Here is a 70,734-nt window from a genome sequence, read left to right as displayed (position 1 = left end):
CTGCCTGTAATCCCAGCACTCAGGAGGCAGAGGCAGAGGCAGAGGCAGAGGCAGGCGGATCGCTGTGAGTTCGAGGCCAGCCTGGTCTACAAAGCGAGTCCAGGACAGCCAGGGCTACACAGAGAAACGCTGTCTCAGACAAAACAAAAGATGGTGGACTGAGTGAGCCATGGAAGGCAAACCAGTAAGCAGTGTTCCCCCACGGCCTCTGCTTCAAACTCCTGCCTGGAGTCCCTGATTTCCCCTCTGAGTGTAAGCTGTAAAGTAAACCCTTTCCTCCTGGTGTGGCTTTTGGTCATCATAGCAAAAGCAAACAAATCCCCTGTAGATCCAGGTCCGGCTCCTCTCATTAAGCCCAGCAGAGGACTTTGCCCTCATTTCCTTATCTAACCCTGATCAGTTTCCCAAGGCCCCACGCCCCACCTCTACATGCCATCAGCAAATACTTTGGGGATTAAGTTCCCAGCAATGAGGTTTTGTGGGGATGCATCCAAGTCATAGCAAAAGGGGACCCTGGGGTTTAGCTGATGTAAGGCTCCACCCTACCCTTGAAGGCTGACTGGTGTCATTGCTCAATGCTGTCTCAGAGTGGTGCTCTGAACTTGGCTTTCACAGAGGGGGGGGGCGGAGTGTTGTTTTTTCAAACTTGAAGGCTAAGCATTTGTACATTAGTTTGAATACAAGTTCAGTTACCGGCACGTCCTGGGCTATGTGGTAATGGAGGACGGGGCAGGGGTGTCATTGATACCCGATTCCTGCTCCCTGCCACCCCTGCCACACTGTGCCGATCTCGCCTCCTCAATGACTCTCCTTTCCATTCATGGTTTTTCCACGCCTCCTGGCATTGCTCTGGAGCAGAGGCTGGCGATTTTTTTTTTTCCTGTAAAGGATAGATAACAAATATTTAGGCTTTTATCGGCCATATGGAATGCGTTGTAGTTACTCCCCTGTAGAGAGAAGACAGCCACGGGAGACGCAGATTTGCATGCACAGGGCCGTGTTCCAGTTCCAGCTTGCTTCATAGGCGATGCAAGATGGTTTGCACATCCTCTTCATGGGTCATGAAATGATTTTCTTCTCCCAGGAACTTATAAGTATTAACATAGTTCTTAGCCCATATGCTATATAAAACAGACAATGGGCCAGACATGCTCCACGGGCGCTCGTGACGGATGGGCCTGTGTGCTTCCAAAGTGCGCATGTTGGGATCCCAACCCTCAGTACCTCAAAATACTACCTTAGTTACAAATAGGATCTGTGTAGATGCAGCCAAACTGAAGTGATGCCATGCGGGCAGGCCCTCATCAGGCATAAAAGCATGACTGCTGTCCTAACACCAAGCAAAATACACAGAGTGGGACAGTCCTGTGGAGGAACACAGGAGGTGGCCACAAACACGGAAAGAGTGCCCAAGTGTGGGGGTTTGAACAGGAACGGCCCCCATAGACTCATGTGTTTGAATACTGGGCCATAGGGAGGGGCACTAGTAGAGGTGTGGCCTTGTGGGGGAAGGGTGTCACCGCGGAGGCTGGCTTTGAGGTCTCCTATGCTTAAGCTATGCGTGGTGTGACACAGTCTCTTTCTGCTGCCTGCGGATCAAGATGTAGAACTCAGCTGGGCGTGGTGGCGCACGCCTTTAATCCCAGCACTCGGGAGGCAGAGGCAGGCGGATCACTGTGAGTTCGAGGCCAGCCTGGTCTACAAAGTGAGTCCAGGACAGCCAAGGCTACACAGAGAGACCCTGTCTCGAAAAACCAAAAAAAAAAAAAAAAAAAAAAAAGATGTAGAACTCTCAGCTCCTTCTCCAGCACTGTGTCTGCCTGTGTGCTGCCATGCTTCCCGCCATGGTGATAATGGACTAACCCTCTGAACTGTAGGCCGGTCCCAGTTAAATGTTTTCTTTTATGAGTTGCCTTGGTCATGGTGTCTCTTCACAGCAATGGAAACCCAAACTAAGATGCCGAGGCTGCCAGGATCTGGAGAAGAGCCTGGAATAGATTCTCTTCTTCTTGTTGGCACAGGTCTTCTCCACACCTTGCTTTTGGGTTGTCAGCCTGTGTGCATTTGATGGGAGTTGGTTTCTGTTGCTTAAGTGACTCAGTTTGTGGCACAGGTGATCATTAATCCATGATGGGGTGATGGCCCAATAAAATGCCATGAGCTGAAAATACCACCAAGTGGAAAGTGCACTTAACATCCCAAGCCACCAACCATGGCAGCTCAGTCACATGGCATGCCAAGGCATTAGTTGCTCCTCTTCGTGAGTTCAGGGCTGACTTGGAGCCCCAGACTGGAGCCCCTGACTCTGTTTATATTAGAACTATATTTTCATTTAGCTCAAATTACCTAGCTTGTGAGTTTCAGGCTCAGTGCTGAGGTCGAGCATCGCAAAAGGTGAGCAGCACACACCACCTGTCCTCACAGAACATTCGGAACTAGGCCTAAATCGAATAATCCTGAAGAGGAAAGTGTGATGAGAAACAGGACCTCATGCTCTAACAGATAGACCAGCAAAGTGGCTGAGAGGCTAAAGGCGCTTGGTGCCAACCCTGACAGCCTGAGTATCCGCATGATGAGAGGAGGGAACCAACTAGCATGAGTTGTCCTCTGACCTCCACTGTGGCGGCACACACACACACACACACACACACACACACACACACACACACACACACGACAACTCTGTGTGTCTCAGAGAGAGAGGATCTCTGAGTGTCTTGCTTCCATTGTCAAAGGGAAAGTCATACCCAGTGCTTGAAGGTTTTTTTGTTTCCAGTTACTTCGACAGTGTAGCGTTGGCCTGTGGCCTTTTAAGAACACATAATATGCGGGCCATCTGGGTATCATCTCTGTGAGTGCTTCTGAACCGAGGGGAAGGTGCTTTTGTTTTTGTTTTTTTTTTCCAAGACATGATTGCTCTGTGTAGCCTTGGCTGTCCTGGGCTCACTTTGTAGACCAGGCTGGCCTGGAACTCACAGTGATACGCCTGCCTCTGCCTCCTGAGTGCTGAGATTAAAGGTGTGAGCTACCACCACCCGGCGGGAAGGTTATTTTTTTAATTCGGAAAGTATTTTTAAAATAGTTTCCTCTTTCTATTTTTGTTTGTTTGTTTGTTTTGGTTTTTTTTGTTTTTGTTTTTCGAGACAGGGTCTTTCTGTGTAGCCTTGGCTGTCCTGGACCTGCTTTGTAGACCAGGCTGGCCTCGAACTCACAGCGATCCACCTGCCTCTGCCTCCCGAGTGCTGGGATTATAGGCATGAGCCGCCATGCCCGAGTTTCCTCTTTCTAAGTAAGTCTAAACACAATATCTATCACCCCGTACTCTTCCCTTCTCCCAGTTCTAGCTGGGAAGTGCACTGTCACAATCCTTGAGGTAGGCTGCTGGTAATGCCAGCAGATCAGGATGCTAAGGGTAGATGCTACAAGTTCAAGGCCAGCTAGGTGATGCAGGGAGGACCCTGCCTCCAAATATGCTAAAAGGGATGAGGGTTGGGGGAGGGTATAGAGAGCACATGTTCTAAATGTATGAGGCTTTAGGCTCAGTTTCCGTTACCATGAACAAAGGAACACACAGACTTAGGCATCAGAAGTAGGCCAAGCCCTGAATTTAACTTAATATCAGCAGCACTTATAAAAATAACGCCTTAGTGGCTAGTGGCCATTAACAGAGGAAAGTGCCTGTTACTAGCTCCCTGAGTTCTAAGGTCCTCTTCTTTGGAAAGGCGTGAAATGTAACTGATTAAATGCTAAGAATTATCTATTTCCTGCTAGCAGTTAACATCCAAATACTTGATGGATGTGTACGCCTACAAGCCCTGAGGAGACTGAGACAAGAGAATCACGCTTGCCAGTCTGAGCCATATAGTAAGACTGCACCCTCAAAAAGGAGAAACAAAAGGAAAAATAACTAGGGACAAGCATAAGGAAAAAGGTAGGTAGGTGTTCTAAGTTCAGTAGGCCGGGAAGAGTGCAAGCACTTGGGATCATCTTTAGCAGCACTTCTATTTATTCCTTTACTATATAACAACAGCTATATTGAAACCAGGCGGTAGTGGTGGTGGCGCACACCTTTAATCCCAACACTTGGGAGGCAGAGGCAGGCGGATCTCTGTGAGTTCGAGGCCAGCCTGGTCTACAGAGTGAGTCCAGACAGCCAAGACTACACAGAGAAATGCTGTCTGGAAAAACCAAAACCAAAACAAAACCAAAACCAAAAAACAAACAAAAAAACAAAACAAAACAATCAAAACCGTCTATTGGTTAAGAGGCTGCTAAATGCTAGACAAGAGCTGAGATTCTGATTGCTTCCATATTCACCCAGATCCTAACGCAGCCCTATGTGCACACATCAGCTTTCTATCACTATGATGAAATATCTGAGGAAATTAAGTTACCACAGAAAGTCTGAGAGGGTCCAGTCACTCGGTCCTCTAGGTTTCGACTTACAGCATCCAGTCCATCGAGGCAGATGTGTGGGGAGCGCAGTTCACTTCTGGACAGCTGGGAATAGACGTAGGAGGCACTGGAGTGCCGCTGTTCCCTCCTCTGTGCTTGCTTCAGGTGATGGGTTTTAAACTTTGTTTTGTGCTTTGTTCTGCGATTTTTAGACAGGCTCTCTTATAGCCCAGGCTAGCCTCAACCTTTTGAACTCGTAGTTAAGGCTGGTCTTGAACTCCCGATTCTCCTGCCTCTGCTTTCTAAGTGCTGGAATTACAGGTGTGCCCACTGTGCCCAGCTTTGCCGTTGATGGTGGTGGCTGTGGGGTTTGTTTATTCAGGGCCTACATTACTAGACTGACCTTGGATTGCTGAACTCAAGAGATCCTCCTACTTGACTTAGCCCTTTGAGAAGCTAGGGTCCACAGGCATACGCTACTACCAGGTCTCGGCTTTTAATTTGCCTGTACTTAACCACAGCTATGTCATCTCTTCTGCCCACTTTGTTTACTTCATGTCCCTGCTGCTCTGACAGCCTCCCTACTCTCTCACAAGTCCATTCTCCGCATACCTCAAATACCAGCTTTCCTCCTGACTTCGTTTCAACCCCTTTCCTGCTCTAAGTAGCTTTATTTCCACTACTGACCCTTGCTCTCACCTTCATCCTTCTGAAAGGGATTAGTTCCGGGGCATTCGCCCAGTTCCAGCTCTTCTAGGCCCTTCCATTACCCAGAATCAAATACAGCCTGCAGCAACTGGCTGCCTTTGCTCTGGAATCCGGCAGCCAGGGCCCCGCAGGCCCGCACTCCCGGAATGGACTGATCACCATCTCTTCACGGCTTCCTCCTGGCTGTGCTTATCAAGCACCTAATGACAACACATTTTCATTTTTCTTTTGCTGATCTGGTATCAGGTAGATAAAGCAAAATAGCTGGTGGTTAAAACAACAGCAACCCAAACAGCTCTCACAGGTCCTTCTACATTCGGAGTTAAAAACAGACCATGAAAATGCCTCCTTTACAATCAATTAGACAAATAAATATTTATGTTAGATTTAGGCTAGCTTGACGCTCCCAAGTGACTCAGAAATGTCCATTTTGTTATAGAAATTGACTGTGACGACACAAAGGCCTTGGACTTACTCTTCATAAAGTTTACCAAGATTTGTTAGAAAACAGAATATTAAAACTTTTAGCGTGGTGGTGCACGCCTTTAATCCCAGCACTCCGGAGGCAGAGGCAAGCGGATTGCTGTGAGTTCGAGGCTAGCCTGGTCTACAAAGTGAGCCCAGAATTGCTTAAAAGCAGACTGTGACTCCGTCTTCAAGAAGTGGTCGCCGTGAGCTTTCCTGGGAGGAACTCTTACCTCAGTAAGCAATGCTGACTTATGCAACCCACACTTCATTACTCATCTGAGAAGCAGAGTGGCTATTTGGAGATTGAAGATACCTTGGCAGCGTCACTGGAGGCATCTGGAAGAGCAGGTCTGCAGGGCCCTGGTTCCTGAACTGCTTCAGCTGCACATGGGAAGCACACATACGATTTCCAGGACGGTCTCTCTTCTACAATAGCTAGAAGTAAAGCAATTAGAAACAATTTAAATTCAGGGAAGAGTTCACTTGTAGGACGTTGACACTGCAAGAAAAGAGCAAGAGCTGCTATTCTAGGCATTTAGCCCTGACATCCAAACTCTTTCATCTCTGAGAAAAAGACTGAATGTGGCCAAGGGCTGAGGAATGTGCCTCTGTGGGAAAGCGCCTGAAAGGCCCTAGGTTAAGATGGTAACGTTTGTTGCTGCTGCTGTTTGGCTTTTATAATAATAATAATAATAATTATTATTATTATTATTATTATTTTCACATTTATTTATTTATTTATTTGTCTGTCTGTGTCTGTCTGTCTGTCTGTGTATGCACCCAGCATTACAGTCAGTTCTCTTCCCACCATGCGGGGCCTGGGGATTGAATTCAGTCCCCCGCCCCCCTCCCCGATCTGGTCCCCTTACTGGCTGAGCCTTACACCAGCCCTTTTTGGCTTTTTTTTTTTTTTAGATACTGTGTCACTCGCTATGAGGCAGAGGATGACCTCGGATCCTGAGCGTCTTGCTCTCACTTCCGTGTGCTGGGGTTACGGGAGCTTGAGCCGCCACATCCGCAGCCAGAGTCCTGACCACTCTAGAGATACAGTAGCTGACCACGTAACTGAGGAAAACTGAGGCAAACAAAAAGTCAACAGAGGGGCAAAAATGTTTTCCACTTTCCATTCACACTCCACCTTCTGTTTGCCAAAACATGGGGAGTGCTCTCTATACACCAAGCAATCTTTGTAGATAAGAGTGTGCTAGCAGGGCAGTGGTGGCACACCCCTGTAATCCCAGCACTCGGGAGACAGAGACAGGCGGATCGCTGTGAGTTCAAAGCCAGCCTGGTCTATAGAGTGAGCCCAGGACAGCCAGGCTACACAGAGAAACCCTGTCTTGAAAAGCAAACCAGACCAAACCAAAAAGAGTGTCCTGTAAATGTTTCTCATTGTCTTTAGGGTTAAAAGTCAGATTCACTGCTTGAAGGCTGTCCTATTTTAGGTGCCCGTTGGTTTACAACCACCTATACCTCCAGCTCCAGGGGTCTGTTGTCCCTCTTCTGGCCTCATTGGGCACTGTATGAAAATGGTACACAGACATATAGGCAGGTAAAACACCCATACATATAGGATAAAAAATAAATAAGCTGGGTGTGGTGCCACATGCCTTTAATCCAAGCGCTTGGGAGGCAGAATCAGGCGGATCTCTGAGTCTGGGGCCAGCCTGGTCTACAGAGCGAGTTCCAGGACAGCCAGACACAGAGAAACCTTGTCTCAAAACAAACAAACAAAACAAAAACCAAAACAAACAAACAAAAAACAGAATGAAATAATTTTAAAAGTTTAAAAAAGAAGTTCAAACATGGAAACATATCGTGTAACTAGCAAAGGCAATATATGGTTTATTCTCTTCCCAGAGTTTTATGTTTTTAGAGCCAACACAGCCAAAGAACAACGGAGAAGGAGCTCTTCCGTGCTGACTCAGAAACAGATAATACTTCACTCCTACATTCACACAGGTCTCTCAATGTAGTCTAACCTGGAACTCTCAGCTTCCCTACCTCCTGAGTGCTGGGCTTGCGGGTTTGCACCACCACACTTGAGCAGAAATGGTTTGTGCTTTAAACTTTGATATTTGACATAGTAAAGATAGCTTTAAAGTATATTTGATAGTGTTGGGCGTGGTGGCTCATGCCTTTAATCCCAGCACTTGGGAGGCAGAGGCAGGTGGATGGCTGTGAGTTTGAGGCCAGCCTGGTCTACAAAGCAAGTCCAGGACAGCCAAGGCTACACAGAGAAACCCTGTCTCGAATAACCAAAAAATATATATATATATATATATTGTCAGTTAAGAGGTTCTCTATAGTCTCCTGTAGCCTGGCTAATGAGACGTCTAGGGACAAAGCAACTCCACAGTGAAACTCATCCATGTGGCATACTTTCTTCCTGCTCGTCCAGGTCTTTTGGGAATCTGACCCTGTTCTACAGTTTTATGACTGACCGGAGAGAACCATTTCGCAGTGAGTCTCCATCACACTGGTGACATAAGAGACAAGGATGCGTCTGAAGACCAGAGCCTGCGCTCCAAACACCTACAGCATGAGGGAGACTTAGTACATACATCAGGTTTTTTGCACTCGGAGACAACATGAACAGGGCTAGTCTTGGGGCGCATTCTCCTTGGGTGGAGCCTTCAACTATGCTATCCTCGCCCCGTTCTCTTTGGGTGGACCCCTCAACTGTGCTATCCTTCCTTCGAGTGCCAGGCAGGTCGATGACCCCTGTCTCTGCTTTGTGTGATGCTAGAGACCTGCACTTCTGTGCTTCTCCTCCTCTCGCCAGGAACAGCTCTTCTTTCAGACCCACTCCTCCTCTCTTTAGACACTGCTGAGGGGTACCCCTGAGGGGCTCAGGGCCTGCCCAGCACCTGTGAGGCCCTGGCTTCCACTTCTAGCAGTACAGCAAGCCAAGAACACTAAAAGCATGAAGGGGTTAATCTGGCTTGTTCCCGTATTTGTGACTGCACTGTAATCACGGCTTCTGGGGGATTCCCTGAGAGAGCCTAGTAATTCAGCTCCTGAGCTCCCGCAGTTAGATCTAGGGAGATCCAAATCCCAGCTCTTTGATCCTGGGCAAATTACCTGGCTCTCTGCACTTCAAGGACTTCTATCAGAAAGGGTTAATAACAAGGTTGCTTTAAAGAGCCGACAAGATAAGTCGAGATAACACCTAACCTGAGAGCATCACTTGGCAGGAGAAGGCACAACTTGGTCCACACTGATGGAAAGCTGGGCATGATGGCGCACACCTTTAATCCCACAACTGGGGAGGCAGAGGCAGGTGGATCTGTGAGTTCGAGGCCAGCCTGGTCTACAAAGCCAGTCCAGGACAGCCAAGGCTACACAGAGAAACCCTGTCTGAAGAAACAAATAAACAAAAAACCATGGTGACTTTGTCACTAAAGATGCTGGCCTTGTGCTACTGCTTTCTCTCCTCAGTTACATACGTCATATGAGTGTACTTACTTTACTAATTAAAAAAACCCACCTCGAAAAAGAAATTTTGTTGTTGTTGTTGGGTACCCTACTATAGATGTATTGAAAGTCATGAAATAAAAACAATCAGCTAACGTCACTACATTCAGAGACTGTACTGTTCTATTATTATTTAAAGATTTAATAATAATGTCATTTAAAGATAGGGTCTCACTGCCCTAAAAGCTGGACTAGAATTCACTATGCAGCAGAGGATGATGGTCGCGTTCTGATCCTCTTGCCTTCATCTCCTGCGTGCCGGGACTGTGGGCATGCACCACAGTGCCTGATCTGACTGACTGACAATCAGTTTCTTTACCAAAGCCTTATCTTGAACACTTCTTTCCAATTTGTCTCTGGTCTCAAATACGTACATTTAAAAACTTTTTTTTTTTTTTTTTCGAGGCAGGGTTTCTCTGTGTCGCCTTGGCTGTCCTGGACTCGCTTTGTAGACCAGGCTGGCCTTGAACTCACAGCCATCCTCCTGCCTCTGCCTCCCGAGTGCTGGGATTAAAGGCGTGAGCCACCACGCCTGGCATTTTAAAAAATTAAAAAGGCATAAACAGTGTATTATCACCTCTGTGGCTCACACCCATCCCTAACTCTTGTCATTGCTCCAGTGCCCTTTTCTGGGCACACCTGTGGTGCACATACTTACATTCAAGCAAAATGCTCATACACATAAATAAATCTAAATTTTTAAATTAAAAAAATATTGACAGTTTACCTGCAACTTTTTTAATAAAAGCAGCAAGCATTGTAGATTAAGTTGAAGCTCTCATTTCCCTGCCTCACGTTGGTTTCCATTCCCTGTAAACAGGCCACGGCTGTCAGGAACTTGTGTCTAAGAGTTGACACTCACCCGAAGTGCCGAAGCCGCCGCTTATTTATGAATATGGTCTCATCGTGTATGCGGCTCTACAAACCGCATTCCACATTGGTTCCGAATTCTGTCTGCGATCATTTGTCCTCTGGAGAAAATAAAGCCAGCCTCTTTACTTAGCTACCGTATGCATAGCATCACGTGAATTTTCCTTATCTGCTGTTGCACAGGCAAGCTGTTCTTGACTTTTCACTTTATAAATAATACCATAATAGTCACTGCAATGGCAAAAAAAAGAAACAAAGTTTTTGTTTTTATTTGTTTGTTTGTTTATTTGTTTGTTGAGACAGGGTTTCCTCTGCGTAGCCCTGGCTGTTCTGGAACTCACTCTGTAGACCACCAGGCTGGCCTCAAACTCAGAGAGCTGTTTGCCTCTGCCTCCCAAATGCTGGGATTAAAAGCCTGTGCCACCACCGCTGGACAAAAAGTTTTTTTAAAGATTCATTTTTATTTATGTGTGTGTTAAGTGTATGCATATGTATTGTGTATATACCCACAGAAGCCAGAACAAGACATCGTATCCCTTGGCGCTGGAGTTAGAGGTGTCCGATGTAGATGCTGGACCATATAGCAGGAGCTTTGAACTGCTAAGCTATTTCTCCAGCCCAAAGTGCAAAAAACTGATGAGGTATTTTCCATATAAATGGAAGTAAAGCGGTGCCCTGCCGAGCTTCAGAGGTCTGTGACTGTGTTCAGCTGGCTTTGCTCTCTCAGTGAGATAAAGCTGCTCACCTTGGAATCAAAAGGGTTAGGAACACCCCCTTCAAAGGCACACACTACAATTTAACTGAACTTACACTAGGTTCCACTGTCCAAAGGTCCCATGCACCTACACCCAATAGGCTTCAGGCTGGAAGTCAAATCCTCAATACATGTACTTTTGAGTAACACTATTTACTTTATAGCGTTTTCCATTTGATAAGAGTTTCTCTTTCTTTCTTTTTCTTTTGTTTGTTTTGTTGTTTTTCGAGACAGGGTTTCTCTGTGTAGCCATGGTTGTCCTGGAATTCTCTCTTTAGAGCAGGCTGACCTTGAGTTCAAAGATCTGCCTGCCTCTGCCTCCAGAGCGCTGTGAATTTGGGTGTGTGCCACCAACAGCTTGCTTGCGATAGGAACTTTTAAACACATCTGTGAAGGCTGCCTGTGTGCTTGCCGCTGGGGGAGAAAGTTCCCGAGTGAGTGCAGGTAGGGCTCCTCTATTACAGAGCCATCAGTTGGGTTGAAGATGCGTTTGGTTCCCACCACTGGGCAAAATGTCTGTGTAGCACACAGGGTCAGACTGACAAAAGAAAATGGGTGCTAATAATTATCAGGAGGCTTAATTATTAAAGTTCAAAGGACAGAGAAATGAGAACTCGGAGATTCTCTGGAAGAAGCCTTAAGGGGATTAGAGAGAAGTGGGGGGAGGCCGGGAGGGGGGGGTGCCGCGAAGGGCAGTCCAGGACTAAAAAGGCTGGTTGGTGGGAATTTAAAGCAGTCCTGACAAGGGTTCCTCTGATAACACAGCCTGCAGTTGGCACACGAGAGAGGGCTTGGGTTCCTTCCCCAGTACAAAAATAAAATACAAGCTGGAACAAATGATCTTCATGATTGTTTCTTCCGGAACCGAAACTTCAAATGTCACGTTTGTTAATTAAAGAGGAGACCGGGCTGACTTTAAAAAAAAAAACTATTAGCCCTCGCCATCCCTTACCACAGACCGTAGGTGGTGGGAAGTGTGACCTGAAGAGAGCCAATAGTAGACGAAGGACTTGGCTTCCACGCTGTTATTTCTTCTCAGCGTCTGTGACTGGACCGCATGCACAAATGGAGGATAAAGGAGTGGCCGAAGTGTAAACGCCTGTCTCCCTGGTTGGTTCGTGCATCACTGTTCAGTTTTATAAAACCAGGGAGGCACTTTGCATGAAGCGTGCTCCGGGAGGGAGCTGGTTAACCTGCGTGCCACTAAGCTCGGGCTGTCAGGCGTCCCGGTTTACTCTTTGATGCCCCGATCTCAAGGACCGGCTGGGCTCTTCGTGGCTGGCACCGGGGCCTGTGAACTTACTTTTCGCACCGACTGGTCCGAGGGGCTAGGGGAAAACCGGCGCTCGCGGGCTGCATACTTCCGACGCGAGCCGAGAGCAGGGCAGGTGGCGGCCCCGGGCCGGGAGGCGGCCCCGGGCCGGGAGGCGCAGGAAGCGGCGGCCGGCGGGGCGGAGCGGCCGGCCGGGAGCAAGGCCGCGGGCGCCCCGCCCGGGCTGGTATGCGGCCGGGAGTGACGCGGGAGGAGGGGTCACGTGATGCCCGTGGAATGCCAACAATGTAGCGAATGTCCCGCTCGGGTCTGCGCGTCCGAACCGCGGCGTGAGCGCCCCGGGAAGATGGAGCCGCCGCCGCCACCAGCGCCGCCGCCGCTTCCACGAGCTCCCCCGACCCTCCGGGGTCTGCAGCCACTGCCGCCACCGGCGCCCGGTGTCCCGGCGCGCGAGGTCCCGGAGCCGCGGGCCAGGACGCCGCCGAGGGTGTAAGAGAGCTCCCGGAGGTGAGGGGCCGCGGCCGGGAAGTTTGTCGGGACAGGGGGCTCCGCCCGTCCGCCGGGTCCCGCGGTCGAGCCGCCCTGCGGATCGCGGAGAAGCCCACGGGGCGGGTGCCGGGCGGCGGCGGGGCGGCTTTGTTGTGCTCGCGTGGCGGCGTCCGGAGGCCCAGACCCCCGCGCGCGCGTCCCGCGGCGCCGACCCCGCCCAGCCTGGGCCTCCGGGCGCCGCGCCGTCCACCACGCGCGCTCGCGGCCTTGCGCGCTGCACCTCGGGGCCTGCGCGCCGCGGTCCCCGCCCGGTGTCCTGTTCCCGGCCGCGCCGTCCGGCAGTCGGTGCGGGGACGTTGCGTAACGCCTCTTCTTGAGCCGACTTCTTCCCACCCGGGCCGGCCTCTGCCGCTCCTCCCCGCCCGGACTCTGCGGCCTGAGTTCGTGGTAGCGCCCGTCCGCAGCCCCGGGTCACGCACGCGCGAGCTTCCTGCGTGGCCCGGGTCTCGCCGGGGCGACCTCGGCCACGAGCCTCGTGCTCGAGGCCGCCGGGTGAAAACATAAGCCCGTGAGTGTGAGACGGGACAGAACTAACTTGGACGTGCAGATTTTGTTGGCCAAAAGTTTTGAGCGTGGACTTTTACGTCCTTAAATTTTTCCTGCGTTCCCGTAATGTGATTGTTTATTAGAGAATTTGTACTAAGTCTTGCTCCGTGTTTTTAGTTTAACCGCAGGCTAGGTCACTAAATGATGCTCACCATTTTTGAATGCTAATTCTGGAGTCGAGACTACTTTTTATGAAAAAAAAAAAAAAAACTTTTAAAGCAACTGTTGAAATAAGGCGCTAACAAAAATCTTCCAGCACAGGAATGCAGACACGACTTAGAAAGCCTGTTTTAACTTAACTATAATTAACAAGACATTACAGTACTCAGCCTCTCGTAAAATTTTGTCTGGTTGTCCAGGTATAGAAAACACTGTTGTTGAACGAACCCACCGTGGTTCTTTTGAAATTGCCTGACTTTTACTACGTCTCAAAACGTCAGCTTCATATGGTACCAACATTGGCTGCCATGCAGAATTATTAGAAAGGAGTTACAGAATCACAGAAGTTTTGAACTGAGAGTTAGTCTTCAGCCTCTTCTCTAGTTGGAATAATATAAGTGTAAATTGGAGCTGTCAGTATTTCTTTTCTTAGCGAATCACAGCTTTGGTGGGAGGGACTTTCAGAAGTGGGCGGGGAACACGTTTACAATAAAATGCCTTGTTATTTTAAATGCTGTGTTGTAAATAGCCTGTCCTAGGCTCTTAAAACCCACTGGAGAGTGGAATGGAAGGGCTGGACCCGGTAAATCCACACTAAATGCGTACGAAGCTTTGCGGGGGGAGGGGAACGTGGGGGAGGGGATGAGGGTGCTGTATTGGGAAATTTAGACCAACACAACGTTTTGTGTTTATTTTGTGCTTGCGATAACGCGACACTTCTAAGCAATATTCCATACTATTTAAAATTAGTGTGCTCGAAGGTGATACGTTTTAATGCATTTATATTGTCTTGGCTATAAATCTGTTCTACAAACGGGTGAGCCTTTCCAGTTCGCGGAAGGAGCCAGTCTACTTCGTAGAAGCTGTAGAAATTCCCAGAAATCTCTGACCTTCTTTAAAAAAAAAAAAAAAAAAAAAAAAAAAAAAAAAAAAAAAAAAAAAACCCGTCTTTTGGTGTTTTCTCTGGAGCAGCTGGCGTTCAGAGAAGGGTAGAGGCACTTTTCTTTCCCTTTCTGCCACCTTCTGAGGGGCACCCCAAATTTTTAAAGCATCCCTGAATATTATTCAACTGCTCCCTTAGTGCTTTTAAGCCGGATGTTATTTGATTTATTGTTTTATCTTGAAGGTATAATAAAACAGTAATGTTGGAAATAAAGATAATTGGTGGTGATGCTAAAATTAGGAGGGAATTTGGCATTGCTTAATGCTTGCCATTCTCTTGGCAAATAATTTATGTTGGTTAATGTCTAGACTGTGTCGACTTAATTGTAAGAGTGGTTGGTTTTTTTTTTTTTTTTTTTTTTTTTTGTAAAGTTAATTAACAAGTACTTTTTGTTTGTGTGCCAGTATTTTTGACATACGTAGGATTTTTCTGGAAGAAGAATGAAAACCGTCATATTTCAAAGCTGGAGTCTGCATTTCTCGTTAACTCTGATTGCTAAGGTGCCATTGCCGACCCTACAGATCTCTAGTCCATCATGGAAGCACAGGCCCCCCCCCCCCATGATGGTAGTTAATTTTGAATGAAGTAGGCCTGGGGTTAGACTATGGAGCTCTCTGCGGCCAGGCAGTTACTGGAGCAGTATAGCCAAGGGCCAGCATTTCCCATTACTAATTAACCCCATCCTGCCTCCTGAGCCTTTCTCCTGTTTTATTCTTTTGGGGGTGGGGGGGTTGAGACAGGGTTTCTCAGTGTAGCCTTGGCTGTCCTGGCCTCGCTTTGTAGACCAGGCTGGCCACATCGATCCGCCTGCCTCTGCCTCCTGAGTGCTGAGATTAAATGCGTACACCCCCACGCCTGGCTTATTTTATTTTTTTAAAACATTGGAAGTCCCCCAGACAGCCCCTGCCCCCTCCCCAGCATTGTCTTACTGCCTGGATACATTCTTTTCACACAGGAGTTGGCATCCCCCAGCAGTAGCTCCCCACTCTCCCAGCAGCTGCAGCCCTGGAGCTCCTCAGTTGGTGGAGACCATGGTCTGATACCTGAAAGAATTGTGGTCTCGCATCAAAACAGATTCTCAATCTAGGTTGATCAGCTCCATGGTTTCCAGTGGAGTGTGTACATTTGGCCTCCCTAGCGGGGAGTGTGGGACCTTGGAGAGGGGTCCTTTCAGAGGAGGCAGAGCTTGCTCAGAGGTTTCGGAGCCCCTGCTGGAGGTTATCTGTCCTGCTCTCTTTAGCTGCTTGCTCTTAGGAATTCTGCAGGGAGCGTTTGTCTGTCTGCTCCAGCCACTGCACAGACAGGCTCACTAAGGCCTTATGGTGACCTGATGACTGAACAGTAGGGAAACTGTTTTCCTAAATCTCTAAGAAGACAGTCAGTGTTTTCCTTAGAGATCCTCCTTAAGAAAGCACAGTCTAGCCGGGTGTGGTGGGTGGCGCACGCCTTTAATCCCAGCACTCGAGAGGCAGAGGCAGGAGGATGGCTGTGAGTTCGAGGCCAGCCTGGTCTACAAAGTGAGTCCAGGACAGCCAAGGCTACACAGAGAAACCCTGTCTCGAAAAAAACCAAAAAAAAAAAAAAAAAAAAGAAAAAAAGAAACAACAACAAAAAACAAACAAAACAAAACCAAACAAACAAAAAAAGAAAGCTCAGTGTGCGCATGCAGCTTTCTGGCCTGGCCAGTACTGGGGAGGTACATACATCAGTGTGGTGGTATATGAATCTGACACTTAGTGTCTGCCTCAAGGACTGGCCTCTCTGTTTGATGTAGAGTTATCTTTGCTAGGTACTTATAGTGGAAATGTGATTTAAATCGTAATCAGAGGTTTTGGTTTAACAAATACTGTCTTAAAATATGCCCTCTGCCCTCCCCCCCCAAAACAACCCACCAAAACCCCTCTAAACCATATAAACAAATGAAGAGAACTGGGGGTGGGGTGACAAACATTTGCAGTTTGAGTGCAGGGGAGCTAAGGCCGGTGGACTGTGAATTTGAGGCCAGCCTGTGCCATGTGGACCATGCCACAGACAAGGCTGGCAGGATAGCCCGGAATGGCCTGAGTTTGAGTCCTCAGAACCTACATGGTAGAAGTAAAGAACTGACTCCTACAAGCTGTCCTCTGACCCACACAGGTATTCTGTAACATTCATACATACACTTACACACACACACACACACACACACACACACACACACACACACACACACAGAAAAAACAAATTCTTTATTTTTTTTTGGTTTTTCAAGACAGGGTCTCTCTATGTAACCTTGGCTGTCCTGGACTTGCGTTGTAGACCAGACTGGCCTCGAACTCAGCGATCCCCCTGCCTCTGTGTCCTGAGTGCTGGGATTAAAGGCGTGCGCCACCACCTCCCGGCCCCAAATTTTTAATTAAGAAAAAAACCCACTAAACTAAAATAGAGCCAATGTGTGTGGTTACTGCTATCCTAGCAGTTGGGGTTTTGGTTGGTTCACTGGTCGGTGTTTGATGTGTTTGGCAGCCTGTGAGGTGGGTCTGGGAGGCATGAGGAGAAGCGAGAGTGAGAATTCTCGAACATGTGCTAGCATTCTCTGGGCTCGGGTTGAGGGCTGGAACTGGGTTTGGTAGGAAGCAAGGAAGGAATGTTTAAAATGCTGCTCAGTTGTCGGGAACCGCCCCTCACCACCGAGGATTTGGTCGAGGACTCCAGTTTTGCAGTGAAGTGGTTTTGTTTTGGGATTTGATACGGACTTTTTGTTTGTTTCGGGCCTTTGTTTCGCTTTGCTCTGAGAGAGGGATTCATTCATCGGGAAGCCCTGGCTGGCCTGGAACTCCCTGTGTAGACCAGGCTGGCCTGGAACCGTTGGCAGCCTTCTTGTCCCTGCCTCCTGAGTGTTGCTGGTTTTATAGGTGTGAGTTACTTAGTTGTTTCAGGGTTTCCGGTCCAGCGCCTTGTAGTTTCCTTTTAAAAATATATTTAAATCAGTTGTTAATGCCAAACAGATTTCAAAAGCTAGATTTACTTTACTTGATATTCCCAAGGGTCATATTTGTAAGCGTATTGATAAAGGAAGAATCCCCATCTGTCAGGTCTTGTCAAAATGGTGGAGGAGTAGCTCAGTGAAGCTCATCTCCAGCTGTCATCTTCAGTTGAGTGATGAGCATTTCCATGAAAAATTCACTTAAAAGTTCAAGATTTGGCTATGAAACCCATCTTCATACTGAACCTTAGAATACAAGGTCTCCGAGCCGAGGCAAGCACTTGTCTGCTTCTTGACACCGAAGGCTACTTTCTGGACCTGGGGCACCGGTAGGTGCTGTTTGTCACCCTCTGAAAAGGATGGAGCACCTGGTGTGTTCTGAGACCAGCTCGCCCTGGAGAGAAAAGTCAGAACACCGAAGAAAGCCAGGTGGTGGCTTTATGAGGTGTCACTGAAGAATCCTCTTTGCCGGCTGTGCTTCCAGATTGTTCCTGAGTCTGGAAAAGGGGAGGCAGAACCAAAACACTTGACCCTCGCTGCTGTTCCAGGCCCCACCACCTGGTATTTCTTAGCTCCGCTGCACTCTGACAGAGGAAGGTCTTGGCATTTCTTGCTCTGGTGAACTGTTTTTATTTTGAGACAAGGTCTCATATAGTGCAGGCTGGCCACAAACTCACTATGTAGCCAGGGTCTCTGAACTCCTGCCCTTCCTGTGCACCCTCCTTTGTGGGCCTCCTGCTTACTAGGCGAGTGCTCTCCAGTGAGCCGCACCTCTAGTCCCTTGGCTGGCTTGATTGGAGAGTTTGGAACCCAGGGCTACTGTGTGGAAATCCCCCCGTAGCCTGTTCCAATATCCGTGTTAGAGTGACAGAGGGGCTAGGATGGTGTGTGAACCACCCCTGCCCGTTAGACTCCGGCTGAGTGGGATTTTGCCTTACTGTTAGGACCCAGTGTCTAGGGCCAGGTATTTCGTCTAGGAACCATGGTTTAGAAAGAAAATCGTGTGTGTGTGTGTGTGTGTGTGTGTGTGTGTGTGTATGTGTGTGTAACTGTATGTAGTTTAATCTTATGACATTAAATGTATTCTTGTCCTTATGGCAAGCAAAACTTGTCTATTACCTAAAACTTTCTTGTGGGTCCTGACTCTGGGTATGCAAGGTAAGCGGAGCAGTGCCGTGTATTTTGTGAGCAGCTAACTTCACTCAACACCATGTCTCAAAGGTCATCTACCATATGGCCTGTGATGGGACTTCCTTCTTAAGGCTGAGTATTAGGGCATGGACATGTGACGCTTTGTGATGGTCTTGTGAGAACTTTTTCAGCTTGCTGTATGACTCTGGCTGGCCCAGAGCTTGATGTGTAGACTAGTCTGGCCTCAGACTCACAGAGATCCACTTGCCTCTTGCTATCTCAGGGATTAAAGTGATGTGCCACCATACCTGGCCCTACTCAGTCACATTTTGTTTGGCCATTGAGGTTAAGCTTAGAGAAAGGGCTTTGCTGTGGATGGAGCGCTCCCTCTGCTCAGCCTAGATCTCTGCTCACAGTACCTGCTAAGGCCCTAGGGGACTGCTTCTGGATAGGTGTATCCTGGGTGTGTGTGGCCATGTGTCAGGTAGCATGGGGTTGGGGGAAACAGAATGCTCCTGCCTGTCTCACACATTGCTGAAAAACACACTGGTCACTGTGTTGCATTGGGGAAGGTGTGAAAGTGACAATTGGTCTCTGAGGTTGCTGGTCATGGTGGCAGTCCAGGGAGAATTAGCCAGCTAGGTATTGAGAGTCTTTTCTCGGTGGAGTATAGATAGACCTGTGCCATTTAGAAGTAAGGAAAGGCCTGGTGATTTTATTTTTCCTTTGGTTTTTTGAGACAGGGTTTCTCTGTGTAGCCTTGGCTGTTCTAGACTCTTTGTAGATCTGCCTCCCGAGTGCGGGGATTAAAGGTGTGCGCCACCATGCCCAGCGGAGACCTGGTGCTTTTAATTAGCATGGGACCTTTCAGGGCCATGGTCACTTCTGAGGTCGAGCCACTGCTCAGATGTGTACAGCCCAGTACTTGGCTGCAAGTCTGTGTTTCAGTTGGCCTGGGATATGACTATACTGGGCTTTTTTTCTCTTGTACTTTTATCTTTCACATACAAAGAAGTCCACTTTCACCTTCTCAGCCTATCCTCCCGCCCTGACCAATAAAGGGGGCACATGGCCATCCCCACTTTTGGTTCAGCTTGACATTTCTTCTGCTAACCTTGCTGAATTTTTGCATGGTCCTTGTCTCCTGACCTGACGAAAGCTTTGTGCCTATTCATTCTGAACGCTTAGATGTGTGTCACTATAGTGTTCTACTTCTGCCCTGCCCTGTGAGCATCACCAGGTCCAGTGGGCCCTACCTCTTGGTGCTAGTGGGCTAGACCACTTCTCTTTGCCTTCCAGATGCTATCCTGTATTACAGCCCCAAAATTCTTTTTTCTTTTCTTTCTTTCTTTCTCCCTTCCTTCCTTCCTTCCTTCCCTCCCCCCCCCCCTCTGTCTCCAAAACAGGGTCGCTCTATGTAGTCTTGGAACTCACTCTGTAGGACTAGGCTGGCCTTGAACTCAGAGCTCTGTGTGTCCCTGCCTCTCGAATGCTGGGGTTAAAGCATACACCACCACACCTGGCTTTTTGCCAAATTTTTATGAACACATTTCATACAGTTCTTAAACAATTTATTATTTTGTCTGTCTCCTGTCTTGGAGTTTAAACTGCGCAGTCAAAGGCTGGTCGTTTTTTAATTAGCCGAGTGAGAGGGGCACCTTGTACGGATGTTCAGTTTGTACACTGGTTAAAAGTCCTATGTGTATGAGGGTAGGCCTCACATCACAAATATAACCAATCATTTGAGAGTACGTTCAGCATGGTTGAAGACTCTGGGCCACTCTCAGGGGACCTGGGTACAACAAGTCACCTGCAGAGTAAACATGAGTGCCCTCTTCTGGAACCTGTGCTGAGATCACTCCCGGTTTCCCAGTGCCTGGAAGTTGGTCCAGTTTGTACCATCCCTTTGATTTAGACTCTTCCTGACTGATTGCCAGGCTGTGACAGGTGGTATCACAGTTGGCTGTGTGCCTTCAGGGCTGGGCCTACCAGCACCTGGAAGATGCTCTAGGGCACAAGCTGACGAAACATGTCATTGTCCTTTTATCAACTGCCATGGGCCCACCAGGAACTGTAAGAAAGTATTGGTGTGGAAAGCAAAGTCTTGAAGCAGACCACCCACTCCTCCTCCTTGCTGTAGACCCGGGGCTTGTGCCAGAGCAGCCTGAAAGGGAGCGGCACAGTGTATTAGTTCTGGGAGATTTGCACAGGAGAACAGTACCTAGCAATGAGTGATGGCTGCTGCCAGACATAACATGGATGAATGAGCAAGAATCGTGCCCAGAGTGGCTAAACAGAAGCCAGAGGCTGCATAACTTCACAGTAAAAAGTGCAAAAGCTGGCCAGGCTGATCCTAGGTATTACAAGTCAAGACTATATCCCTTGGGTCAGGGCATGGGGTGGTAGCGGCATGCCACCTGAGGTACCTGCTACTTCTGAGCCTGTGAGCAGCTTGTAAATGCTGTCTGTCTAATGATGTATGCACTAGGAAGAGACTGCCTGTGGTCCCAGTCCTAATGTTCCTCCCGGCTTCAGTAGCCTCTCTTTCAGAACAAATTCCAGGGGAAGCTTGGAAGGCCGGAGCTTTCTTTCTTGCCCTGTGACCCGACCTTGCCTATGGGATGGGCAGGAAATGTGGCTTACTCTGGCTTAAAAGAACTTTGTATGGCTGTTTCCTTCACATCCCTTGGCCTGGCCTAGCTATGTGAAAGGGCTAGCCTTCTCAGTAGTCTGCTAGGGTCCTTTGGTGGTGAAGTCTAGTGGTCAGAGACCACACTTTCCCAAAGGAATGTTCCAGGAGGGACTCCTGTCCTCTGTCCTGATGACCCCATAGCATGTAGGAATGGGTAGCTACAGGCTAATTAATGCCTGAGACTCTTATGGTAGGTACCTGTGCCTTTAAGCCCAGACCTGTGGCCTTCTGTGACCTGAGCCCTTCTCTGTTCCACAGCCCAGCATCTGTGGACTGGAGTGCAGTACTGCCTCAGTCAGCCTGGAGATTCCTGGCCAGGGCCCTGCGCCTAACCCAACCCCGCACATTTGCTAGAGGCTCTTCTAAAGGGAGTCCTGCTGCCTCTGTGGTTTGTCTCCAGTCCCCACAAAAGTCCTAGCCTCACTGTCCTGGGCCCTGTGGAGGAGCCTGCCTTCTTCCCTCCAGCTGGAATCCCACCTCCCCATCCCACCCCTCCCCAGGTGGTCTCCTGGGGAGTTCCCCTGACTCCCCTCTACCCTCCCACCGGTGCTGGCTTCCCCTCCTTTGGGGCCTCTTCCTCTGCAGCTCATTTGCTTCCCTTACCCTCTGCCTCACTTCACTGTAAACGCTGAAGGTGAGGCAGTTAGTCACTCTGTGAGTGCCTGAGGCTTAATAGCCGTTTGACCCATGACTGCAAGCTATGGGGAGGCTGAGGCAGGAGGATTGTTGTTCCAGGCCTACCTTGGCTTTATAGCAGGGCCACATCTCAAAAACGATGCCCCCTGGGCCTGGAGAGGTGGCTCAGGGGTTAAGAGAATTTGTTGCTCTTTTAGAGGACCAGGGTTCTGTTCCTAGCACCTGCATGGGTCTCGCAATCATTCATAACTCCAGTTTCAGGGAGTGTAATGTCAGCTTCTGACTTCCATCAGGTGCAGACACACATAGAGGCAAAACGGGCATACGCAGAAAATAAAGATACCTCTTTCCTCATTGGCAGAGTGGTGGATAGGTACAGAGTAGTGGAGGGGGCGAGGGGGGGGTGAGGAATACGCTGTCAGGTCCCTTTCCTACACAGTCATTTGTTTTAAAGACCATAGTGTTAGTTTTAATTGTCAACTTGACACAACCTAGAAAGGGTCTTGGTGTGGGATTTCTTGATCAGCTTGGCCTGTGGCCCTAACTGCTGGGAGACGGTTTTGATTGTATTCACTGAAGCAGAAGACTCACCCAGGTGGGCCAGGCCTTTTCAGGGGCTCCCAGGCTGTGTCCCTGTGGAGAGTGAGCGGGTCTTCTCTTGACACTTGACAGGTTCCCTCCATGTGATGCCCACAGTGATGGGCGGTAACCTGGAATAGAGAGCCCAGCACCCCCTTGCTCCCTGATTGCTTTCTGTCAGGTGTTTATCACAGGTATGCGCTCTATTTTACTTTTAGAAAGAAAGGGGAAGAAAATGAAAGCTTAGAAAGTGGGATCTGCGTGACTTCTAAGTGGGGAAACAGCAATCCTTTGTAAGTTCCCAGCCGCCCCAGTCACTCCCAGGATCCTCCACACGCGTTCTGCGGGCACTCCTACCCTTTTTGCTGGAATGTGAGTTTTAGAAATCTAGGTCTTCCAGAACAGATGCTCAGACCAGGAAGTCCCGGGGAATGAGTGTAGTTGCAATGTGCCCTACTTTCCATCAGTTAAGCAGAGCTCTGGACTTCTGGGCCATAGCCAACCTGGGGCCCAGAGACACAGCTGTCCAGATCTCACAGCCCACAATCTATACTGCCTTACACAACCGTTTCAGTGACTCAGAGTACTAGAAACCATGTATTAAAACAGCTGTCATGTTAAGAACTTTAGTCTGGTTCCTTTTAATGAATTCTCAGTTGTGCTGAGAAAGTGAGTAGTTACAGCAGTGAAGACCACTGTCCCCATACAAAGCACATTTTTTTTCTTTTGAAATTTATTTTTGGTGTTTTGACTGCATGTACATCTGTGTAAGTGTGTCAGGTTTTGAGCTGCCATGTGGGTGCTGGGAATTGAACCCACATCCCTTGGAAGAGCAGTCAATGCTCTTAACCGCTGAGCCATCTCTCCAGCCCCCAAAGCACATTTTAACGCCATATCTAGTATTTCCTGCTGAATGTGGTTGTGTAAGTTAATGCATATAAAACTTCCTACAGTGTCTAGTAAGTACTGGATAATGTTACTTATCTGTATCTTTGCTCCATATGAAGATGTCTGTGAAGTAGAGTCTTGTTTTGTGGTTGTGAGGTTCTTCACGGGAGCTGGAGGTCCCAGGTCTCTGCCTATCTTTAGAGGGTGCTCTTTTGGGAGTCAGTTTGCTTTGTTTATTGAAATTCCAAAGTGTATCCTTTGAAGTCGGCTTTTGAGTTCTTTAGAGTGAGGGGAGGGGGTCGATGGGAGGAGGGCAAGAGACAGGACAGGTAGGGGGGCTTTGGGCCGATCTGGAGTGTGCCAGCCTGTCTATACTACAAAGGGCACCTCTGCAGGTGAAGACATTTTGGGAGTGAGTGAGGGCACAGTGAAGAGTGCCAAGATCCCACCGTTGGGCTTATTGCTGCTTCTTGGCTTGTGACTGGGTTACCTCTTGATCGATGCATCATAACGTGGAGGTATTATAAGTGCAGTATACATTCAATTCATACAGCACTGCAGAGTGCCGTGCTTTTTTCCTTGTCCTCTCAGGGCAGCTGGTAGCGGTGGCCACTGACTGTCGTGGAGAGGGCCATCAGACCTCACACTGTTAGCATAGAGAGAAGTCCAACGGTACCCGTTTCCTCTGCATTATCAGACTTAAAGACTCCTAAGCACCCCTCTAGCACTCTGTCACTCTTCTTAAAGATGTGTTTATTTCATGTGCATGAGTGTTTTGCTTGCAAGTATGTGTGGGCACCATGTTATGACTGGTGTCTGAATTCAAGTTACAATGGTTGTGGCCTACCCTGTAGGTGCTCGGAATTGAACCCTGGTCCTCTGGAGGGGTGGCAGGTACTCTTAACTGCTGAGTCAACTCTCCAGCCCCCTTACTTTCCTTCTCAAGGCACGGTGTAGAACACTTGCCACTGCAGTAGAGCATACCTTCAATATGATGAATTTTGATCTTTTCAGACAATTGGGGAGGGCTTCATTAGGATTTTTTTTTTTAATGTTGAGGACCACAGCCTTGGGTGGTGAAGATGTTGGATGAAGCCACAGGCTGAGGGACAATGGTGTGGATCAAGAATTAGTTGGTGATAGGGACAAGCCAGAAATCTACTTAGTATGTTTAATCCCAAATCTTCAAGCTGTGGTTTTCAGAGTTACATGATAGTGAGTTTGGCAGCTGTTGAGATGACTGTCACCCTGTGTGTGTGGTGGTTGTGGAGACACTGAGGTATGGGCTTCCTGCTACAGGAACCTTCCTGGGACAGGTCCAGAACCAAACAGACATGATACTCCTGAGAGGGATGTGCTTTTTCTTTACTTTCTAGGTGGAATATTTCCAAAATCACCATGCATTTCTGGAAAGTAGCTTTAACATTATGTGAAACCCACAAATGAATATTTTTGTCCCATTTTCTTTTTCAGAGAGTGATGCTCTTCAAAATGAAAACTCTGGAAAATTTTAGGTTCTCTTTAGGAACTACAGAAATTGAAGGACAGAACATTTTTGAAAGGAAGTTGTTTTGGAAGCATGTTTACAATTAACTGACGCTATTGACTATTCTTTTTAAAATAATAAGACACTTTGAGAAGATTGTATTTATGGTAAAAGGAAACTGGACTAACGATGAGGCCAAAGACTTTTCCTGCCACAACTTACTCTGGAAATAGCCGGCAGCGATTGCAAGAGATCCGAGAGGGGCTGAAGCAGCCATCCAAGTCTTCCCCTCAGGGGCTGCCTCCGGGACCAAACAGTGACACTTCCCTGGATGCCAAAGTCCTGGGGAGCAAAGATGCCTCCAGGCAGCAGCAGATGAGAGCCACCCCGAAGTTTGGACCTTATCAGAAAGCGCTCAGGGAAATCCGATATTCCCTACTGCCTTTTGCCAATGAATCTGGCACTCCGGCTGCCGCAGAAGTAAACCGGCAGATGCTTCAGGAGTTGGTGAACGCAGGATGCGACCAGGTGGGTCCAGGCGCCAGCATCCCTCAACAGCTCTGTGGAAACTTTAAACAGTTTAAGATATGGACCTTTTTCCTTATCCCTGAGGCCGGTGGCCATCTTCTCTCCAAGGGTCTTAGCCGCTTTTCCTCTTGAAATTGTTCCTTGCTGTGACTCTTTCATTCTGCCGTGCGTTTGTGTGTGCGTGTATCGGGCCTGGACCCTGTGCATGCTAAGCATATGCTCCCCTACTGAGCCGTGCGTCTCCAGTTGTAGTCCTAGCCCCTTCCTTGGGACCTGCCTCTGTGGGGAGGAGCAGGCTTCTCTTGGCTTTGTTTTTAGCTTGTACATTTATCCTTCCTGTAGGAGTGCTTCTGATATTTAACATGTATTAACAGGTCTCTGTTTTCTACTATTTTTGCTTTTTTAAAAATCATATTTGTTGATGATTTTATACCTGTACTTACTCTGACTTATTATATTTACTTATTTATTGTTTTAAGACAGAGTCTCATATAGCTCATGCTGGCTTTGAACTGCTGATCCTCCTGCCTGCACCTCCCCAGTACTGAGATTTAGGAGTGTGCCATCCTAGCCAGGTGTTTTCTCCTATTTTAAAAAGTAGTGTGTATGCTGTTACGGGAGATACAGCCATGTTCAGAAAGTCATTAGCACTGTTAGGCAAGGCACGAGACTCCTCACACTCTACAGACTGCCGCATCCTCTGCCTTCTCAGCTGCTCAGAACCAGTCTCCGTCGGTGGAGCATTTGTTACCTGGCAGCATACAACTGCACGGTTAGGATCCCTTCACGGTGTAGGTATCTGACTGTATCACAGTGGTAGCACAGGCTCACCACGTAACCCTTTACTTCAAAGGGAGCGCCAATCCTCTTGTAGCTTACTGCTTCAGAACTTAAAGGATTGACGACCACTGAGATGATGTGTTTGTGAAACATGGCACGTTTTGTAGCGGCCTCTCTGACACCTGGGGCTATGTTGGAGTTACCGTGGCACTTGCAGGCAGTGGTCAGTGTTCAGCAGTCACTTTCCTCTGGCACAGCATCTTTAGTGATGTGTGGCTTGCTGTAGCAGTACAGGCTGACAGCAGCTGCACGGCCTGTCTTACTGTGAGGGTGTGGACTTAAATAAGCTGCTAAGTGCTGCTCCCTAACAGGACGTGGTGGTTCAGAAGTAAGGAAGAAACAGCGGGGTGAGGGTGAGGAGGGGGCTTTCCGGCCAACAGCAAATCTTAGGGCCCTCTCCTGTTATAAATCAGTTGCAAACAACAGAAGCAGCCAGAGCCTGGTGGGTTTTTTTGGACTTACAGTTAAATGTAAGAGAAACAAGTCAAACCAAAGATCTGGAGTATACAGGTGGGATCTTATTAAAGTAAAATCCATTAGTGATAATTGCAGAGCAAGAAATAAACTGAGTGCCTCTCTAACACAGTGAAGTGCAAATACAGGGGGGCTAAGGCTTGCGATGCCTGCAAAGGGCCCATCCACATCTAATTTATGTTAATTGCTAGCAGAAAGGCCTCCCATCTGCCATATTTAATGCTCCCGAAATAATTCAGTCAGTTTGCGGTCTAATGTTACTTTAAAACATAAAACAGCTGCGCCTCTCCCCCTTACCCTCCACTTCAGACAGGAGTGCATTTGCTTTTAGAAGGTTCTGGTAGGAAAGTAATTATGTGAGCACAATCAACAGGAGGGGAAGATTGACAGTGCCCTGGAGCTGTGTATGGGTGGCTTGAAGCCCATTGTGAGAATCGGGTGTGCTAGGTGAGACGCATTCTCAGCCTTGCACCGTCTTCCTTTAGCCCTATTGCATTAGACCGTGGTTTAGCTGCAGCCTGGTTCCTCCTTAGTTTGACTTAAAGTGCCATCTTTAGATTTGCTGTAATCCAGCAGAGTGGCCTTAGGACTGCTTCCCTGTGGGGCATAGTGGTGGGGCCCACTCCTTTTTCATACACACACTATTTCTTTTTGAGCCAGAGCCTTGTTGTATGAACTCCTGAGCTCAAGTGAACCAGCTGTCTTGCTCTACTGCACTTAACTCCACAGATAATATCTTATCACCTGTGTGCACACATGTGTGTGTTTCTATATTGTTTGTACTGTGACTAGTTGAAAATATTTACTTGACTGCTTGAAATTTGATTTTGGGGTTTTTGTTGTTGTTTGTTTGTTTGTTTTGAGGCAGGGTTTCTCTGTGTAGCCTTGGCCGTCCTAGACTCGCTTTGTAGACCAGGCTGGCCTTGAACTCACAGCAATCCGCCTGCCTATGCCTCCCGAGTGCGGGGATTAAAGGCATGTGCCACCATGCCTGGCCCGACTGCTTGAAATTTGAAATGGGCATTTTCTTTCTTTGTTTCTATTTTTTTCTCCCTCTCTCTTGTTTTTGTTTTGTTTTGTATTTTTGAGCCTCTCTGAGTGCTGGGATTAAAGACATGCACCACCATGCCCGGAAAAATGGGCATAAAAAAAAATATTAAAGTAAAATTTATATCTTAAATGCGCACAATTTGTAAACTTACAGCCCCATGGATTTTCATACATTAATTACGCCTATATCTAGTGTGTATGGGTACTTTGTAATTAAACCTTTTAAAATGGAAGTATTTGGAAAAAGTGAAAGACCTTAGGGTGTTTTCAGTGTGATAATGTAATATGTTTACCAAATGATACATTGTGTACATACTATGTATAACTTTTGCAAATAAACCACTTGAAGCCTTATAGGTAGGTAACTAGGTTAATGTGGGAGGAGCTAGCTGCTCTTCCCCTAGAGAGTGAGGCCTTGGAAGGTGAGGTGCCAATTCCACTCTCATGCTCTGCAGCTTTGGTTGCATGTGGGTAGCATTTCTCTGTCCCACAGCTATGTGGGACTTGTGTTCTTTCTGTGAGCTGTAGTGGGCGACAGACAGGTGGACCGCCTGCATGGGGGTGAGGAGATTTTGCTGGGGTAGTGGGTGACAGACAGGTAGAGCGCCTGCATGGGGTTGAGGAGGCGTTGCTGGGGTAGTGGGTGACAGACAGGTGGAGCGCCTGCATGGGGGTGAGGAGATGTTGTGGGGTAGTGGGTGACAGACAGGTGGAGCGCCTGCATGGGGGTGAGGAGATATTGTGGGGTAGTGGTTGACAGACAGGTGGAGTGCCTGCATGGGGGTGAGGAGACGCTGCTGTGTGGCAGAGCATAAGCATAAGGTTATAGAGTGTTGCTAGGTGCCATAGCTAATGGTACAGGGTGTTGCTGAGTTGGTAGACAGCTTTGCATCCTGATGTGGGGTTTCCTGTTCTCAGGGAGCCAGGGGTGTTTTGAGCTCTTGAGTATGGCTCCTGGCAGCTTAGAATAGCACCTTCCGCTGGGTGGTGGTGGCACACGCCTTTAATCCCAGCACTTGGGAGGCAGAGGCAGGCGGATCACTATGAGTTTGAGGCCAGCCTGGTCTACAAAGTGAGCCAGGACAGCCAAGACTACACAGAGAAACCCTGTCTCAAAAGACCAAAAAAATAAAAAAAAGAATAGCACCTTCCTCCAGTTGTGCCCCCTGGGAGAAGACTTAGATGAGAAATGAGATGTGAGTTCTGGGAAATGGCCCTGCCTCTCCTGAGGAGTAATGGTTTTTGTCCTTGGACCCCGTATCTGACCTGTGGTCTGTGCTCATCTAAGCAGCCTGTGTGTAGTCTGTGTCTCCATGTCCTTAACAGTTCTTTGGTCCTGGGTTTCTGTGTCCACTGTAGTTTTCCTAACCACCCCACATGTGCTCAAGTAATTCATATCTTTAGTGGAACCAGGGGAGAGAGAGTGTAAACAAACTGACTTTCTTCTGCGAGGGGCAGGTGCACAGGTGGCTCTCAGGATGTGTCTTCCTGCAGGCAGCTTCCTGATAGTAGGCGTGGGGTGAGCGGGATGCTCTGCAAAGTTAGCAAAGGAAGTCAGCTCGTGACATTTTTAAGGAAAGAACGTGAAATTTTCTCAGCAGTCACACAAGCCATTGGCGGCACTACAAAGGGCCAGAGGTTCCTGTGCACTAGCAGTGAGCGTGCGGCTTGCACATGCATTGCAGCTGCAGTGAGTTGAGGGGTATCAACAGGGGTGCTACTTGTGGAGCACCTGCCAGTGGCAGGTCTCGAGAAGGAGTGGAATGCCTGGCTCCGCGCGGTTGGTGGCTAGGAGCTCAGGCTTGGACATGCAGTGTCACTAGGCCAAGGGCTGGGTGGGTGCTAGCTTTTCACAGCCTGTCTTCTGTGTGCTGTGACTCTCCCTCGTTTCCTCACACCCACCGAGGGTGTAGGTTATATCATCATCTCCTCTGCCAGCATTTTGCTGGCTGAGTGCATGGCCCTTGCGAGCATTGGTGTCCCCGGTACGCCAGCTGCGGCTCTGGCCCTCGTCACACCCTAGCTGCCTGTTCTGCACATGCAGCAGACTGTTTGCTTGTTTGAGGCTTTCTAGGTGCCCTTTTGTAGCTTCCAACCTACTTCCTGCGGGGGGGCGGGGGGGCAGGGGGTGGATCCCAGTGTCTATAAAACTGGTTTTGTCTTAGCAGCAGGCTCTTCCGGAAGCCCCTGGTGGATTTGAGCTTTTCCTGTTTAGCCCGCCATAGCCATTTGTTTGACTCACAGGGCACTTGATTCGGGAGGCCTGTGTTGGCGGCTGTGGGTGCTGTTGTCTCACTTCCCCACCTCCGAAGTTCCTTATCAAGTTTGTCTGGTTAACATGAAGAGAGCCATACAGAGCGGGTATGGTGTGCACACATGTAACCCAGTGCTGAATTTGAGCACTCCCTGGGCTGCATAGGAGGACCCCGTCCTCAAGCAAGTAGGGGAAATGGGAGAGAAGAGAGCGCAGCCGGCTAAGCGCAGCTGCTGTGCTCAGCTGTGTGACAGGATCTGCCTCAGTGAGTCTTTGAGGTACAGTGTGGCCAGTGCAAGGAAGGACAGCCATCCATTGCTCAGGCATTTCCTCCTCCTCCCTTTTCTTCTGGAAAGAGACCCACTTTTTTCAACATGAATGCTCTCCTGAAATGCTAGTAAGTGGGGAAGGAGGAAGGCTTGTCTTAGTTTGCAACCCTGGGGACAGGAAATGGCACACAATGGTGTTTGGGTGGGACCGCTGTTTGCTTCACCACCTTCTTTTTTTTTTTTAAACGCTTTCAAATCAAATTTGGCCCTGCCAAAAGGTAAACCACATAATTTTTGAAAAAGGATTTTAAAGAGAATTTCAGGATAGCTCAGTGGCATAGTATGTGCCCTGAACCCTACCCCTTAGCACCTCAGGAAGCCAACTAAGAAAATAACTAAAATGACTTTGAGGAGACAGAAGGAGTTTCTACCTCTGTCATCCCTGCCCTGCAGTCTTCTCTCTAACTGCTAAGTAAGATGCATCCATTGTGGATGGGAGCGAACAGAAAGTGTAAGGCAAGGAGAGACTGGAGTCTCCCCGCCCCCAAGGCTAGCCAGGCCCAGCCCTGCTTTTAGCTTTGGAGATTGGATATATTTAGGGTACTGTGGCTGTAGAGAGAATCCTTGCATTTTTTGCTTTTTAAGACTGGTTTCTCTTTGTAGTCTTGGCTGTCCTAGACTCACTTTGTAGACCAGGCTGGCCTCAAACTCACAGCGATCCGCCTACCTCTGCCTCCAGAGTGCTGAGATTAAAGGCGTGCGCCACCACACCCAACTTACTTGCAATTTTATAGACACAGACTGACCACTCTTTTAACGTTTTTGGGTTTAAACTTGGGCAGTGTTTTCCTAATTTAAAAAATTAGGAATGTCATTATACTAAGCAGGATATGAATGACTAGACATGCTTTTTTATTTTGTTTTATTTATTAATTTATTCATATTACATCTCAATTGTTATCCCATCCCTTGTATCCTCCCATTCCTCCCTCCCTCCCATTTTCCCCTTACTCCCTTCCCCTATGACTATGACTGAGGGGGACCTCCTCCCTCTGTATATGCTCATAGGGTATCAAGTCTCTTCTTGGTAGCCTGCTATCCGTCATCTGAGTGCCACCAGGCCTCCCCATCCGGGGGCACCAGAGTTTGTGTGAAAGTCAGTCCCTGCTCTCCACTCAACTGTGGAGAATGTCCTGTCCATTGGCTAGATCTTGTTTGTTTGTTTGTTTGTTTTTAGACAGCAAAATAGGCTCACATTGTGTGTAGTGGTTTGTGATCAGCTTTCTCTGTTAGAGACCTTGGGTCTTTTCACTTTTGCTTGTTTATTTACTTATTGTATATGAGTGCTTTATACCTGGAAGCCAGAAGAGGGCACCAAATCTCATTACAGATGACTGTGAGCCACCATGTGGTTGCTGGGAATTGAACTCAGGACCTCTGGAAGAGCAGGTGGTGCTCTTAACCTCTGAGCCATCTCTCCAGCCCAGGTCTTTTCACTTTTGAGAACCCCTGTCCCTTTGGCCTGCTCCGGGTCTATGGATTCAGTTCTCAGACTTCCTGGTGCTGTCCTCTCTCCTGTGTCCCCCAGGCTGTCTTCAGGCAGTGTTTCAGATGACCCTTTGCTCCAGTTTAAAAGAGATCCCTCTGTTCTCTCATTATCTTGTAATTCCTCCAAAGCATCTATCAGACCTCGCTGCTAAGTGGTAGAGCACTGTAGTCCTTAGCCCAGGACTTTTTCTAGCACCGCTTTCTAGAACTCAAAGCCAAGCAAGCACAGAAATACCTATAAGCAAGCCAAGGGGCAGACATTTCAACATGAACATTTTCATGTCATTTAATACCATTTTAAAACATGGCTTTGGAAGCTTACATTGTAGTCTGTTGCTCAAATTACTGTTCTGTATTTTACCATGAAAAGCTGGAATGAGCATCCTTCTCCGTGAATTGAACGGATGTCACTGATTTCCTTTGTGTAAATTTTAGAAATGGAATTACTAGGGTAAATAGCATTTTTATAGTTTTTACCTGAAGCAGTAAATTAAGCTTAGGCATGCATTTCTTGCTCACGGGACTGGGACAATTGTTCCTTTAAGTTTGATCCTGGCAGTGTATGAGTGTAAGCTACAAGAAGTGGAAACGCTCCCTGATTTAAGTAGGTGGCCATTGTTACATTTGTTAGAGGCTGACCAGCACCACCTCCTCCTCCTCCTCCTCCTCTTCCAACAACAACAACACTTAGGAGGGTGTCCCTATTTGCTCTCCAGAGCTACATTTGTGATGACGCAAGTCTTACCTGACTTTGGAACCCTACTCCTGGTCAATTTAAATTTGCAAGAGAGCTGGCGGTAGTCAAATTTAAATTTGCAAGAGAGCTGGTGGTAGTCAGGCTGGTGGGTGAGATCTGTTTGTTGGGGAGAGGCAGCAGGACACCCCAGAGCCGTGCTTCCCCGACCCTATTGCAGCTGCCAGGATTCAGAGGTGCTGGGCGGACCCTTACCTCTACTTCAAGCAGCCTTTCCCCTGATCCTAGCCCTCAGTGCATCTTCTTCTCCTTTCTTTTTATTTCTTTTTCAAGGGCAGGGGTTTCTCTGTGTAGCCACCACACCAGGCAGAGTGCTAGCATTTTCTCTGTGCCACAATGTGAAGATAGCTGGCAATCACAAATAGACTTACTTGAAGCCTGTTTTGTCACTCTGCAGTTTTCTGTCACAATTATGTGGTGGTCAGCTGGCCTCTCAAGCTGTAGCACAAATGTAGCTCAGGTTAGGAATCATAGCAGCCTGGTAGGAGGGGGCATGAGGGCAGGACTCTGAGTTCCAGCCTTGGGTTTGCACGGCCTGTTGAGGGCTTTTAAAAACCTGTTTCTGGGGGCTGGAGAGACGGCTCAGAGGTTAAGAGCACTGACTGCTCTTCCAGAGGTCCTGAGTTCAGTTCCCAGTAACCACATGGTAGCTCACAGCCATCTATAATGTGATCTGATGTCCTATTCTGGCATGCAGGTGTACATGCAGGCAGAGCGCTGTATACATATTATTATTATTATTATTATTATTATTATTATTATTATTATTATTATTATTATTATTTAAAAACCCGTTTCTGAGCTGGGTGGTGGTACACCTGTAATTCCAGCACTTTGGAAGCAGAGGCCGGTGGGATTTCTGTGAGTTCGAAGCCAGCCTGGTCTATAAAGCGAGTCCAGGACAACTAAGGCTACAAAAAGAAACCCTATCTCTGGAAAACAAAAAACAAAACCCCGTTTCTGTTGGCAGCAAACCATTTTGTGGATGTAGATAGAGAAGGGGCTGGAGAGATGACGCAGTTAAGAGGACGGGCAGGTTTCCAGAGGGTTTGGTTCCCAGCGCCCACATGGCAGCTCACAACCATCTGTAACTCCAGTTCCAGGGGACCCAACTCCCTCAGCTTCCTCAGGCACTCCCTGCACACAGTGCCCAGACATAAATGCAAACAAAACACTCAGGTTTTGTTAAGTGTTCCTTGTATGGGGTGTGGGAAACAAATGGGAGACTTTACTTTTTGACCCACGTCACTCAACTCAGTGCGGCTTTAGCACACAGCCTCCCTGTGTCAGGAACAAGGTGCATGGTGATGCTCCAAGTGTCAGGGCAGGCAGGTTGCGTGGAAGCACACTTGAGCTTGCCACCTGTATCACTGCTGGTAATAGATCTTCAGTCCAAGGCTTACTGCCATAGATAGGCAAGGGGCGCTGGAGTGGGCAGGGTGTGGCTGTCGGGTAGGCCCATGGTGTCCTTAGGAACACAGGTGCCTTTGTCCATCTTTCACAAGCGGCATTTTTTCATCCAACATCGCAAACAGGAGCGGGTTGGGGCAGCTATCTTGAGGAGTAGAAAGAATGCCTGCCTACATGGTGGCTGGCACACGGCTGGAACATGTTGGAATGTGGTGGCAAAACCCAATGCCATCTGCCATATTTTGTTAAATAGGGTCACTGTCCTCTGAACAGCTTTCAGGCTTCTGGTCCCCTTTTCCTTGGAGTCACATGAAGACTTCCTCAAACCGAGAGGTCTGTGGCTTGGATGGGCATACATTTGGCTGGTTATAATAATAGAAGAATTATTAATCGTGTAATAGATGTAAAAGTTGTTTTGTACAAAAATAAGTGATTAACAAAATTTTTATCCTAGCCAGCAAGTAAACGTTCAGTATGAATTCGACGTGAAATCCTTTGATTCACAAACGCTTTCCCTCTACCAGCTCTTTCTTCCAGAGCGCCCCCTAGGCTGGGGCCTTTCAGCAAAAGAACCTTGGCTGGTGCCATTGGCATCCAGGGGTTCCTACAAATGTGGCAGAGTAGAACAGATTGAACCCTGTACCAGCTCTCACTGAGAGGAAGCTTCAGAAATGCTGCATGGCTCTGTCACCTTCCCTCTTTGCCTCACGTCTTTGGTAAGCCTTGCTGTTGCTTCCTGGTTTTCTGTCTTATTTTGGAAACATTCTGACAAGCAGTCACAGCCTCCTGTACCCCTGGAGTAAGCCGTTGAGCCTTGCAGGGATGGTGTCCGGTTGGGTGTATTCACAGCTCTGCCTGTGGGCTTCCCAGGTGAGTCAAGAGTCCGAAGCAGGGACCTGCCGCTCTTCAAGACTCCATTGATGGTTTCCTTCCCAGATGTAAGGCCTTGCCACCTCTCTGTAGTGCCTGTCCCTTCCTGCAGGTCCTTTCTGCCCCCTTACGATCTGCCTGGTCCAGGAAAGTCGTAGGCGCCTCCCACTTGTTTTTGGCACTGTTGTCCACTTCAGCCGTTGTGTTAGTAGGTGCTTTCCTCAGCACCTGTTGCTGCCTTTTCAAAGTGTTTTCAAGCATGTGTCCTCACTGTAGATCCCTGCTCTGCATCTAGGTTCCCTCATGCTGTTGCCTGGGCCCAGTGATTCTCGCAGCAAGCCTCCAAATGTTGCATCCAGCACCTCATTTGGTACCCTGCCTCTCTTCCCCTTGCCTCTGATACCGCTTACTTAGTGGACTGCATTCTTTCTCCTGTTCCTTTTCAGCCACATGCTTCACATAGGTCTGCCTTTTGACACCCTGTCACCAAGCCGTGTGACCTTATCCTTTCTGGCTTTTTTCATATTGCCGTTCCAGCTGGTGTAATCTATGTGGTGAGCCACATGGTCATACTCCCACTGTCCTGTGGTCTCTGCAGCCGTTTGGTTCTGTGCAGGCTGGCCTCTCGGTTTTCTGAATTCCCGTTTGTGTGGGAGCCATGAAGGGAATCCTAGTAGATTCCTTCTAGAAGGGACCACCACCTCAACACAGTTTGTCCACAGTTGTCATCTGAGACCCGGGAGGTAACGTCAGTGTTAAATGCCATAATACCTGAGCTGCGGAGCTGTGCAGCTGAGCTGGGTGTGTGGGTGTAAGTGTGTGTGAGGTGTGTGACTGTTCCTTCCCACCTATGTAGGAAAACTGAGCCGTCGTCAGCCCACCACCCATAGGCAGTTACTGTACTGTGACTTAGTTCTATGAGTTTGTAACTTTGTTTTACAGAATTTCAGAAAGTCAAATAGCATAACGAAGCTCCATGCTTTCCTCAGCTAGGGTTTTAAACAGTGTTCCCTCTGGGATTTTTAAAAACAAAACTTCAGTTGAGATAGGTGTTTTAAGACCAGATACTGACATGCTGTCCCTATCAACACTTACGTATGCTACTCTCTAAGTGATACAGAACGCGGGACTGTGGGCTGAGGAGGAGGCGCCGTGAGCAAGTGCTGGTATGCATGTATGTACCTGAAATTGGATCCCCAGGACTCACATAAAAAACTGAAAGTTCAAGGTCAGTCTGGGCCCCATCATGAGGCCTGGCCTCAAGAAACACCATTTTCAGCCGGGCGTGGTGGCGCATGCCTTTAATCCTAGCACTCGGGAGGCAGAGGCAGGTGGATCACTGTAGGTTCAAGGCCAGCCTGGACTACAAAGTGAGTCCAGGACAGTCAAGGCTACACAGAGAAACCCTGTCTTAAAAAACCAAAAAAAAAAAAAAAAAAGAAACACCATTTTCATCACCAACTAACGTCAGTATTTGAGAGATTAAAAATGCTTGTCAAAGCTGGGCGTAGTGGATCACACCTGTAATCCCATCCCTTTGAAGCTTGAGATCAGCCTAGGTTACTTATTGAAGGTCCTATCTCAGAAAGCAAAATATGAGCACATGGGAGGCAGAGGCAAGCGAATCACTGAGTTCAAGACCAGCCTGGCCTACACAGTGAGTTCCAGGCCAGGCCAGCCGAGGCTACCCCACCCCCAAAGGTCTGTTTCCTTTGTACAGTTCATGTTTTAAGACTTCACATGTGTCACAATAGTAAACAATTACTTGCTGTCCACTCTATACCAGGCACACGCTTTGATACTTAGGGTGTATGAAGAGGGGACTGTGAGATGGCTGAGTAGGGAAAAACATGAGCAGCCAAGTGCGGTGACATGAATTTGATTTCCCAGGATGCACATGGTAGGAGAAAACTGACTTCCACCACTTGTCCTCCAACCCCCACATGTGGTGTTGCACACACACATGTGTCTACATTGGCAAAATTTTTTCTTTCTTTCTTTTCTTTTCTTTCTTTCTTTTTTTCTTTTTTTTTTTTTTTTTTTTGAGACAGTTTCTCTGTGTACCCTTGGCTGTCCTGGACTTGCTTTGTAGACCAGGCTGGCCTTGAACTCACAGCAATCGCCTGCCTCTGCCTCCCAAGCGCTGGGATTAAAGGCGTGCGCCATCACTGCCTGGCTGGCAAAAATTTCACAGAGGGGTTAAAGAACGCCCCTCCCTTTGGTGGCATAGACGAGCTGGCTGGCCCAGGACTCAGGCTCAAGACTTTCAGTTCCCAGCAGAATGGATGCATAAAAGAGTGAAGGAAGGAAAATTAGTCAGTGAGGAGCTTGAGAAGTTCTAGAAGTGCCCTGTGCAGGGGTGTGCTGTCAGACCCTGGGTGAAGGACACCAGGCTCAGGTGAGCATGGCCTCCTGGCTCTGGCCCCTGACCTGCACTCTCGCAGCCTGAGTAGCCGTGGCTGGAGTGCGTGCACCTGCCTCCCCCCTCTCAGCCTGTATCTGCCTTCTTAGTGTCAAAGCCTCCTCTCATCTTCCCAGCTGGACAAGAGCAAACCCTGCAGTATTGCACCCTGACCTCAGCACCCACACACCACAGTTGCCATGGCTACAATCCTCTGCTCCAGATCAGAAAGAAAGTTGTCTTTATTCAGCCCTGTAACAAATGCTTGCATTCTAGTTGAATTCCGACTATTTTACACTTGCTTCAGAGATGAGTTTCAGATGCCTTTTGGTTTATCTCCCAATTATATATCTGCTAACCAAAAAAGCTTTCCTAAGTCAAAACTAGCCCACATCCGCTGTGTATCCGGAGCCGAGGGAAAGCAGTCCAGACAGCTGACAGAGGCAGCTACACTGCTTTCAGTTTAATGGTTGAAAGAGAAGCTTGCCACTTAACCAGAGGGATGGCATTTTACAAAGCCCCGTTTTTAAAGTTTACTTATTTTTATTTTATGTGTATTTTGTCTCCTGTATGTCTGTGTTCCATGTGCATGCAGTGCCCATGGAGGCCAGAAGAGGGCATCAGATCCCCTGGAATTGATGTTCCAGGTGGTTATGAGCCACTGTATGGTTGCTAGGAATGGAATCCAAGGTCCTCTGGAAGAGCAGTCTGTACCCTTAACCACTGAGCCATCTCGTTTTGCTTTGTTTTGGTACAAAGTCTATTCTGTGTCCCAGGCTGGCCTTGAACTCAGGTATGCCTGCCTTAGCCCCTCAAGTGCAGAGATTAAAGGCCTGTGCCAGAAATGAGTCTTCATAAGAGGAGGTGGCAGTGACTGATAGCACCCAAGCCTGCCTCAACTAGTGAGTACAACCAGCACAAGATCTCCTCCAGGGACTGGCTCAGGACCTGTGAGTAATAGAATCTGAGGTTGCTTAGGTCTCTTACATAAACTGGCCGAGTATAGACATGGACTGCAGTCCTTCTGCGGACTCAGGCTACCCCTAAGTGGCTGACACCGTCATGCAGTGTAATTGCTGTGGGAACACTTGTTTACTATCCTGGGATTGATCCCAGGATCTTGGGCATTGGGCTGGTGTTCTGCCACTGAGATTCTTTCTTCAGCACTGAGCAGTTGCTACTGTACTTCTTAAATCCAGACAGGTTTTTCAGCTAGCACATTCATTGTACAAAGCAATAGGTTCCATGACGACGTTTTTGTACACCTACTGTGACCATACTCTCCTTCGTCACCCTTTGTCTCCCCTCCTTCTGATTCCCCAAGCACTCCTACTTCCATGTCTTATTTACATTTTTATCTTAAAATTTTAGTATGTAATCTGTGCATATAATGTATGTATATGCGTGAATGGTGTGTATGTGCACATTTGTAGTGTTTGTGAGTGTTGGCAGTATGAGCGTGCCTGTGCCCCAGCATGTATGTAGAGGTCAGAGGACATCCTTGGGTATCATGCACGTTTCTGGGGATTCTCCTGTCTCTTCTCCCATCTCTGAAGCAGCACACTGCGACCACAGATACTCATGCCACTGCAGCTTTGCAAGGTTCCAGGATCCCAAACTCAGGCCATCACACTTGGACCTCAAGCATGGAGCCATTTTCTCAACCCCTTACAGCATATTAGCAAGGCTAGATTCTGCAAATGAGAAAACATAGCATTTATCTTCCTGAACTTGGGTAATTTTGTTTCATGGGATGATCTCAGATTGTATCCGCATTGTGTGTGTGTGTGTATGTTGACAATTGTGACTCTGTTCTTCTATATGGCCTAATAAAACTCCTTTGTGCTTACTTTTGTCTTTTCTTTCTTTTTTTGGTGGACACTTAGGCTGGGTCCAGAACTCGCTGTTGTGACTAGTGCCTCAGTGAGCACAGGTATTCCTGTTGTGTGTGACTTAGGTCTCTGCAGTAAACTCAGGAACAACATGGCTGAGTCACAGGACAATTGTGTTTCTTTATTTATTATTTGTATAGTATTCTGCCTACATTTGTGCCTGCACACCAAAAGAGGGCACAGGATCTTATTATGGATGGTTATGAGCCACCATGTGGTTGCTGAGAACTGAATTCAGAACCTTTGTAAGGACAGTGCTCTTAACCTCTGAGCCATCTCTCCAGCCCCCAGGACAGTTGTATTTTTAGCTTTGTGGGGAATTTCCACACTCACTTCCATAGGAGCTGCACCAGTTACACCCTAGCGGCTCCACTCTCTTTCCTGACATCCTCACCAGCACCTGCCGTTCTTCTTCCTGGTGCCCATTATGTTGGGTGCTGTGAACTCGAGTAGAGTCTGGGTTTCCTTGATGATTGCTGGTAGGGAACATTTTTCATGTATCCATGTTTTGTATTCAGAAAACTTTCAACCCACTTGTTCCTTTTTTGATTATTTGGTTTTGCAGGTATTTAGTTTTGTTTGATAGTTTGTTTAGTTCTTTTTTTTTTGTTTGTTTGTTTTTTGTTTTTTTGTTTTTTCAGACAGTGTCTCTCAGTGTAGCCTTGGCTATCCTGGACTCTTTGTAGACCAGGCTGGCCTCGAACTCACAAAGATCCACCTCCCTCTGCCTCCCAAGTGCTGGGATTAAAGGCGTGCACCACCACGCCCGGCTTGTTTAGTTCTTTATAGATTGTAGAGATTAAGTTCCTGTCAAGCTGGGCGTGGTGGTGCATGCCTTTAATCCCAGCACTTGGGAGGCAGAGGCAGGTGGATTGCTCAGAGTTTGAGGCCAGCCTGGTCTACAAAGTGAATGTAGGACAGCCAGGGCTACACAGAGAAACCCTGTCTCAAAACAAACAAACAAAAAAGTTCCTGTCAAATGTGTAGCTAGCAAAGTTATCTTTCACTGTGCTGTCTTTTTACTCTGATATTTTCTTTGCTGTGCAAAAACCTTTTAAATCCCATTTAATCTTATTTGTCAATTCTTTCTATTATTTCTTGGCCCGTTGGAGTCTTGTTCAGAAAAATCTTCGCCTGTGTCTGTATCTTAAACTGTTTTAGCCTAGCAATACTGAGGTCTTAGTTCTTCTATTAAGGTCTTTGCTCTTTTTTTTTTTTTAAACAGAGCAAAAGGTAGGGCTCTAGTTTCATTCTTCTGCGTGTGGCTGTCCCGGTTTCCCAGCTCTGTTCTTCAGTATATTTTGGGACACCTTTGTTGAAGTCAGAAAGCTGTAGCTGTGGGGATGGCTTTTCTCTGAGGTGAGCCCTTGTTCTGTTGCACTGGCCTGTGTGCGTGATTCTGCACCAGTACTGTTGTGTCTGTGGATCTAGCATAATTTGAGATCAGATGTTATGATATCTTCGTATTGCTCCCCCCTCCCCCACCCCCAGGGTTGCTTTAGTGTCTTCTTCAACTTTTTTTTCTTCATTGTTTGAAATTTTTCATTTTACTTCCTTGATTAGCTTTATTCCAAGGTTTTGTTTGTTATCTTTGTTTTTAACCTATTGTGAATGGATTCCTCCCCCCAATTTCTTTCTTTTTAAGATTGATTTAAGTCAGACAAGGTGGTACATTCCTTTGAGGCCAGCCTGGTCTACAAAGTGAGTCCAGGACAGCCAAGATAACATAGAGAAACCCTGTTGGAAAAAAAAAAAAAAAACAAAAAAAAAAAAAGAGAGAGAGAGAGAGAGAGATGTATTTAATATTTATCTTCCGTGTTTGCTTGTCTGGAGTCCCAGAAGAGGGCATCAGCTCCTGTGGGACTGGAGTTTCCTTTGTGAGCTGCCTGGTGTGGGAACTTGTCCTTCACCCTCTCTGCAAGAGCAGCAAGAGCTTTTAAGTGCCCCTAATGTACTGTTGTTGTTTTGTTTGTTTGCTTCTTTAGTTTTTGCTTTGTTTTGTGTTGAGTTTGTATCCTGAAACTTTGCTAAAAGAATTCACCAGAACTAAGTTTTCTGGTGAGGCATTTGGTATGGTTATATTAGCTGCAAATAGTGAGAATTTGTCTTCTTCCTTTTCTGTTTATAGCCCTTTCATTCTTTTTTTTTTTTTTTTCTTTCCCGAGACAGGGTTCTCTGTGTAATAGCTCTAGCTGTCCTGGAACTCGCTCTGCAGACCGGGCTGGCCTCGAACTCACAACGATCCACCTACCTCTGCCTCCCCAGTGCTGGGATTAAAGGCGTGCGCCACCACGCCCCAGCTCCCTTTCATTCTTTTTCTTCCTTTATTGATCTGGCTATAGATTCAAGCACTTTATTGGGTAAGGTCAGTGAGAGTGGGAACCCTTCCTTATAATGTTTGCTATAGGTTTGTCATACACATTTATTATCCTGATGCATGTTCAGACTTGATCATGGTGTGATTATTTTTTTGTGTTTTGTTTTTTAATTTGGTTTGCAAATATTTTACTGCATCTTTTCTATCTATACTTATCAGAAGTGGATGCTTTTTGTTTTCTTTCTGATCTCATTGGGTGAATCTACAGCTGAGAAACCCTGTGTGATGGAGCAGACTAGGGTTTGGTTTTGGGGGGAAGAGGGGCTTTGATAGTGTGAAGAATCGTAAAAAGCAAGCATCAGCTTTAGATGAAAAACAAAAACAAAAGCCCAACCCCTCATTTTCTTGGCATAGGAGAACGCTGTGGTACTCCAGGCTGGGCTTGGCTGATGGCTTGTCACTGGCTGTAACCATCCTATTGCCAGTTGTAGCACCTATTTAAGTGACGAAATACCCAGCAAAGGCAGCTTAGGTGAGGAGAGATTGATACTGGCTCGTGGCAGGGGAGTCATGACAATCAGCTTGAAACCACTGGTCCCAGTAAGTGTGCGGTCAGGACACTGAGAGATGAGTGCTGGACCTTGCTCACTTTCTCCTGTCAGTCAGCCCAGAACTACAGCCCATAGAGTACTTTTGCCCACATTTAGGGCGGATCTTCCCACTTCTGTCAGTCCCTCATAGACATGGCCAGAGAGTTGTTTCCATGGCGACTCTAAATCACATCAAGGCGACAGTGAACATGCACACCACACCATCGTTGCAGTATGGCGGGATGGTGTGTCTGATTTTTCTCTGGTGTGTCCTAATGGCTCCTCCTCCTCTCTGGCTGCTGGCGTGTAGCTGCATGTTCTCTGTCCTCACCATCTGGAAGCTGCACTTGATAGTGACGGGCAAGGTCCACTTGTGGAGTTGTCTGTGGGAAGCTTCCCAGTGTTTCTCTTTGTGGTGTTCACTGGTTCCTTGTGCTGGCTCAGAAGCAGCAGGCTTTCACTGCAGGTCAGTGGATGCTGCCCTGGGTGGCTCAACCTCTGTGCAGCCCGCTGGTCTTCCATCAGATGGGATGAGATGTAAAGAAATTTCATTGCAGATTACTTGAGAACTTTCTGAATGCCTTTAAGAGAATGAACGGTACAAAGGCAAAACAACTTCCCCGCCTCCCAAAACTTCTAGTTTTCAGAACCAGATTATCTGCTTATCTATAAGATAATCAATTTTTTTCTGCATCCCCTGACTCTGCATGGGAGCACAACCTAAGAGACATTTACAAGTGGGTGTCTTAGGGTTTCCATTGCTGGGAAGAGACATCATGACCACAGCAACTTATAAAAGAAAACATTTAATTGGGAGCTGGCTCACAGTTTCAGAGGTTAGTCCATTATCATCATGGTGGGAAGCATGGCGGCGTGCAGGCAGACATGGTGCTGGAGAGGCATCTGAGAGTTCTTCATCCAGATCCACAGGCAGCAAGGAGAGACGGTGTGCCACAGGGGGTTAAGCTTGAACATGTATGACCTCAAAGCCTACCTCCACAGTGACAAACTTCCTCCACCAAGGCCACATCTCCTAATAGTGCTGCTCCCTGTGAACAAGCAAACCCATGGGTCTGTGGGGGCCATGCCTACCAAAGCACCATACTGGGTGTTAGTAAGACCAAAGTTAACTTGCTTGTCGTCTGATAGCAGCAGTGGTTAGGACATCTGGAGTGGTAGTGAATGGTGTGCTGTGGTTGGGACTTGGCCCACTGTGCTTGCTCTTCTTGATGGTGCATGGCTGTTTCCCTCAGTTGCACCTCAGGAACTGTGCCCTCTGAGGCTCAGCTTTCCAGTACGCTGTAGAGTTCTGCTGCCTTCTGTATCTGAACTGTGAGCTGTCTGGCAGAACAGCATCCTTAGGGCAGCCACAAAGCTGTCCAAACTCCAGCCCTCCTCCAGGCCCTGTCCTTTCATCTGTGCCGCTGACCTAGCCTGTCCTGGCATGTGGATAAAGGACAGACTCTCCTTTGCAGCCACTCACAGCAGTCTGAACGTCAGTCAACTGCAGAGCACTGGTTCCAAGACTACCTCTCCTATAACACCAAACTCCATGGGTGTTATACTGTGCAGACTCCTTCGTATAGAGCTGTAGTAGCAGATGAGGTGAGACAGGCTTGTATTCCCTGCAGTCAGGAGCCCGAGGCAGGAGAGTTAAGTGTTGGAGGGCAGCCTGCACTATGTGACAGGACTCGTCTCAAAAACAAAAAGCCAAAAGCCCCAGAATGTTCACACAGTGTTGTACAGAACCGACACACACCTGTGTAGTTTAAGTAGTCTTCGCACGATGTTTATTCCCTAATCTCATTTACACGCCACACACGTAATTGTTACAACAACAGAAGTGTGAACGTTTTCAGTACACATGCAGTCCAGGCTGGCCCCATCTCACAGTCCTCCTGCCTCAGCTTCCTGAGACCTGAGATCACAGGCTTGTGCTGTCACACCTAGACATTTTTGAATGTTTTTGTATGAGTGTGCAGTATATATGTATGTGTGTGTATGAGTGTGTGTGCAGGGCGTGTGCCGTGCATGTTCATGTGAAAGTCATAGGTGTCTTCTTCAGTCACTGTCCGTGGTATTTTTGAATCAAGGTCTCTCACTGAATCTGGAGCTCCCTGACAGGCAAGGCTATCTGTCTGTTCAGCAGGCTCCCCCAGTCCCAGTTTCTGCCCCTGCACTGGGCTTACACACATGTGCTACTGTGTCCTTTTACATGCATGCTAGGGATCTGACACAGCAGCTGGGCCTGCAAGACGCGATGGGGAACATGTTGAAAAACCTTCCTAGCAGGTAGTTTCCTGGTCCCTGCTCCAGAACACTTCCTTCCTATCGTATCAGGTCCACAAGCATGTGCTTGGTTCTTGTTTTGTTTTGTTTTGTTTGAGACAGGGTCTCTCTGTGTAGCCTTGGCTGTCCTAGACTCAATTTGGAGGCCAGGCTGGCCTCGAACTCATAGCGATCCACCTGCCTCTGCCTCCCAAGTGCTGGGATTAAAGGCGTGCACCACCACGCCCAGCTCCTGTGCTTGGTTCTTAAGGCAACCTCGAGAGCAGCAGGCTTGGTTGAACAGTGGCAATGCTTTCAGCGGCTACAGTGTTCCAGGACTGGACTTTGTTTCATATAAATGGCCTGGCTGCAGAGAAGAGCTGGGTGCGTGACTAAATGCCCTCCTGCTGTCATTTAGATGTGGGAGGACAAAAAGGAAGGCCCTGGATCTTGGAGGTGCCGATCTGTGGTGGTTAGAATGGGAACAGTCCCCTTAGGCTTGTATATTCGAATGTTTGGTCTGTGGTTGGTGGAACTGCTGTTTGTGTATGGTGGCTGGCCCATGGTTGGTGGATCTGCTATTTGTGTATGGTGGCTGGTCCGTGGTTGGTGGAACTGTTGTTTGTGTATGGTGGCTTAAATGACAGCCACCATACTTCTATGGGCTCATGTGTTTGAACACGTGGCCCCCAGTTACTGTTTGGGAAGGTTATAGAACTTTTATGACAGAACTTGCTGGGTTGGGGAAACATGACACTGGGCATGTTTTTAGAGTGTGTGGCCTTACCCCATTTCCAGTTGTCCTCTGCTTTCTTTTGCCATTATGGAGTCTGCCCTGGCACTGCAAACCAAAATGTGATCTTCCTTCCTTCCTTTTGGTCACGGTGTTTATCATAGCAACAGGAAGTAACAGGACAGAAAAGGACATACCAGAGAGTATATAGATCATTCCAATATAAACACAAGAGGTGTCCATAAATGGTGAAGGCCAAGGACATTAACCGATAAAGCTTTCCTGTGCATGGTGCCCTTGGGCACTTCTTGTGACCCAGCCATCACTTCTCTCCCCCTCCCCTTTTTTGTTTGTTTGTTTTCTTTTATTTCTTGAAACAGCGTGTAGGTCTGGCTGTCCTCCAGGCTGGCAGAACTCAGATCCACCTGCCTCTGTCTCACAAGTGCTGGGATTAAAGGTGTGTGGCACCACGCCCAGTCTGCCTTTGCTCACTCTTAATAGACATAGTACTTAGCATTACCTCAAGTACATTAATTGCTGCCTCGGTGGATTGGGATAAACATACAGTCCAGGCACTACTGTTGCTGCAGCTCCCGGGCTGATGGGTCTGAGCCGGCTAAGCAGGCAAGTACTTCTAAAGGTCAGAAGGCATCCTAGAATAGAGTGCTGTATGCAGAGAAAGTCTGTCTGCACTCAGTGCTCTATCCTCGAGGACCCCGCAAAGAGCCTCATACTGTTTCAGTGTGTGTGTGTGTGTGTGTGTGTGTGTGTGTTTGCTTTTTTGAAACAAGATAATACTATGTAGTCCAAGCTACTCCTGCTGTTATATTGCTGGTATTGTAAATGTGAGGTGCCCCACCCAGTTTGATTAGTGGGTTTGTGAGAAAGAAATAATAGCTAAATACAGCACAGAGTTTGAACCACTGAGCTATAACCTCAGCCCAAGATAGAGCTGAGACCATAAAGTCACTCACTGAAAAGATGTCTCTCTTTGAATGGTGGTTTTATGATGAAACCGACAGCTTTCCCCACTCACCTCACATCCATATTTCTGGGGACAGTGCTAATGCAGTTTTTGATTTGGCTATTTTGCTTGTTTAAGACAGGCTTTCCATGCCTAGCCCAGGCATAACTGAATTCTGAGTCCCGAGTGCTGGGCTTGCATGTATGTGATACCATGCCTGTGCCTTGTAATGTCTATTTCCAAGATGCTGGCAGGGTTTACAGCTGTTGCAGCACCTGGCCTTCATCAACACTGTTCATCCTATGGGTCTCTCGTTCTGCCATTTCCTTTATAAGGGCTTAGACTCTGCCCACTGACTTTCTAGCAAAACTTAGGACCAGCACTAGATGGGAGATTTCCTAGAGGACTTGGGCACCTAATACACAGTAATCAATAGAGCACTCTGTCCTGTTTGTTTTGTTTTGAGCTTTGAACTTGACAGCAGCCCACTGCTGGGATTTTGCCCCTGGATTTTCCAGACTCAAGAAAAAAGCACCGTAGGTGTTAAATCCCTGGAGCATGGTAAAGGGCCCCTAGTAGCAGCAGAGACTGTGGAGCACCCTGCCATCACTTCTCACATGGAGTGAGTCACTTAGCCACCTCAGAAAATGCTGTCCACTTGGAGCTTTATGTGAGCTTTCGTCTTGACTGCCCTCTTTTAATGTGAGTGTATGTAGTGGCCACATTACAAATGCGAGTCTCAGAGCTGGGAGATGGCTCAGTCGGTAAAGTGCTTGCTGGGCATGCTTGAGGACCCGAGTTCAGACTTCAGGCACCTATATAAAGCCAGGCATGGTGGGTGTTCTTGTAACCCCAGCACTGAGGAAGTAGAAACGGGGCCTCCTGGGGATTCCTCCTAGCCAGCCAGGCCCTCCAGGCCAATAAAGATAAGGTGGACAGCAAGGGAACAAGCCTCCAAGTATCAGGCCCTGTCCTCTACACAGGTGCGTGCGCACGTGCATGTGTGTGTGTACACACGTACACACACACACACACAAACACACACACACACACACACACACACCCCGAAACAAACAAGACAAAACCCACAGTGCCCTGTTAGGAGAAGCAGCACCTCAGTAGGCTCTAGTGTAGCTACATGACGGTTTGCACATTTCTTCACAGCCCTTCCTGGGTTCCCACGCCACAAAGCTCTCCGCTTCATCTAAGCTGCTCACCCTTCCTGTGTTCGGGCGAGTTACCTTCACACATTAGGATTTTGTGCTCTGCCTTCTTCATTGTGTGGCTACAGTTTTTCTGTGTTGATGGGTGAGGCCAACTCAGTTTAGCTGGTGAGCTGCGTGGGGTGACACTTGTACCACTGCTCTTTTCATTGTCACCTTAAAGCTTTTTCCCTTTTCTTTATTTATTTTTAATTTTTCCCTCTCTCCCTCCCTCCCTTCCTCCCTCCCTCCCTCCTTCCTTCTCTTTCCTTCCTTCCTTCTTTCTTTTCTTCTTCTTCTTGTGTAGCCTTGGCCATCCTGGACTCACTTTGTAGACCAGGCTGACCTCGAACTCACAGCGATCTGCCTGCCTCTGCCTCCCGAGTACTGGGATTAAAGGCGTGCGCCACCACGCCTGGCTTCTTTTTTTTTTTAAGACCAGGTTTCTCTGGGTAGCCCTGGCAGTCCTGGAACTCATTCTGTAGATCAGGCTGACTTCACACTCACAGAGCCACCTGCATCTAGGCTTGCACCACCACTGTCCAGCTCAGTTCCTGATTCTAAGCATATCTTTGTCTTGAGTCATTCTGAGGGGTACTGCTACCTAATGGGAGAGACCCCAATGCCTGGAGCACAGAAGGTTGATTGGAACTGGCCAGATGCTCCTGAGGACCCCAACAGAGTCTCAGGAGAACCGTCTGGGCCCGCAGTTGAGGGCAGAGACTTGCCATGGTGGCTGGGTACAGTGGTAAGAGCAGCACCCTGTCTGTGCCTGTTAGTACAGCTGCCACCTCTGCCTTCCTGGATAACTGTCCACAGAGTGGTCAGGTTGTTTGTTTTACTTGAGGATGCAGAAACATGCTCTCACCTCAAACGGAGTAAGTTGCATTTATTCTAGACTAGAATCAGAGTGACCATGGCCATGGAACAGATTTAGGGTACCCCCAAATACATGTTTCAAGTTGGAAATGGTGGCATAAAGTTTTATAGTAACAGAATAAAGTCACAAACCAAGCGCCTTAAAAGGTCACTGGTAGAGACATCAGGTAGGCAGAGCAGAAGACCTCAGCCATTGGCCTCAGCTGCCATCTCATGACATTCTTAGCCTTTGGGTTGGTGGAGGTTAGAGGTCTGTTTGTACCTTCCAAAGGAATTTACCTCGTTGTCACAAGGGTGTTAGGTCACACACAGGTGGTCAAGGAAAGGCAACTAAGGGGATGTAAACATAGTGCAGGGTATGGCAGAGGCGGTAAGTGTCTCTTAAGTGGATGGGTCAGGAGAGGGGACAGGTAAGAGGGACCTGCGTTTCAGCAGTGGCAGAGACGGTGTGTCTGTCATGGAGGGCTGCCAGTGGCACCTTAACTAAGCCTTGTTTCCTGAGGATATAAATACTACAGAACTCTCAGGAGGGTCTCGTCTGGTGTCACCACACAGGAATCCCTGTCCCTCTGCTTCTGTCCTTTCTCCAGTTTGAAAGCTTTCATGCCCTTTGGATGAAAAACTAGCGGCCCTAATTCAAACGGAGGAGTTGTCGTGGTGAAGGCTGCAAGCTGAGCTACATATGTTTGATCCCTTTCATTATTTTGTAGGAAGATACTTTTTTATCCTGATTTCCAAACATGTAGCACATGTATTTCGGACCCCTTTATTTTATTTTATATTTTATTCATGAGTCCAGGCATGTGTCACAGTGTTCACCTGCAGATCAGGACAGCTCCTGGGAGTGGGTCTCTCCTGATGCCTCTCAGGATCTGGGGATTGAACTCTGATAAGCGCTAGCATATCTACGTGCCGAGCCGTCTCACTGGCCCAGGCCCATTATTTAAAAAGCCACTTACCTATCTGTGTCTCTCCAGCTTTCTCACTGGCTGGATTTATCTGCAGAGGCCGAGTGGCCTGGCATCTTCATTCCCTGCCCAGAAGAACGCTTCCAACAGGATCTTCTGTGTCCAGGTCACTGTTTAATAGGTGTGTGGGCCTGGAGGTTTCAGCGGCAGCAACCAGAGTAAGAGAAGAAACTGAAGGGCGTAGTTACAGCCAAGTGCTAACTGGAATTGTGGAAGCTGTTTCAGAGAGTCTGAGCCTTGGATAAACGAACAGTGGGGAGGCTGAGACGGGAGAATCAAAGACCAGCCTGGGCAGGATAGCTCCAGTAGGCTCTGTCTAATAAACAGCAAACCCTACATGTGTTCTCATTTTAAAATCATACTATAGAGTTCAGAAGTGTGCATAAGAACTCAGGCCTGCAGCTGGGGTCAAAAGTAGAACACACGCCTAGTTGTGCAAGGGTATGGTTTCCACCCCTATCTCTGAAGAGGAAAAAATAACTATATGAAAGAATTTAAGTTTGCATGTTTCATGATTAAAATGCTTGTACTTTTTCTCAAGTTGGATAATACTTTGACTCTTTCAAGAGCAATCTGGAATTAGGGCATGAGTGTTCTCCCCAGCTTTCCAGAGCTCCCGGCTCACTTGCTACAGTCTGAAGTAGCCATAGAGGAGATCGGCTTTGAGTGAGCTGTATCCCACCCTGCCTCTTGGCCTCATGGCTGCTGTCTGCAGCAGTGAAAGACACCAGAGAGTGAAGGAGCTGGAGCCAGGCGTGGGAGGCAGCACTGGGGAGACAGAGGTGGGAGGGGGTCTGTGAGTTAGAGGCCAGCATGGTCTACAAATGAGTTCTAGGCCAGCCAAGGCTACATGATGTAGACCCTGTCTCAAAACAACACTGCAAAAAGGGGTGTGGGCAGTGAGTGGCCTTCCAGGAGATGACACCTTACACCTGAGCTTGTCCTCTGGCCTCCACATGCACATGTAGGACAGCCATCCCTCCACACACATGCAGAAAACACACACACACACACACACACACACACACTACATTTTAAAACTCCAAATATATAGTGGAAAATTTGTGGCGCGTTTCTGAAGAGCCTGGGGCAGAGGGGGTGCCAGAGGTAAACTCTGTACCCTTTTCAGGTGAGACTGTCAGAGTAGTAGCAGCATTTGTCCATGGGCTGCGTCGGCTCAGCCTCAGAGGCAGGCGGGCTCCTGGTCCACCAGGTAATGTTGGAGCCTCGGCCCTCCTGACTCCAGGTTAGTCATTTCTAAATGTACTCTGCACAATACCTGGAAGACAAGTGGGAAGCTGATCCTTCCCCAGGGGCAAGCCCGCCACCCTTGTCTGCTTTGAGGAGAGCAGGGCAGTTTTCTCCTCTGCTCACTGACTGCACACTTTGCAGCCTGTCTCATGGGCTGTTCCCTTCCTTGCTATGATTTTCCAACTCCAGCGTCACAGCAGAAACCGAACACTCTTACTACCGCGGTCCCCAAGAAAAGCGTGAACTAGAACTCCAGGTGATTCCCATCCGAGTCTCCTCAGGCTTCAGTGTGCCTCAGCTCTGGCAGAGAGCTGCTTTTGCTTTAGCCAACTGCTAGTGTGTCCACATCTAGGTAGTGTTGGCAGAGTATAGTGGACCAGCAACTGGGCTTCCATTCTGATGGGGAGAGAGGAGTACTCTCCAGCCTGACCAGGGCAGGAGGGGTGTTAGGAGTAGGCCCTGGCGGTCTGCCTCTGCCCTCCTCATAACCCACCATCAGGGTCAGTGGGTGTACAGTGCGGTGTACAGTCCGTAGTTTGTAGTGTATAGTCCGTTAACAACTTTTAGATGGTAGTTTGTAGAACTGCCTCCTGGCTCTCGCCTGGCCCCACGCCCATCCAACATGCTGGGCTCTGCCTCAGGTCCTGTCTCTCAAATTTGGTGTTAGGTTTTTTTCTTGTACAAAAACATGGGGGTCTGCCTCCTTGGCAAATGGTTTCTAGAACTTTCCTCAGCATCCTTTTCTGTAGTTCTGTCTTCCCTCTGCCTGGCATAGACCTCTCCAGGACTGGCTGCAAAAGACTTTGGTGGTCTCTGGCTTTGATGATTCTGGTCTGGCCCTATATGGCTTTCTCTCTCTCTCTCTCTCTCTCTCTCTCTCTCTGGGGTTATTTCCACTGAAAATACGGAACATGGTTGCTCCCTTTGTAGACCTCTGTAGATGTTGTCTGTTTGGGGTTTTTTGGTGGGGGTGGGGCACAGTGAGTCATGTTACATTAGCTTATAGAGACTTAATGTCCTTAAAGGTAGGGGTGTCTTGGTTAGAAGGATAGAAGAGGAAGACCCTGCTGGGTGAGTTGGTGTCACCTAGGGTTGTTAGAGCTGAGGGCTGGCTACCTTCAGCTGGTGGAGAAGCTGCTTTCCTCCTCCTAGAGTGGCTGGCTGCGCGTGCACGTGCTCCTCCCTAAGGGTACCACTTCTGTTGAGAACATGGTAGGGCTCCGTTAGAGGCCGCTGCAGCTGTTACTGTCTTGGACTCTGTTAAGGCTGATTCTCCCTCCTCACCTGAGTAGATTTTGTAAGTGCTTTTTCTATCTTCTGTTGGCTTCTGTTGTTTAAAGATTGAAGTGTATTTTTTTCACAAAGAGATTGATAATAGAGTTTGACATAGCTTTAAGAAAAAAATAAAGACACGACAATAATTTTGAGGTAAATATTAACTCAGTTAAATACTTCAGGGCCCGTAAGGACACCAACTGCTAACACTTGAGCGCTGCTCTCTGGTGGAGATACAAGAAGCTTGAGGAATACACTGAAGTGAGAACCTAGATTCTGACCTCACTGATTGCCTCAGCAGTCAGCATTGGGTTATTGTCTCACCCCTCAGGAACAGTCTGCTCATAGTATACATTTAGTTTTTAAGAAAATATTTTGAGTTGGGCTTGGTGGCCTATAATCCCAGGATTTGGGGAGGCAGAGGCAGGTGGATCTCTGGGAGTTCGAGGCCAGCCTGGTCTACAAAGCAAGTCTAGGACAGCCAAGGCTACACAGAGAAACCCTGTCTCAAAACAAAACCAAAAAAAAAATTTTTTTTTTAAAAATCTTTTTGTGGTTGTTTTGTTTTGTTGAAACAGAGTCTTACTATGTAGCTCTGGCTGTCCTGAAACTCACTATAGAGACCAGGCTGGCCTCTTAACTCACAGAAATCTGCCTGCCTTTGTGTCCAGAGAGCTAGGATTAAAGATGTGTGCCACTTAATATTTTAACCTGAAGAGCAAGTTTGAGTTTATGCAGGTAAAAACTTAGAAGATCAAATCATTTAAAGTTTAAGATCAGCAGGTGGGTGCATTTAGCAAATTATACACAGAGAGAGCCATGGTTATCGGCTACTGGTGCCATGTAACAAACCATCCTGTGCTCAAAGGCAATGGTGACTTAGCACTGCTTTGCTAGGCCCTGTTGAGCAGTTCTGTTCGCTGCTGCAGTATCTGTCTGCTGGCCTTCCATGGAGCTCAGTCCCAGCTGCCCAGTTAGGGCTGGGCGTACAGGTATCAGGGTGGGAGGAACTGCGGGTGCACTTGTTTGGTCACTAACATAGCCAGGAATACAACAATAGAAATATGAACCCATGGGGGCTGGAGAGATGGCTCAGAGGTTAAGAGCACTGACTGCTCTTTCAAAGGTCCTGAGTTCAATTCCCAGCAACCACATGGTGGCTCACAACCATCTATAATGAGAACTGGTGCCCTCTTCTGACCTACAGGCAGAATACTGTATACATAATAAATAATTAAATCTTAAAAAAAAAAAAAAAAAGAAATATGAACCCACAACCCCTGAAATACGTATGTAGCTGTGTAGAAATGAATAGGGGCTGTGGATACGTTCCTATCAACTAAACCCTAAGTTCTTCTATCTGCCCATAGTGGTGGAGTTTTTCTTTATTTTGTCAAATATCTCTGGGTGTAGATAGAGTTGGAAAGAGCTTTGGGGCTACTTGTCTCACACTCATCGTTTCTTTCTTTCTTTCTTTCTTTCTTTCTTTCTTTCTTTCTTTCTTTCTTTCTTTTTCTTTTTGGTTTTTCGAGACAGGATTTCTCTGTGTAACAGCCCTAGCTGTCCTGGAACTCACTTTGTAGACCAGGCTGGCCTCGAACTTACAGAGATCTGCCTGCCTCTGCCTTTCAAGTGCTGGGATTAAAGGTATGCACCACCACCACCCGGCCGTTTCACATTTAATCTGGAGAATTTCTGTGATCTGCCCATCCATAGTTAGGAAATAAAATAGCACAAACGGTTTTTTTTTTTTTTTTTTTAATCATAGTGAGATTTGATGTAAACAAATGTTCTTGTCTTTAACAAAAAGTCATTACTTCAAAATGAAAACAGAATTAAGAAGGACTTAGTTTTCCTCGTGTTCTAATTAAGCTCTGCTCACAGGCCTCCTTAGTTGGTGTCAGGAGACAGTGTTCCCACCCTTGTTCACACTGATCTTCTGCAAATGTCTGTTGATAGAGTTGTGCCTGTGGAGGCTTCTGCATGCCTGTGCTGTGTGCCCTGAGAGCACACTAATAGTTAGCCTTCTTTGCTTCTAGAAAGTCAGGATCTTTCTAACTCTCCTCCACTAAGGAGCAAATAGACTTTCACAAGACATCATTATGGAGATAGAGTTTTTAATTATGGCTCATTTGAATTAGCCCATGAGCTGGCTGTGGTGGTGCACACCTTTAATCCTAGCACTCTGGAGGCAGAGGCAGGTGGATCTCTATGGGTTCTGGCCCAGCCTAGTCCACAAAGCGAGTCCAGGACAGCCAGCCAGGACTATAAGAGAAATCTTGTCTCAAAAAACCAATAAATAAATGAATAAATACCTCCATGAGTAAATTTCAAGAAGAAAAATTTTAATATTTTATGTGTTGGGGTAGGGTGCACATGTGTGGAAACAGCCTGCTGGCCCTACTATGTGGGTCTTTGGGACCAAATGTAGGTGGTCAGTCGTGGTGGGACACCCCTTCTCCTACCAAGATCTCACTGGCATAACTTTTCATTCTTTACTTTTTTTGCAGATTTATTTTATGTGATGCATATTTTGTCTGCGTATGTCTGTATACCACATGTGTGCCTAGTGTCAGGAGAGGGCATCAGATCCCTTGGAACTGGAGTTACTGGTGATTGTCGGCCACAGTTACCTGGTCCTCTATAGGAGTAAGGAGAGCTCTTAAGCACTGAGCCATTTCTCCAGCTCATAACTTTTATTCTTAAAAATACTTGCTTGAAAGTAGTTTCATGGTTTCTGCTGCCTCCAGAACCATGGCTGTAAAGCTAGACCAGTCTTCTTTTTCTTTCTTTTTTTTTTCAATGATTACTAACCTTATTTTGGTGCTGACAAATTAGAAGATGCTGTTTTATTAGTGTTTCTTTGATTATTGGCAAGGCTGACAATGTTTTTCGTGTTAGTTTAGTTTTAGAACAGATTTCTTCCTCATTCCCTACTAAGTTAGCTTTGAAAATATATTTTCCTCAGCGTACAGCCCCAGGGCTAAGGAACATTGTAAGATGAGTGAGCTACCCTTTCCCTAGCAGGCTGCCATCTGCCTGGAGCACAGGTGTGAGGTAGCGACCCCCTTTGCTGTCTCATACATCCATGGAAAACGCCAAGGCTGCTTCTGTTCCGTGCCGCTGCTTGCCGCTCCACTGGAATGTGTTCTGGAGCATGCTCTCCACGGGTGCGGAGCTCTCTAGGCTCTCTCAGAAAGGACAAAGGCTGGGAAGGAAGATGGATGGGCGGCCCGAGTTTTACACAGTCCTCTGGGGTTGTCCTTCTGGCTAGAGCTGACAACTGTCAGTGGGATGCTGTGAAACACTGTGTTCCACTGTGCTTCCAGAAGGTTCTTGGAAGCAGCTTAAGAGAAAGGCAGCAGTCAGCCTGAGAAGGACAGTGGGTGGAGCAGGAGGCAGGCCTTGGCCACTGCTGAAGCCTCTCTGGCTTCCCTCCACTCCACCCCAGCCTGGGGAGCCACATGCTTCTTGCCTTTCTTTCTCTGTTCTCTTAAAAAAAAAAAAAAAAAAAAAAAAAGGAATCCTTTAGGCTCTGAAACAAGGCGCCATGGCCTGTAGACCTAGTCCCTTCAGCCACTCACTCCCACCCTTGGACTAAAATCACAGGTTCTGTGAGAGACCCAAAGGCAGGCAGACGCAGACTGATGTAGACACTGGGAGATCTAGCAAGGCCAGAGCAGTTCATTTCTAGTTTTCCAGCCAAACCTCATAGTTGGAGTGTTAGAGCACGGGATATGGCTTTCTTAATGTTTGAGAAATGCTTCCTCCCCAGGAAGGGGTGGGAGAGGATCTGCATAGGAAATTCTTTCCCTCATATGTAATAAACTGTCACTGAATTTAAATAACTTGCAGTCACAAGACATGCTAGTAAAACCACTGCACTTTATAGCTACTGTAAGTTAAGCCCAGCATCTGCCTGCCTCTGAGATGGGTGACCTGTGATCACAGATTGGCTCCCACAGCAGCCCCACAGGCCTTACTCTGCTAGAGAAGGGAGCCACAAAGAAAGCGTGAGGTCACTGGCATTTCTAGTACGATAAGGAGCCTCCCGGCTGGTTGGTTCCTGTCATGTGGGTAGCTGGGCTGACAGGGCAGGGCCTCCCAGCCTGAGGTGTGAGTGGATGAGGAGGACAGTGAGTGATGATGCAACTGCAGCAGAAAAGCTCTGAAGCTGGGCAGGTTCCCTCGACGGCCAAACCAGCCTGGAGATTCTGGTCGGGCGTCGAGAGGCAGATGAGCCTGGTGCCTGGGGATGGAGTTCTTGTCCACAGCCAGGGACCTGTGCTGACTCGGGCTGCTGCGGGACAAGGGAATGAAGAAATGACAGAACTGACTGACTGACAGACAGAGAAACAGAAGAACTACCCTGGCGGGGGGGGGGGGGGGGGCCCGGGGCTCTCATGTGGAGGTGGGTTACTGCAAACAGCAGGCTTGTGGTGCTGAATCAAGGAGACAGGTTAGCTGGTCCCAGTAGGCGCAGCTCTAAGGGAGCAGGCTTCAGGCTGTAATCATGGGATGGGAGGAGCTCTGATGGGCATTCTCTGTACAAACACACACGGACCAGGAGGGAAGGCTTTGCCATCTCCATGAGCCTAGCCTGGGCTTGAAGTAACCCCGACAAAACCAGAGATAGGTGTTAAGACCTGGCGAAAAGAGCTCTACACATTGTTTTATGTAATTATGGTTAAAAGGATAAAATATGAAGTATTAGAGGTATTTGATACCAAATGTGCATAAATCTACAACTGTCATCTTAATGTTTTCTACCAGAGAGACATAAGATGTCCTGAGTATGGCAACTGATGTTGAGATGGCCTTGGAACACAGGGACAGCAGTGGTCTCCTTCAATCCCAGGTGCTAGGCTAGGGGGAGGGGGGAGTATGTCCACATACCCATTGAGTAGCCTGCCTGCCTCTCTGTCTAAACTCAGTACTATCTTTTGCAACATCCAGAGAGAGTTCTAGATCAGGACTCCACACTGGCTCAAGTGTTCTGAGAAAGGAAGGGGAGAGGCCAGGTTCCCCTGCTGGAGTTGAGCCACACTCAGTCCTCCAGAGACTCTTGCTACATCCCATTGTGACTCCACAAGTATTGTCCTTGAGTGCTGAGCCCTGTGCTCCTGGTGGACTTAGAAACAAGTCCTGGGCTTCCTTTAGCTCTTAACACACAAGTGTGTGCAGGCTTGGGGTGGAGCTCAGTAGTAGAGCATAACCAACATAAGTGAGATCCCAGATCCCGTCTTCAGCACCCCCAAAACAAAACAAAAGCCCGTAATCATTTGGATATGTGTGGGAGCATATTTGAGAATTAGTGTTTAGAAACTACAGGTTTGCTAAGCTCTGTAGTGATGGACAGATGTACAAAGGGCAGAGCTGAGAGTTTGTCTATAAACATGCTGGCTTACAAATGTCAGATGTTTCTTTATTTTTTTTAAACTTAAAACATGCCTTCCATCCCCAGTTTTTACCTGAGGTTACAATGGGCTCACAGGTCTTGAAGTTGTGGGGATCTGGCTTCCTACACCGGTGACAAGCTCTTTGCTGCTGCTTTTGCTCCCCTGAGTCTTGGCCAGTTCTGAGGGTAAAAGGTGAACTAAGCTACAGAGACAGAGCCAGCCAGTTCGCAAAGAACAGCTACCCTGCTAGTGCCAAAGGCCTGTGGTTAGGGGCAGGAACAAAAGAGATGTGCTCTTACAGCAGCCTTCCCCTGAGTCCTGCAGGGTTGTGTAGACATGACCTCATCGCATAGCCATGAAGTGGGAAAGATGAGGTGTCATCAGCAGGCTCCAGGTGAGGTGGAAAGTGTTTCCTGTCTGAGCTCTGCTGCCTTCTGCTGCCTTCTTCCCTGGCTTCAGATAGTGAACACTGCTGCTTCTGTCAAGCCAAGAGCAGCCTCCTAGAGTCCCCAGCACCACTTCCCAGCCCACTTCTTCGGTTCTCTCCTCTGGCCCTCCTCTCCGTGCGGCCACCGCAGACCTCCATCCAGGCTTTTCCCTGCTTCCTGTGGCGCTGCAGTGTTGTTAAGTCCCAGATCTTGTCAGTGAGTCCAGCCACTTTTCTTTTCTGTCCTGCCACTCAGCTGTCAGCCGCCTAGGAACAAAGAACATGATGTAATGTAAGATAAGCAGATGCTTAGTGTTAAGTGCTTGGCTCTCGGCAGCATGGGAAGTGGGTGGGTGAAGCTGTGAGCAGGGTGCACATCGAAACTGCCAGGTTTCTCAAGCCACTTTGTCTGCTTGCCTGCCTGCCTGCTTTCTTTCTTTTCCTTCCTTCCTTCCTTCCTTCCTTCCCTTTTTCATTTTGGTTTTTCAAGACAGGGTTTCTCTGTATAGTTCTGGCTGTCCTAGAACTCACTCTGTAGGCCAGGCTGGCTTCAAACTCACTGAGATCCACCTGCCTCTACCTCCCAAATGTGCACCACCATGCCCAGCTGTTCTCTCCTAGTCTTAAGGTAGGAGACTGGTATACATGACCAGGTTCATGAGGACTGGCTGCGCACGCATGCGCGCACACACACTCCACCCCCCCCCCTCCCGTTCCACATCTGGACTGCCTACTGCTGAACAGCTGTGTGTCCCCTGTATACTCCCACCAAATCTGGCCCCCTTTTCAGTGCTTTCTTCCCACATTTCCCTTTTACGGTGCTTGGTGCTCTTCCCCCAGCCCCAAGAGCCTCTGTTGGCTGCCTTTGCCTGCCAAGCCCTTGCCACAGGCCTAAAGAATCAGGGTTTTGGCTCCCCAGAGTGCCTGATGCTCTGCCCTTCACTGCTGCCTCCAGCTTCATCTTCAGTTAGACATGCCAGTGTGTGAAAGTTCCCTTGGTGTTGCAAATAGGCAAGGCCAGGGATGACCCAATCCTGGACGGGAGTTCCTGTCACATCACATGCCCCTGGGTGTTGTCACCGTCATCCTGGGATGCCCCATCCCCAACTTCTTCCTCTCTAGTCTGTCAGTCCTGAGTACCTTTCTCCACTTGAACTCTCCACCTTCTACAAATGCATCTGCCCTTGAAAGAGTCTGTGCATCTACCTATGCTCTGCCTTTGGACAGAAGGGAGCTCTCGCTTCAAGTCATAGCTGCTTCACGTGCCCTCTGCTGTTGTGTGTTCATTTTACAAACACTTTCCTTTTTGAGTTTGTTTTTATTTGGTTTGGTTGGTTGGTTGGTTTTGGTTTTTCGAGACAGGGTTTCTCTGTGTAGCCTTGGCTGTCCTGGACTCATTTTTGTAGACCAGGCTGGCCTCAAACTCACAGCGATCGGCCTGCCTCTGCCTCCCAAGTGCTGGGATTAAAGGTGTGCACTACCACCACCTGGCTCTACAAACACTTGTAAGGGGCATGTCCTGTGTGGAAAGAGCTCCAGGGGCATCACAAAGACTGCCTTGGGTAATTCCTTAGCTGCTGTAGCCAGCAGAGCATTTTAAACACTTGAGCAGTTTCTCCCTGTACCCATCCATGCATTTCCACTGTTGCAGAGTTAGCATACAGATGAGCTGCCGTCAAGGCTAGTTTCTACTGCCATCCTTGTTTAAGGTAAACTTGTCTGTTCTAGGTTTATTCTGGATACACCTGTCCAGTCACTAAAGGTCTTCAAAGACCCTGTCCATTCCTCACATGAGCCCTTACGGACCATGGTGTGATGTGTGGATGGTGCTGACCTGTAGCACCTGACAGGGGCCCGGCAGCCACACAGAGGAGGCTCTGTTGGCTTTGTGTTAGTGAGGAGGATGATGACAGTGATGATGACATCCCTTGCTTCCTTCCTAGGAGATGGCTGGCAGAGCACTCAAGCAGACAGGCAGTAGGAGCATTGAAGCCGCCTTAGAGTACATCAGTAAGATGGGCTACCTGGACCCCAGGAACGAGCAGATTGTGCGGGTCATCAAGCAGACCTCCCCAGGTGAGGCTGGCTGTGGAGTGGGAAAAGATTTGTGGTCTGAGAGCAGGAAGCCCTGCGCAGAGAAACTGCCTAGAGTTACTGTCTAGAGTTGATGGCCTCCGACATTTTCTTTCAGGGGAAAAAAAGTAAGAGTTGAACTTTTAAAAAATCTTTTATTGGGCCCAGAGAGAGAGAGTCTCTGAAAAGAGAGACTTATCAATTCAAAAACCACACTTTTTCTCACATTCAATAGCAGGCAGCTCCCTGGGCCTGCACTGTGAGCAGCATGTCAGCTCTGGGAGGCAGGGGCTGCCCACTAGGCTTCCCTGGCAGTTTTGGCTGTTCCTCTCAGAAGCAGAGTAGATGCCTATGGTTCCTGGGATATGACTCCTTTGACGTGTGTGATCCCTGTTCGGTGGAAGACCTGGAATAAAGCTTTCTCGTGATGAGCAAGGACATTGGAAGGGCTTGTGGAGTGTTTGTGTTGTTAAGGGATAGAGAGTTGTGGTGTCTTGAGGAAGGACGTCTCACTCACCACCTCCGAGCTGGGCATAGTTCTTGCCCTTCTGGAGTGTCCTGGAGAACGGTGGTGCAGGAAACAGGCCCAGCTCCGGGGCTGCTGCCTTCCTACCTGGGTTTGCTGTGCTGTGCTGTGCTAGTGGCATTTGCGCAGCCCAGGCAACGCAAAGCCCCAGTCAGCAGTAGCTCCTGTTTCTGTCAGGTGTGTGTAGGGTGGGGTGGGGCTTAGCCCTGCAAGCAGCTGGGACTCTGGACTTGAGGGTCCTCTTACAGATCAAGCCAAAGAGTTCCATGTAGGAGCCTTTGTCCTTTTCAGACATCTACTCTAAATGAAGAGAGATTTTCAAAATGGAAAAATCAGAAATAAGGAAGCCGCAGCAGCCACCTGTATGTCTGGGTATCTCTTTGTGGGGTGTTTTTTAAAGGAATTTTAAAAAGATTTTTAATTTATATGGGGTGGTGCACTTGACTGCAGTATTTTGCTTGGGGCAGAATTCCCCTAGAGTGGAAGTCACACCTAATTGGGAGCTATCTGACGAGGGGAGGGTGCGAGGGTGCGTACAATTCTGCCCTTTGTTAGGGAAACGCAGGCTTTCCAAACCCATGACAGTTAAGTAAATGTGGCTCCTCCCAAATGACTGCATATCAAGGAGAAAACAATGTTGGCTGTCCAGGAAGTCCCCTAGCATGGCTGGAGACTGACCTTGGGTGCCTTGTTCCCTAAGGCACTGCACCCCTCTGGCCTATAACCCTCCCATATGCTCTTAGTCTTCGGCCCCATCACCCATATCCCCCTGCTTTGCTTGCCACATTAGACGGACCAGTTACTGCTGGGACTCTTGAGTAGAAGACTTTGTACTTTTACCACACCCCGGCGAGAAGGCTAGTGTGAGGATTGGCCTGCAAGGCAGCCTACCTTTGCGCTCTTAGGCTGACTCTCCTCTCCCCTTTCTAGGAAAGGGCCTGGCGCCCACCCCGGTGACCGTGACTCGGCGGCCCAGTTTTGAGGGTGCAGGGGAAGTATTCCCATCCTACCACCAGATGGGTGGTGCAAACTACGAGGGCCCCTCCGCGCTGGAGGAGATGCCACGGCACTACTTAGACTTCCTCTTCCCTGGGGCCAGCACTCACGGCGCCCCAGCTCACCAGCATTCTCCCAAAGGCTACAGCGCAGCAGTGGAGACAGGCGCACACTTCCCAGGCACACACTATGGCCGTGCTCACCTGCTGGCGGAGCAGCCTGGATATGGGGTGCAGCGTACCCCCTCCTTCCAGAGCAAGACCCCACCAGATGCCTATTCTGGCTTGGCCAAGGCCCAGGGAGGCCCTCCCGCCAGCCTCTCCTTCCCTGCCCATGCTGGGCTGTACACCACTCCGCACCACAAGCCCGCAGCTGCGGCGCCTGGAACACACCCTTTGCACGTGTTGGGTGCCCGGGGCCCCACATTCGCTGGCGAAAGCCCCACACCGGCAGTGCTCGCACCGTCCAGGAACAGCCTCAACGCCGACTTGTACGAGCTGGGCTCCCCGGCGCCCTGGTCGGCAGCCCCGCTGGCACGTCGTGACTCCATGCAAAAACAGGGTTTGGAGTCCTCCCGACAGCATGTCGCCTTCAGGGCAGGCCCCAGTAGGACCAACTCCTTCAGCAGCCCACAGCCCGAGCCCTCGCTGCCCGCCCCCAACACGGTCACCACAGTGACTGCAGCGCACATCCTGCACCCTGTGAAGAGTGTGCGTGTGTTGCGGCCAGAGCCGCAGACAGCTGTGGGGCCCTCGCACCCAGCCTGGGTGCCTGCACCCACAGCACCTGCCACCGAGGGCCTGGAGACCAAGGAGGGCAGTGCAGGCCAGCATCCCCTCGAGGTGGACTACGGTGGCTCTGAGCGCAGGTGCCCACCGCCCCCTTACCCAAAGCACCTGCTGCTGCCCAGCAAGGCTGAGCAGTATAACTTGGATGTTGACAGCCTGTGCACTGGGGTAGAGCAGAGTCTGCGTCCGAGCGCCGAGCCAGACAGGACGGACAAGAGCCACAAGGGTGCCAAGGGAGACAAAGCTAGCAGGGACAAAAAGCAGATCCAGACCTCCCCAGTGCCGGTCCGCAAGAATAGCAAGGATGAAGAGAAGAGAGAGTCTCGCATCAAGAGCTACTCCCCATTTGCCTTCAAGTTCTTCATGGAACAGCACGTGGAGAACGTCCTTAAAACCTACCAGCAGAAGGTCGGCCGGAGGCTGCAGCTGGAGCAGGAAATGGCCAAAGTAATTTCTCGCTTCCTTCTTCCTCTGTTCCCGGCTCCCCTCTGCACCGCAGCAGCTGTACACCTTCCTCACGTGCCCATCTCATAGAGCCAGACAGATGCGTGGCTTCCCCTCCCCCTTCCTGTAACCTCAAAAGAGTCTGAGGAGCCCCTAGCAAGTAAATCAGCCAAGTGGTTAGTGTAGTGTGTCCTTCCTCTTGCAGAAAGCACATCGCGGATTGCCTGCTGTTGGCATTTTAAAAGATGGAAAAAGTTTTCCAAATCAGGCATTTCGGAGAAAAATACAGTACCGTTGGTCTATCAATCCAAATTAGTAAATAGTGTGTCTGGTCTGCTTCTTCGGAGGCAGTGTCTTCATCTGTACCCCACTGAACTAGGCCTCCCAGCCCAGCCCCAGCTTCAAGTTCCGGAGTTCTGGGTGTGCTCCCAGCACCCTACTCAGGATGCAGTCCTTGTCCTCTTGCCCCCACCCCCATTCTGTTTTAAGATTTATTTATTTTCATGTGTGTGAATATTTTTCCTGCATGTGTGTCTGAACAACATGCTTGTTCCCGTGAAGGCCAGAAGAGGGCACCAGATCCCCCAGAACTGGGGACACAGGCAGTTGTGCGCTGCCCTGTGGAACAGGTTCTCTGGAAGATCAAGCAGTGCACCTAACCGCAGAGCCGTCTCTCCAGCCGCAGCAAATGTTTTAAACATTCTGAATTGATGCTGAAGCATCAGAGAAGATAACTTTTATGACATCACTTTAAATTTAAATGTGACAGTAAATTTACATCACATAAGGCAGTCATTTCAAATTCTAAAACCTGAGTTTATTTTCTCACTTCCTGTTGGTCCAACATCATTGCTTGTTTTCTGTTTCCCCATTTTTTTTTTTTTTTTTTAAACTAATGAAATACTAACTAGATTATAGATTCCAAACGTGTTTTCCACAGTTTTGCTTTGGTAGTTGTGGTAGTTTTCCTTCAAATGTAAATCACCCAGAGAAGGAATTTTGTTTGCCTTTCATATTTGCATATGTGTAGGCGAGTATGTTAGTGTAGAGAGAGAGATGTCCACATGCATATATAAAGATCAAGGTTGGCTGGCATCTCTCGTGTAGTCTGGAAGGCCTAGTCTCTACTCTTTCTGAAGAGTCCTCGCTGCTCCAAGGCAGTCCTGCCCCCACACTTGGCTGCTTGGGGTCCGTAAAACATGCCTTTCTGACTCTCCTGGTGTGCAGGCAGGGCAAGCAGTCCTGCCCCCCACACTTGGATGCTGTGGGGTCTGTGTAACATGGCTCTGATTTTCCTTGTGTGCAGGCTGGACTCTGTGAGGCCGAGCAGGAGCAGATGAGGAAGATCCTCTACCAGAAGGAGTCTAACTATAACAGACTGAAGAGGGCCAAGATGGACAAGTCCATGTTTGTGAAAATCAAAACTCTGGGCATTGGTGCCTTTGGAGAAGTGTGCCTTGCCTGTAAGGTGGACACTAACGCCCTGTACGCCATGAAGACTCTGAGGAAGAAAGATGTCCTGAACAGGAATCAAGTGGCTCATGTCAAGGCCGAGAGAGACATCCTGGCTGAGGCAGACAACGAGTGGGTGGTCAAACTCTACTACTCCTTCCAGGACAAGGACAGCCTGTACTTTGTGATGGACTACATACCCGGTGGGGACATGATGAGCCTGCTGATCCGGATGGAAGTCTTCCCTGAGCACCTGGCCCGCTTCTACATTGCAGAGTTGACCCTGGCCATCGAGAGTGTCCACAAGATGGGCTTCATCCACAGGGACATCAAGCCTGACAATATCCTGATCGACCTGGATGGCCATATTAAGCTGACAGACTTTGGCCTCTGCACTGGATTCAGGTGGACTCACAACTCCAAGTACTACCAGAAAGGTACTGCCTCCAGCCTGCTGTGAGCCTCTCACACCCGCGTGACAGGGCAGCACAGCGGCAGTTCATAGGCCTCTTTTCAGAGTGACCTGTTGCTCTGTTACTGTGTCTTGGTGTGGCATACTGCCCTTCCTATGTGTGTGAGGGTGTTTTCTTTGTTAGTGGACTTTCTTAATATATTTTTGGACCACAAAGGCTTTGATAAAGAACCACCTTGAGACCAGGTGTGGTGGCGCGCGCCTTTAATCCCAGCACATGAGAGGCAGAGGCAGGTGGATCACTGTGAGTTCTAGGCCAGCCTGGTCCACAAAACAAGTCCAGGACAGCCAGGGTTACACAGAGAAACTCTGTCCCTGTGAAAAACAAATCTCACAGCTCTTGGAGTGGTTGCTCAGTGAAAGTAATCTGACTGCCACGTAGAATGCCCTGGGTTCTTCAGGGGAGAGGAGTTTATGCTGCAATGTTGAGTATAAAAATTCATGTTCTTGGGGCTGAAGAGATGGCTCAGCTGTTAGGAACGCTGTCTGCTCTTCCAGAGGTCCTGAGTTCAATTCCCAGCAACCACATGGTGGCTCATACCATCTATATTGATATCTGATGCCCTCTTGTAGCATGCAGGTGTACATGAAGATGGAGCACTCATATACATTAAATAAATAAATAAATAAATAAATAAATAAATCTTTTTAAAAAATTCATGTTCTTGCTGGGTGTGGTGGTGCATGCCTTTAATCCCAGCACTTGGGTGGCAGAGGCAGGTGGATCACTGTGAGTTCAAGCCAGCCTGGTCTACAAAGCAAGTCCAGGACAGCCTAGGCTACACAGAGAAACCCTGTCTAGAAAAAAACACAAACAAATTTATGTTCTTTTTGTTCTTTTCTATCACTTTACCTTTTCTGGGAAAAGGGAACCACATCAGACAGGACAGCATGGACCCTGGTGACCTCTGGGACGATGTTTCCAACTGTCGTTGTGGAGACAGATTAAAGACTCTGGAGCAGAGAGCACAGAAGCAGCACCAGAGGTGCCTGGCACATTCTCTAGTTGGGACTCCAAATTACATCGCGCCTGAGGTGCTTCTCCGCAAAGGTATGTCAGCTCTCTGCCTGGTTTTGTAATCCAGCGAGGATTCTTACTACGTTGTTGTGCCTAGGGAAGCCTGAGAGCTTGATGGTTTCTCTAGCAACAAGGCTCCATCATCTCACCTGTGATGTGGAAGGACCTTTGCTTCACCGTGATTAAGCCAATATTCCCCCCCCCCCCTCCAGCTGAGGAGCGTGGGTGGTGGGCTTCCCACTTCAGATCCACGGGAGCGACTCCAACTAACTGGCCTTTTCAGGGTCCGCTAGGGATTGGGGAGATGCTTCACTAGTTAAGAAAATGAGTGCTCTTCCAGAAGACACAGGTTTGATTCCCAGCACCTACATAGGTACTCACAACTGTCTAACTCCCGTTCCAAGGGGCTACAATGCCCTCTTCTTGCCTCCACAGGCACTGCATGCACATGATGCACACACATACATGCAGGTAAAACATCCATACATATAAAAATAAATTAACTTAAAAAAAAAAATTAGTCAGGGGCTAGAGAGATGGCTCAGTGGTTAAGCGCGCCACCTGCTCTTCCAGAGGTCCTGAGTTCAATTTCCAGTAACCATGTGGTGGCTCACAACCATCTATAATGTGACCTGATGCCCTCTTCTGGCACGCAGGTAGACATGCAGACAAAACACTGTATACATAATAAATCTTAAGAAAAACAAAACAAAACGAGTCAGCTGATGAGACCACATGAGGCTCTAGGGCCATTGCTGCCCCCCCCGCCCCTGACCATTAATTCCAAGCTCCAGCTTACCCCTCTGTTGTCCACGCTGGGTCACTCCATGCTGTCATACAAATCAGTTGTCCCTGTTAGGCCCAAAACTCCTAGGAGGTAATACGTGCAAACCCTAATGGGCGTCAGATTACCCGATGTTGGTGAACTTGGTTTCCTGGATAGATGGTCTAGACCCAGTGTCCGCTTCAGACCCAGAGGAAGCCCTAGTGGGTTTTGTGGGCCATAGTGGCAGTGGGCTGTCAGCCTGGCCGAGGTTAATCCAAACAGTCTTTTTGTTCACATTGTGCTAGGATTCCTTTAGACCTAGTCCAACCCAGTTCAGGATGAAGTTTTTTGTCAGCCATGGTGGCCTGAGGTAGGCCATTGATCCACTCAGCCTGTGTACCCAAAGGTGTCTCCTGAGAGCCTGTGAATTTTGCTCATTCTGGTGCCCATGAGAGGCCCCACCCCCCAGCCACGAGAACTCATCTGCAGGACATGCGCTGGGGTAATTCTGCAGCCATTAGTGCCAGGAGGGGCTGATGAAGGTGGACTCCCAAGCGTCAGCCAGCTACTCCTTTCTCAGAGCTTCCTAGCAAGTGGCTGAGAGTGAAAGTGCATCAAGGATACCCCTGCTCCCTGGCCTCCAATAGGCAGCTCTGGGAGGACACTTGGTAGGCTGTTCAGTTGTCCACTACCATGGCAGCTACCTACTTTTCGGCTTATTTTTGTCTTTGAGACAGGGTCTCGCCACGTTCCTCAGCATCATTTTAACTGGGTCATAAACTTCCCCAGGAAGCTGTCCTGCTTTCTGCGCCTGCCATATACCCAGTGGGGAAAGCACTGCCAATTCTGAGTTCAATCCCAGAGACCCACATGGAGGGAGGGAACGGACTCCCTAAGGTGTTCTCTGACCTCTAGACATAGCACACACAGGCACTCAAGTTCTCAAAAGACCTTAATTACTAAGTCTTGTCTTCCTGCTATAAAGCATCCTGTGTTTATGAAGTGTCTGTGTCCCCATGGTATCTATTAGCACCTTGGTGTGAGCTGAGGACACACATTTGTGCAGGCCTCTCCTTTTAGTGGCACAATGCTACCCCTGCGCCCGCTCAGTCCAGTCCATGTCAGTCAGTCTAGATGCTCGGCCCTGAGGGAACCTGTGCTGCGGGACTGAGGGAATGCTGTCTTTCAGGCTACACACAGCTCTGTGACTGGTGGAGTGTTGGTGTGATTCTTTTTGAGATGCTGGTTGGGCAGCCACCTTTCCTGGCACCTACCCCCACAGAAACCCAGCTGAAGGTAAGCAAGGGATGTGTGTTCATATGGTGCACAGCACTGTGCCTTGTCACTTTTAGACTCCTTACTCTGAGTAGACTAGAAATGGCAGTTATTCATAGTGGGGGTTTCCAAAGAAAGGTTTTCTAACGTTTCTATATTAAGACCTGAGTTTTAATTTCTTTGTATACCTTTAATTTTACATAAGCCATTGCTAACTCTCTGCCCTCTTGTTGTTTCTAAGCGAGAACGACACAGTGAGATGCAGGACAGAGATAGGTTCTATGGCTCGAGAACCCGGTGTGCTTACTTGGATGCCGCGTGGCTGTGACTGTAACTGTCAGCGAGGTGGCCGGCTAGCTGTGTATTCCCAGCACTCACTGGAAGTAATTGAAGCTGTCAGTCACAGTGATTCATTAAGAGTCACAGCCGCTTGCTTTCTGAGTGAGCTGATCCTTACTGGTTCCAAGTTAGGCTGAAAATCTCAACTTTTTATTTTTAGTTTGTGGCTTTACAGAAGCATGGTTCTAGGGAGGGGGTTTTACTGCCCAGATCAGGCTATGGTGAAGCATGAGAAATGTTGGTGTGGTCTGCGGTGGCGCACGCCTGTATTCCCAGCACTTGGGAGGCAGATCTCTGGAGTTCTAGGCTAGCCTGGTCTATGGAGCGAGTTCCAGAACAGCTAAAGCTACACAGAGAAACCCTGTCTCAGGGGGAAAAAAAAGAAAAAAAATTGAATCAAAACTCAGTTTAACAGAACAAAACAATTGGCTTTTGCATTTTCCGCTTACTAATTGAGTTGCTAAACTGCGAGCTCACTGCCTGCAGGATAGTAAGCCAGGTTCTTTTTTACTGTGGTAAAACAGAAGTGTGTGATCTGTTGACCTTAAGTGTGTTCATACAGGGCTGTGCAAACCGATTCTGAATATTTTCATCTCACACAGAAACTTCGTACCCATTGGATAACTGCTCCCATCCCTTCTCCCCTCTCCCAGCCACTTGTACACTCGGTCTCAAAATTTGATTGGTGCCTCGTAGATGCGGAATTGTACCCTTAGTTGTCTTATCTTAACTGCCTTCTTTCACTTAGCATAATACCTTCAAGGTCCCTCCCTGTTTGTGTGTGTGTAGAGTTCCTTCCTTTTAATACTAACTTGTAGCCCTTTAACTGTGTGTGCCCATAGCTAAAGTGCTCGGTGTCTCCTGCCCCGTGGCGACTGTGAGTGTACACACTGGGCATAAGCCTGTCTCAGCCCTCCTCACTGTCATTCTGGATTTATACCCAAAAAGGATTGTTTTCCTCTTAGAACTAGTAATAACAACCACACTATCTTATAATTATGTATTCACTCAGTCATCATGATTTTTTTTAAGATTTATTGCATATGAGTGCTTTATCTGCAGAAGAGGGTATCAGATTACATTATAGATAGTTATAAACCACCATGTGGTTGCTGGGAATTGAACTCAGGACCTCTGGAAGAGCAGGCGGTGCTCTTAACCACTGAGCCATCTCTCCAGCCCCATCATCATGATTTTTTTTTTTTTTTTTTTGAGACATCCTGCTGTCTCAGTCTCCTCAATTCTGAGATTGCAGATTTGAACCTCTATGCTTGGTAGCATCTGTTTTACATTCACCCCAGTAGTGTACGCAGCCTTTATTTTATCCTCACCCTGTCACCACTTACTAGCGTCCATCTGCCTTGGCCTCCTAAGTGCTGGAGTTGCAGACATGACTACCACACCTGGTTGGGAGGTAATGTGTCACTGTGGTTTCTGTTTGGCTTTCCCTTATCATCAATGGTATTAGTGTGCGTTTCTGTACTCATTTACCATTTGTGTGGTTTTGGACATGATCAATAGTCTTTTATCCTTTTTTAGAATTCAGATAATCTGTGGGAGTCTTTATGCAGTCTAGATCCTATTTAATGGGCAGCTTCATCGGTTTTTTGGTTTTGTTTCTTTGGTTTTTCGAGACAGGGTTTTTCTGTGTAGCCTTGGCTGTCCTAGACTCGCTTTGTAGACCAGGCTGACCTCAAACTCACAGAGATCCACCTGCCTCTGCCTCCTGAATGCTGGAATTAAAGGCGTGCGCCACCACGCCCAGCAGCCTCTTCATTCTTGATAAGCTCAGTTAGTGAGGTTCCCAGGTGCATGTCCCCGCCTGGCCTGGAACTCACCCCGTAGAGCAGACTGGCCCTGGGCTTGGTGCTGGCCTCCTCTGCTTCTAGATGGCCGAGATCACTAAGCGTGCACCACCATATACAGCACGAAAGTCTGTAATTTTCATGAAACCCAGTGTACTCTTTCTTTCCAGCTGGCGTCTTGGTATCCAAGACGTAGGTCACATTTTATAGTTTTAGCCCTCCTAAAGCTCTGCAGATCAACCCTCCAGACAGCAGTTGGTTACATTTCCTACTTCCACTCTGGGCAGACAACCTTAGGTTTTTCTTCACAGTATACATGGCTTCATGACAGATATGTTTAGTGACCGCCCAGATGAGGCCAAGGCCAGTGGGGGTCAGTTACCTCAAAGAAAAGAAACATTCCAAAGACCACCTGCCAACCTCAGTACATACTACAGTGAACCAACAAAAAAACCCTCATCGCCATGGCTGCCGGGAGAGGTTCAAACTCTGCTGCTGGCTTGGGCCGGGGCTGTGCAGGCTCAAGGCTGAGGAGGCTCTAACCCCACCCCGGCTTTGCTGCCCACAGGTGATCAACTGGGAGAGCACGCTGCACATCCCCTCACAGGTGAAGCTGAGCGCAGAGGCCCGTGACCTCATCACCAAGCTGTGCTGCGCAGCCGACTGCCGCCTGGGCAGGGATGGGGCCGATGACCTCAAGGCACACCCGTTCTTCAGCGCCATCGACTTCTCCCGTGACATCCGGAAGCAACCCGCGCCCTATGTCCCCACCATCAGCCACCCCATGGACACCTCCAATTTTGACCCGGTGGATGAAGAAAGCCCCTGGCACGAGGCCAGCGGAGAGAGTGCCAAGGCCTGGGACACACTGGCATCCCCCAACAGTAAGCACCCGGAGCACGCCTTCTACGAGTTCACCTTCCGCAGGTTCTTCGATGACAACGGCTACCCTTTCCGGTGCCCAAAGCCATCAGAGCCCGCGGACAGTGCAGACCAGGGGGACACAGAGCTGGGGGATGCAGCTGAGGGCTGCCAGCCGGTGTATGTGTAGGCAGCCCACGGCCTCAGTTGATCACATCTCGAGAAACTCTGGTCTTTGTCAAGAAAACCCCAAACAAGATTTTTTTTTTTTTTTTTTTAATATAAAGACAAACCCCAGCTTAGGAACCCTTCGTTTCTAGTTCTGGTTCTGGGCAGCAGGGAGGGTCACCGCGGATTCCAACTGGCCCTTTGAGGACCTTCGCTGCATTAAAACACTATCTTTAAAAAGTCAGTACAATATGGAAAGAGCACTTATTTTATGGATACCCATTTTTTTTCTTAGTAACTTATAAGGATTACCTGACAAATCATGCTGCTGTTACTTCCAGTTGGGTTCTAGCTGATAGCACTTGTCCACACTTAGAGAAGAAGAGAGAACCGAGCAACACGTGAGGAGAAATCTGTGCAATAAGTGAGAGGACGAGCTCTGCTCCACGTCACGTGGCCGTTGCTCCGCACGGTGGCTTTGTTTTGTATTTTCCCACATTTCAAAATTGTGATGTAATGTTTAAGAGCTGCTTTTGTGGGTTCTTTTTTTTTTCTTTGCATATTATAGTTACTAGAAAGAGTGAGCAAAGAGATGGTGGGTGTGACTCCCGTGTCTGACGTGTGGAAAGTACTGCATGGGCAGAGTTAGTTCTATTATAAAATTACCGT

At 48.3% G+C, this 70,734-nt stretch overlaps 1 protein-coding gene across 1 annotated transcript; it reads left to right on the top strand.

The window, feature by feature from the left end:
* Positions 1-12,201: 12,201 nt before the first annotated feature.
* On the top strand, positions 12,202-70,088 carry Lats2 (large tumor suppressor kinase 2). Its single transcript, XM_051160627.1, has 8 exons — positions 12,202-12,452; positions 24,507-25,047; positions 59,026-59,158; positions 60,612-61,912; positions 63,216-63,798; positions 64,702-64,884; positions 66,807-66,913; positions 69,605-70,088. Exons 2-8 carry the CDS (start codon positions 24,709-24,711, stop codon positions 70,085-70,087), a joined length of 3,129 nt encoding a protein of 1,042 aa, XP_051016584.1. The 5' UTR covers positions 12,202-12,452; positions 24,507-24,708; the 3' UTR covers position 70,088.
* Positions 70,089-70,734: the final 646 nt, after the last annotated feature.

Source organism: Acomys russatus, chromosome 18, assembly GCF_903995435.1.
Source record: "Acomys russatus chromosome 18, mAcoRus1.1, whole genome shotgun sequence".
In the NCBI taxonomy this organism is placed as follows: domain Eukaryota; kingdom Metazoa; phylum Chordata; class Mammalia; order Rodentia; family Muridae; genus Acomys; species Acomys russatus.
Note: the sequence above shows the minus strand (reverse complement) of the source record. Positions and strands in the feature narration are given on the sequence as shown.

What these genes read in the sequence shown, in the direction of transcription:
- Lats2 (XM_051160627.1), top strand. Translation starts at nt 24,709, where the DNA reads ATGAGGCCAAAGACTTTTCCTGCCACAACTTACTCTGGAAATAGCCGG. An exon ending in TGGAGCAGGAAATGGCCAAA is followed by an intron (nt 61,913 to 63,215) that starts GTAATTTCTCGC and finishes CCTTGTGTGCAG; the next exon opens with GCTGGACTCTGTGAGGCCGA. An exon ending in TGAGGTGCTTCTCCGCAAAG is followed by an intron (nt 64,885 to 66,806) that starts GTATGTCAGCTC and finishes GCTGTCTTTCAG; the next exon opens with GCTACACACAGCTCTGTGAC.